We start from the raw sequence: 72,089 nt of genomic DNA, 5'->3' as shown, positions 1-72,089 counted from the left end.
ATGTAAAATACAAATTATAATTATTTTGTTAAGTCAAAATAGTATAATAGTTGAAGTCACACAACAACCTAAATATTATTTTATTAAAAAATAACAAGATATTATTTCATTAAAAAATTAAAAATATTTTTTATTAAAAATACAAGTTAAGCTTAAAGACTCAAAGGTCAGGTTTTTTAAAATAAGCTCATGGTTTGATTTTTAAAGAGACCATATAATGAGTTCAAGTCTATACTTTTTTTAAAACCGGCCAAGCTAAGCTAGGTTAAAAACATGTTAGGTTATAGGCTGCTGATAAGTCGGCTGACTCATTTACATTACTAATCATTTGATTAGGGGTGTAAATAAGCTGAGCCGAGTCAAATCTATGGAAAATATTTTGAGTTTGGCTTGGCTCATCAGCTTGGTATGAGCTAAATTTTAGGCTTAGCTTGACTTATTTATAAAAAGTTAAGGGATTAGCTTGAGCTTGGCATGACTCGTTTATTATTATAAAATGTATTTTTCCAAATTCACATACGTCCAAATGTTAAGACTATAAATACATCAAATCTTGTATTCCTTCGTCAGAGAAAAAAACAATCATAGAACCCACTAAGTTCACATATATTTTAAGACCAACTAACAAGTTATGCAATTTCTTCTTAAACATTGAAAGCAATCAATGCTTAATGAAGAGTATAAATTTGATGACTTAATAAACCAAGAGAATGTGCGATCAATGCCGCTTGCAATGCATAAAATAACACACACAAAAGAAACAGGTGACGACTTCACTACTAATAGAAATTGTCCAAACTCCAAAGCTTATTATATTATAATCTTCAAAGAATAATAAAGAAAGAATATTTGAGTTCGGTCAGTTGCTTCTGGAGTTAAAAATAATAGTAAAAAATTAAGGTTAATGATTTAGTGACATAAAAATATATTATTTATTATAATAATATATCGGTCAGCTCACGAGCTTTCAAGTCAAGTCTCATTAAATAAGTCATGGGCTTATTTGCTACGTTTTTTTTTAAATTTGAGCCAACTTTATTTATTAAACAAATTATGTCATGTCAAGCCTTGAGACATTGACAAGTCGCTTGAATTATTTACATTCCAAACATTAATAAAAAAAATAGAAAGATTATTTGGGTCATGATTATGTTTTACAATTCAAGTTGCACCATGACTTTTGAATTTGAATTCTTTGTACAAAATTTGAGGGAAAGAATAACTTGGGTCTGAATTTTACCATTAATTATAGGGTACACAATTTTATAGTACATGGACTTTTATGGGTCGAGAATAGATTACTACGGGTAGAATATGATGAAAAGGTAAAGACGTAAAGTTACTTATTTTTATTATAGCAATATATATATATATATATATATATGGTTCGTTTCTTCTACAGTCAATGTAGATAACTTATCTACATTAAGCCCAAAACGACGTCGTTTTGAGGCGAAAATCAAGGTATTTTTGAAATTATAATTTATTTCAGGATTACAATAATCTTTTTAATTATAATTTTTTAATTTTTCAACCCAAAACTACGTCGTTTCGGGAGTGAATGTAGATAACTTATCTACATTCATTTTAAAACATTAAGGGCATGTTTGGTGCATAGTATAGGATAAGGCCTAATAGTATAAGACCTGATTAAATTTTAATACTATCCAGCGTTTGGTATGATATTGTATAAGATAATATCCTTCAATATTTTAAAAATTAATATATTAAAAAAATTATTTTAATATATAAATATTGAAATGATATATTAGTTCTTGGAAATTGCACTTGTAAACAATATTAATACATCAACCCCTTATCAGGCCTAATCCACCACTCTTGGGTCGGATTAAGTTATACATCATTTTGATTTATAAAGGGGTCCTGCTGTATAAGTTTATATTATACAATGGTCACACCAAACAACTAAAAATGTAATAACGTATAGTATAAGCTTATACTATCAGGTCTTATACATCACACCAAACAAGCCCTAAAGCCATATATATATATATATATATATATATATATATATATATATATATATATATATATATGAGGTAGGATCCTTTGACACCGGTGTCAAATTTGAAGATTGACACCTCATCTGAGAGTTGTTAGATCAAAAAAGATCAATGGTGTCACATGTTTGCAAATCAGAGTTGTTGATCTTTTTTGATCTAACGGTTCTCAGATGAGGTGTCAAAATTGAAATTTGACACCGGTGTCAAAGGATCCTACCTCTATATATATATATATAGATGATTTGACTCCAGAGTAAGACTTATAATTCTTACTCCCCATCTTAGTCATTGATTTCCGTCTATCCAACGGTTGTAATTTATGAAGTTATATTAATTAATTAATTAATTATTAATTACATTATAAATGACAACCATTGATTTCCGTCCATCAACGGCTGAGATGAGGAGTAAGACTTAAAAACATTACTCTGGAGTCAAAATCCTCCCATATATATATATATATATATATATATATATATATATATATATATATATATATATACATTAAAATCAATTCTGCAGCCGCTTTACGTTTCAGCAACGACAGGTGTATGGTTATGATTCTCCACATTTAATGCTTTCATCATTTGTATGGTTATGATTCTCAATATTTAATGATTTCAAGTATATACATGGCAAGTATTTGATTGATGCACGTACATCAGCTGCAGAAATATATACACATATATATATAGGATCATTTGACACCAGTGTCAAATTTGAAGTTTGATAGCTCATCTGAAAGTCATTAGATAAAAAAAGATCAATGGTGTCGCATGCTTACAAACCAGAGTCGTTGATATTTTTTTATCTAACGGCTCTATGATGAGGATCCTACCTCATATATATATATATATATATATATATATATATATATATGAAAAAGTATTTCTACAGCCACTTTAGATAAGGTTATCTACCGCTACTATTTTTTAACTAAGTATGACCGGACATATTTAGTTATAATAATAAAGCTGTTCTTTTTTTCTCTTTCCCCAGACACTGTCGGCTGACATGGCGGAGAGAGAAAATACAATTTTAATGTATGACCGGTCATACTTAGTTAAAAAGGGGTAGCTGTAAACCTTATCTAAAGTGGCTGTAGAAATGTTTTTTCCATATATATATATATAAGAAAGTCAAAGCAGCTAAAAGCTTAAGGTAGTGTTTGGTTGAAGGTTTAATTTAGGATTAATGGGAAAGTGTAGGTGGATATTGAAAAATACCACGTTTGGTTCTTGGTGCTTAGGGAGCGTTTGGTATAGGAATAATTTTTTAGTACCTGGGTATCATGATTATTGGGAATATAGTTGAAAAAAATGGTGACTGAATAATACGAAAAAAGTGTTTGGTAAGCCAAAATATTACCGAGAATATTTATTAATTTTACTGAATGGATGTTTGGTTGATGATAAAATATTACCGAAAAAATAAGTAACTTTTACGAAATTACCCTCCCGATAACTTTAAACACCATTTAGAAACAGAAATCATAAAACAGTCGTGCGAAAAGAACAACCCATGAAACAGGGTTTGGCCAAAGCATCATCTTTGTTATTTTTGGATTTTTATAGTTTGGAGAAAAAGGGTTTGGCCAAAGTAGTTCATAAAACAGTGCTTATTTGTGTGTTTGTAGTTCATAAAACATCAGACTAATGTTATTCTGAGGAAAACAGGTTGTGGGAAGAAAACTTATCCTAGGTCACAAGGGTATTTTTGTCTGCGGTATATGTAATTGGAAACCCATTAGGTAGGTATCAAAAATTACCATGTCTAATGAGGTAATATTTTTGGCGTGTGTGTAGTGTTAAATGGATACCCAGTCACAAATTATTCCAAAGAAAAATTAATGTTTTCCTTGTACCAAATATGGGTATTCTCCATTCCTATTATCAAATTCCTGAATATCTCTTTAGATTCCAGGTACCAAACAACCCCTTACTGTCAACTTCCAAGATTTAGCTTACCAAATAAATTACTATCATTCACTAAAATGACGGGGTTTATCAATAAGCAATGAGATTGGATCGAAACATTGATTTTAAATAGCTTGTAGATGAATGGTGGTGGAGAATTGAATTGATTTTTATAACTTACATTGAAGTTATGATTGATTATATCAAAAACTTTTATATTCTACTAACTAATCATCTTATTTACTTAATAATAACACAATGAATAGTTTTTTTATATTTTTTAAACAATAAATGTATTACTTTTTATATTTAAGATATATTTTTATTAAATATTAAAAAACAGTACTTTTCGGAGAATATAACCTTGGGAAAAAAAGTTCCTCCGGAAAGTTTTAGGGGCATGGCTATTAGGGGCTGTTCCTAAAGTAATAAAGTACACTCAATCATATAGCACACTCTACGCCACAGATTAAGGAGGAAAATTAAGTACATAAGAAATTTGTTATGTCTGCTTGAAGGATCAAAGCACGACAGAGAGATAATTTATTATGTATAAAATAAGAAAAATAATTTTATTATGTTGTAGGAAAATAGTTATTTCATGATGTAGAAATAAAATCATAAGTGAGACCCACAAATAAGAGGAGAGAAAAAAAAAATAGTTGGATCAATCCCTCTTTTGTGTATGTAGGAAAATTGTTTCTTTCATGTAAAATGAGATAAATATAATCTATAAAATAAAAGATTATATTTATTTCATTTTATATGATAGAAACAAATTTTCTACACATATAAAAGATGAGTGAGTTCTACCACTCTTTTTGTCTCTCTCCTTTTATTTATGAGTCTCATTTATAACTTTATTTCTATAACATAAGGTAACTATTTTCCTAGGATATAAGAAAAATATTTTTCTAAAATAAATATGGGATAGTAACTTTTTCAGTTGCACTAGAAATTATTATCATTCCTGCTGCTACAATCATCCGGTAGAGAAAAAAAAGGGAAGTGATAGGGAAAAATAAGGAATGAGACCCATCATTACTTGTTTACGAAGGAAGATATTAACTTTTCTAGTAACACGAGAAGTTTTAAACCCAATAAATATACACTCTAAAGCACATGCAAGTTTTTTAAAATTTTGTGTGAAGGACTTGTGTCCGGATATGTGGTCAATATTTGGGGATATACGGTCAACTCTCTGACATTTTTTGACATATTTTTTCAACACGCAATTAACTTTTTTTGACACGCGGTCAATGCTAGGACATGTTTTTTTTTTTAAATCTTAATTTTATTTTGTTAACTAAATATAAAAGAAATAATTTATAAATTAATTTTTTTATGTTATGAAATTTGACATGAAAAATTAACAAAGTAAGAAAAATTATTTATATTTATATTTATGTTATGAAATTTAAATATTTGTTTGGTTATATGACTTATTATGGACTCTTATATGTATTAAATATAAATTATATTATATATATTAAAATTTTTATTTAATATCAAAACGTGTCAGCATTTTGTGTCCCGTATCCGTGTCCGTGCATCATAGAATATACATATAAATTAGAGAGAGGTTATATTTGCAATAATTTTTCTTTACAATCAAATTTTAATCATTAATTTTTGTCAATATGATAATTATAATTTATTAGGTCACACTTATTAATTAATTATTAATTTTTAATAAATTATAATTATCATATTCACAAAAATCAACGGTTAAGATTTAATTATAAAATATTATAAGCAGAAAGAAGTTTTGTAAATATAATCTTTCTATATACATTATACTCAAAAGATTGGTTTACGGGTGTCATCTAAAGAATTGTTTTGCAAAAGATTGTTTTAAAGAACTTGTTAAAGAAATAAAATTAGAAAAAATAAAATGTTTTTTATATTGAATAATAATAATAATAATAATAATAATAATAATAATAATAATAATAATAATAATAATAATACTATTTTAAGTAATTAAGCTTGTTACAAAGTACAATTGACGATTTGTACCCTAAAGTGGGTGAAGTATGTAAATATGACGATGATCGAAGAAGCAATAATACAGACAAAGACTCTATGGAGTCACTGTGCTAGTCTTAAGGCACAATTACGTATATTAGGGGTGAATTTGACAAAATTTCTACAAGGTGAACAGTGAAGAAGATGATCCTCGATCTACAGGGAAAGACCTATATTTATAGGTTGAGGAGATTCCTTTTAGGCGAGGAAAATGTTATCTCACAACCGTTTTCAGTTATGTAGGCCCCACGATGGTGTGAGACCGCATGATCTAGATGTGATAATTCGAGTCAACACGACACAATACGAATTCGACATAAATACGAATATGAAACAAATTTAAAATTAGGTTAAAATATTCAACATAAACATGACTCGCTTATTTTGCGGTTGACAAGACACGACATGAATAATCCACAAACTTGTATCTCTTATTATGTGAGTTGACACAACACGACATAACACGAATAACCCGTTAACCACAAATTGTGTTACTTATTATGTGGGTCGATACAATATGATAAGATACAAATAACCTGTAAGAAAATTAATACGATCAATTTTGAATTCATAGATTGACACGCGACACGACACAAATTTTTGAGTCAATTTTTGCCACTCGCACACGACACGAATTTGAAAACAAGTCAACCTGCACATGAATTTTTCGTGTTTTGTTAACGGGGTGTGTTAAAAATTTTCACCGCTAATATGGTCACTCACATGGAAATGTCAAGTATACGTGGAATATGTGAGGGAAACATGTGTACTAAGGGACCAAATGTCCTCAAATATTAAGTGTTCTTAGCCTTGCCGAGCAACCATTTAAGATAATTAAACAAGGTATGGTTCATAACAATAATTATAAATATTTAATATTTCTTATCCTGCGCCCTTAATGTAATAGTCAGCCAAACCTTTTTATTTTTGTTATATTCTCTTAAAACATCATCCAGTACTTAGTAAATAAATAAATACAATAAATATATGAGGAACGTTTATTAAATACTTTATTTAGTAATTATGAGAATTTAAGAATATTTAAAATATTTTGAACCTTTTAAACAATAAAAATAGATATTATTAACAAAGAAATAAACATTTAATATTACGAAATTCTAAAATTGTTTGAATTTTTAACTTTTTTAAAGTAAGTAGGATAATTTGATCAGAGATTAATTATATCATTTTTTTGGTGAGAGAGAAAAATGACAAAATGAATGGTAAAAAAAATTAATATTATAATTTTGTTTATATCATTTTAACTTGTACTCTTAATAATTAATAAATAAAATACTAAATGAAGAAGTAAATAAATTTAGTAAAGAGTGTTTATTATTTTAAATAATATAATTTTGTGTTACTTTAAGTAAAATAATTGTGTTATTTGTTGATTTTTTATATTCTCTTTTTTCCCTCCTCACAATTTTGTGGTGAAGAGAGAATGCAAAAAACTAACAAATATATACCAAAATCGTTTAACTTAAAATGACATAAAATTTTGTCCTTAAAAATTACAAATGTGTTTTTTCCATAAATTAAGAAAGTAAAAATCATTCAACACTTTTTTTAAGTAAATTTACACTTTCTTTAAAGTATTCACTCGGTTTTAAAATAGTTGATAATTTAGAAGATTTAGCTTGATTCAAATTTTGCTTTAGAAAATTCAAAACATTTAATACGTTTTCTAATGATATTAAAACCTGACCGGATCGGATGAATCGGCTCGGAAACCGGAACAATCGATTTCTTAATTAAACCAAATCTATAGTTCGAGTAATATATTTGGGAGTGGATCAACCGGTAATGAATTATTTTAATTTTTTTATTGGATATTATGGATTATTTTAATTTAATTAGTGGTATTTCCGTATTGAGGTCGAGTTTTTGAGAATGTAAATGTGTTAAAATTTGATAAAAAAATTTTGTCGCCTATGTGGTTATAAGACTAATTAAATACTGGAAAAATTGTTTGTCATTTTAAATGACATGAAGTTATGTCATTTTAAGAGAGAGATAGACACAAAAAACTATTTTTTATTTAAAATTTAAATTAAAAAAAATCACTCTCTTTCTCTCTCATGATTTTCATTTTTTGTATATATCTCTTTTTTAAAATAACATAATTTATATTATTTAAAATGACAAACACTAAATCCTTGAATAATTCATAAACCCATAGATAATAAAAAAAATCAGATCTATAAGGTTTTGTATAAAATACTCAATAAATGCTAATGATAGGACTTAGCCATAAAAATGAGTGGTGTAACCTATAACATTTACCACGTAACCAACTTTAACGGTTATGATGCTTATAATTTTATATCTATTATACATATTTAATTCAAATAGTTTGATCAATAACTTATTGAAAGAATGTTTTCTTATGTTACTGAAACAACTACTCTAGTATCACAATCATATGAAAATTTGTGCAATACTTTTTTTAAAATAAATTTCATGGGCCCACAATTTCTCTATGTGTAATAAAATTGATGTGTCTCATGTAACCTGAGACCCCTAACATTTGTTAAACGGATGACCCACTAACCTAATTGTACGACTAGTTATTTCTATTAAGCAAAATAAGTGAGAGTATTAATGAAGTGAAAGAGTAATTTATTTTAATTAAATATAATTGTATTTTCTTAAAATTAAAAATATTTAATGAGTTTCTTAATTCTTATACAAAACCTTAAGTGATAATGATATTTTTTAAATAATCAAGAGAATTATTGGAATGATTAGTTAAAAACAGTGTCAACCGATCGATGCTAAATCCATTAACAACAAAGAAAACAGTTTTAATTGAACAATGTTAAAGAATTGAAATAAAAATTATTTTATAAAACATATAAAAATTTAATATTTAAAAAATTTGTTCGAACTCAACAAGTGCATCGATTATAAAAGTAATATAAAGTGTATGAGTAAGATCGTTTTCACGAGAAGTAGATTTCAACCACTAATTCATTATTTACGCTTAAATTGGACAATTGATCAAGATAATTTAATGAAAACTAAATTAAATAACAAAACAAGAACGCAACATATGAGTAACTTTATAATCAATAAAGCACAGTTAGGGGTTCGATTTCCCTCAATTTTCCCTTTATGTTATGAATTAAAATTACTAATTATTCGCCCTTTTTCATATTGTCAATTATTCCCCTATGTTAATTATAACTCAATCCCTAGACATCCTAATTCTTTATTATCTTAAAAAATCGTAGTTCCCTGGCTATTCCTCAAGAAAATAAGCATTAAACACAAAAATCGCAAGATTGCATAAAACCCTATGTCTATCTAGATGTGGCAATATGAGTTGAACCGACAGGTCAACCCGCCAAAACAGGACGGGTTAGGTTATACCTTTCAACCCACCAACCGCCTCAACCCGCCCAGTTTAGTTGTGGGTCAAAATGGGTTGGTGGCGGGTCGGGGCAGGTTGACCCCCAGATCAATTTTTTTTTTACTATTAGGTAATATTTTATTTGTCACTAAGCTTTTGTGATATACATTTTTTTTATTTTAGTACTCTCCTAGAAAAATAAAGAAAAAAAACTTTATTTATGACAAAGGTTATCTATATATAGAGGCAAAAATAAGTTTCTAAAAAATATATGACTTAATATTAGCTTGTATTTAGGCTTGACATTGAAAAAAAAAATTAGGGGAGTGTGAAATAAAAACAAGTAATATTATAAAATTATTAAAATATAATTTATTATTATTTTTTAATAAATTTTTGTTTTTTAGGTAGGTTGACCTGTCAACCCCCTCACCATCAAACGGCGGGTCAACCTGCCCGGCCCCGCTTTTGGCGGATTGAAGGCGGGTTGACCCGTTTTGTCACCTATATGTCTATCCTAAGAATCATAAGGATTATGATGAATTTATCATGCATAGTCCATATACCAATATCCCTATTGTCATACAATTACCCTGAACCATCCTACAAGATCAAACTCATAGAAAATATTAAAAGAAGATAAATCCATTAATATAAAAGGGAAAATTACATTAAGGATTAATTCATTAACACAAAGGTTCTTGAGTTCCATTCAACCCTAACTATAAGAAAAATCTAGCCTAACATGGTGGAATCAAGAAAACAAGAAAGTTTCCCAAACTCTATTGGTGTTATAGTGCGGTGAATCTTCAAGAATTCAGCATAATTTTGACTCTGACTCGTCTCCGGCTCTTAAAAGCATGAAAGACTCGTTTCTCCGATTAAAACTATGCCCCGAGTGTTGTGTGATGTCAAAGACTCATGAAGAATAAATTAAATAGGTATATGACGTAATGTGCCTTAATTGAGTCGCATATGAACGTTAAAATGCCTTTCAACGCGTTAAAACACACTATTTTAATTTTAGAAGTGAACTCGACATTGTCATAGAAACGAGCTATTCATGCTTTGGAATATAAATACATGGTTCATTTTTTTTGCAATAAATGTAAATAAGTTATTTGCATTGAGCTCAAACTATGTCATTTTAGGGCGAAAATCAATGTATTTTTGTAATTATAGTTTATTTCAAAGTTATAATAATTTTTATTATTATAATTTTTTAATCTTTCAACTCAAAACGATGTCGTTTTGAGAGTAAATATAACTAACTTATCTGTATTATACGTAGAAACATTTAAGCCATAGATATAATGACTTAATAAAAAATAATGAATATTTCTTAACATATGCTGTAAGACATTCGCTAGCAAACTAAAATAAAAATTAATTAATTTTTTTTTTGGAAATAAAGAGAAAAATTCCTGTATGAACCTAGGATCATGCTTAGAAACGATCAGGAGTGCGTGAGCACAAAGGCAGAATCGACTGGATCAGTCAAAAAGTCTAAAGATTTGTGTCTTTATATTTTACAAATAATAATAAACAATTAAAGTCAACCGTGCATAAGAGTTCAAGCAATTATATGCTTGAGTGCACCATAGCATGTTCCCTGGTACACCAAAATTGAATATATTTATTTAATCAAATATATTTCATTCGTTTTAAATAATTAATATTTTAAATATTATAATTTTTTTTAAAACATATCATTTTAAAAAATTAAGAAGATATTATTATTATTTTTCAAATTTATTTTATTCTTTTAATTTTTTACTGAGTGAAATAAGATAGAATTAATGAAGTGAGAAAATAATAGACTTAGATAAACTTATATTTCTTTAAAACCAAGAGTATATAATGACATTCTTAATTTTTAAGTGAAATTTTAACGTCATAATTATATAAATGAAGAGAGTGATTTACTATTAACTAAAATAACTAATTAATTATGACTGCACGCTATTAATTAATTGCATTCAAATTTATGTAAGTATTTATTGAGGAGAGAGAGAGATTAACGTTTGCTTGAGGAATCGGAATATTGATTAAAGTTACCTAACATTGAAGACAATCGAAGACCAAGAGAGAGAGAGAAATGAAATAATAATTCCGAGTAAGAAAATGAAACATGAGAAATATCACGAATTTGTGTTTGAATACAAAAACCAGATGATACTGCTATTCCGATAGTGGCGATACTTCAAGCCCACCACCACACGTCACGTTGAACTTAAAAACATGTCCTAATGCAAGCAATGGTTAATTATAGTTCTAAGAGTGTGGCGCTTTCTTTTATGTGTAAGACAAAAATCTAAATTTTTTAAATAATAATTATTAAAATAGTTAACAAAAACTGTTTGAATTGAAGTGCAAAAGAGGGGATAGCAATGAAGTTGGTAACATTGGGTGACATCATGGTATGGTTTGCCACAATGAGTGCAAACGACTTTGGGCTTGGAAGATTCAGTGCCATCCATAGAGGAGTGTTGACGTTGCACAGCAAAGCCTAAGGCCTCAGCAGGTTCTGCAGTGGAAGAGACTATAGACTAATGAGTTTCTTCTTGTGAGAGCATTGCAAAACCCAGTTCATGGTAGGAAGTGGGTTGGTATTCAAAATTTGGGTGCGCACATGACCGTAAGTAGCATGATCAAGACCCATTAGGAATTGATACACATGGTTCTGTTCTGTTTCATCAGCAACAGACTTTGTAAATTCGCAAGCAGCACCTGTTGTGCAACGGCGTAGGGACCGACTAGTCTCCAGTTCATCCCAAATGGCTCGTAGTTTGGTGTAGTAGTCTGCCATAGAGGAGCCATTTTGTCGTAGGGAGGACATAGTGCTTTTTAGTTGGAAAATACGAGGACCATTGGAGATGGAGAAACGTTCCTTCAAGTCATCCCATAATTATTTGGCAGTATCAAAACATTTAATAAATGGTTGTAATTGAGGATCAATGGTATTGTGGATCCAGCTATTCAACATAGAATTGCATAGAGTCCAGGCAAAAAACTCGTCGGATTTGTCATCCTTTGGGGCCATGATATCTCCGTCATGAAACCAAGCTTATTTTTGGCTTTGAGGGCAGTTTTGAGCAATTTAGCCCAATTGTCGTAGTTTGATTGACCACGGAGCAAGACAGTGGTAAGGAGAATACCAGGGCTATCAGATGAATGAGTGTAGAAAGGAGACCGATGGTCAGTTATTTTGAACGTTCTATCAGCCATGGTTCTTGGCTGAAAAAAATTGAAGAAAGAAGAAAAAATAAGGAAGCTAGATCGATAGGCTCATGATACCATAACAAAAACTGTTTGAATTGAAGTGCACACTTTTCATTTACAGATTGCAGCCTTACATAAAGACTTGATTACAAAAATCAGAATCTCCTAATAAAGGCGCCTTAAATAAAAAGGCTTGATTACAGATGATCAGAATCAAATAAAAAGGCTTAATTACAGATGATCAGAATCTCCTAATAAAGAGCCATTACAAACTGATCAGAATCTCCTAATAATCCTAACATATTAACATAATCTCCTAATAAAGGTGCCTTAAATAAAGGCTTGATTACAGATGATCAGAATCTCCTAATAAAGGCTTGATTACATATTGTTACAGCTTTCTTGATAATAGTTTAATGCTTATTCCGTAGATAAAGATTATCACCGGTTATTTCAAAATTAATATAATTTTAAAATAAATTAAAAATTATAAAAATGTCTTTCTTTCGATTTTAACATTACATAATTTTAGAATTATAGAAAATAAATTATTTTCGGTGACTAAATCATGATAATAAGGTGGAATTATCAAGTATTTGAAGTTTAAATTTAACTTATTTAAAAATACAAAATCTAAGATTGAACTTAACTCATTATAGTAATTAAGTTTAAATTTGAACTTGAAATTGAACTTGAACTTGTCAATTTAGTAAAACAAACAAACAAACTTAATCAAGTACTTAACAAATTAAGTTTGAAAAGAATAAGGTATAACTCAATTCTTTCTCATCCATAATTAGACAAATCCAAGAGAATTAATATCGTAACAATCCCGGTTCAGAGAGTAAAATGACGAAAACCCCCATTTTCTTCAAGAATATTCTCTTGAGAAATCCAAATTCAGCACCCACCAGTCGACCAGTACCAAATGTACCCTAACAAATAAGAAAGAGAAAGAGAGAGTGTTGTTTTGTTGTGTCGTGACTTATGATTGTGAATGTGAGCCACCATTTAAGACCATACATAACATACATAGTTTACATACGCATGCCACATGCCACATGCCACATGCGTGCTCAATAAGCCATTCCCAAATTCTTCATTAACCCTAGATCTTCATTCTTCAACCTCCTCCTCCCTTTGCGTCATTCCAACTCAACAAATCTCAACTCCATTCAAACCCCCATTGCTAGATCTAATCCAATTCAACAAATTTTGCCTGATCGCTTTGCAAATTCTTTATTTTTTTTTTATCTTTACTCTTTTTTGGCCTGAATCACTGTTGGTTTAGTCTTGTTTCTAAACAAGTTTGCTTCTTTTTACTTTAATTGTTCTAAATTCTGCATTTTCATTTTGTGGGGTCCCTTTGAATTGAGCTGTTTATTCGTGTTATTTCTTTTTTTAGATCTAGTTGTGTTGGGTTGTGCTTTATATGCTGTTGTAGTGGATTCTTGGTAGCGAGTTCTCATGGCAATGCCATCGGGAAATGTGGTAATACAGGACAAAATGCAGTTTCCAAGTGGTGGTGGTGGTGGTAGTGGTGCTGTCGGTGGTGGTGAGATCCACCAGCAACACTACCGCCAGCAATGGTATGTTGATGAGAGGGATAGTCTTATTGGTTGGCTGCGAAGCGAATTCGCAGCTGCCAATGCGATCATAGATTCACTTTGTCATCATTTACGTGTAGTTGGTGACCCTGGCGAGTATGATATGGTCGTTGGGACCATTCAACAAAGGAGATGTAATTGGACTCAGGTGCTGCTTATGCAGCAATACTTTTCGGTGGCTGAAGTGGTGTATGCACTGCAGCAAGTGGCTTGGAAGAGGCAGCAGAGGTATCTGGATCCAGTGAAAGTAGGTACAAAGGATGTTAGGAAATCTGGTTCAGGATATAGGCAAGGGCATAGGTTTGAGGCTGCAAAGGAAGGTTATAATTCTAGTGTAGAGTCTTATAGTCATGAGGCGAACACCGTGGTTGCTGGAGGTGCAGAGAAAGGCATTCCACTTGCTGAGAAGAGTGAAGAACTTAAATCTGATGGCAAGGTTGGGAAGATGGATGATAAGGGTTTAGCATCTGCTGAGGAGAAGAAAGGTAAACAATGAGTCAGTCGGTCTGTATGTTAAAATACTACAGCACGGTGAATCTTTGACCACTGGGTGAATGTTGTTACTTCAGATTGTCGCATTCATTATAATCCAAGTGATAGTGACATTACTGGATTGAACCTTTCTTTCTTGAAGCTAAACATGTTAAAAGCTTAGTTAGTAGATTGAGTTTCTGGTGCGTTTGTTATAATTAATTGACTCATCCTTGTATTATACTGAATATAGGCATTATAATTTGAGTGCACCATTGTGATTTAAATTAAAAGATAGCAGTTTTATTCAATTTGGCTTCTTTTGGTGCCCACTTTTGGTCTTCCAGATAGAGCCATATATTATTTTGTAGGGCCTGATAGCAACAATTTGTAGAAAATTCGGTGGAGATAATGAGATCATTTTATGCATGTGTTAATATCTAAGTAATTAGCAATGCCAACTTGGATAGGGGGAAAGTAAAGAACCTCTTCTTTCATAGACATTATGGAAAGGCTAGGTACTAGTGGGATATAGTATCATACTGGATTTTGTGGTGAAAGGCAACGATGGAAGTACCAATTGTTTCTGACAAAATATTTAAATTGTTGATCTTGAATCTTATAATTAAGGCTTCTTTTTTTGTTTGTTTCTTATGATCTTGTGTCTCCTGCTGTTCGATTAATGACAAGGGAATGGATAAGTTCACAGATCATTAGTACACTACCATTGCCTGCAGTCTATTAAATTTTTTGCTCTCTTGCTTTCTTGAGCAGATATTATAACAAAGCATCAAACTGATGGCAACTTGAAGAACTCAGGGAGTTCTCAAGGGTCTCTGTCCAACTCAGAATCCGAAGCTGTGGTTGTAAATGATGGATGCATATCAAATTCTAAAGGTTTTGTTCTTGCTGATTATGATTTGAGTGAAGATATATCTTATTGAACTTAAAGAGTAGAGGGCAGCAGACTATGCTAGTTGCATGCATGAAGTTTAGGAACTAAGTGAATAATGCTCAGACTCTGTACAGTTTACACTTTTTCCCCTGTCTTTGTCACATGCATGCAATATGCGTATAAATTTGTGTGCCGAATAGAAGAATCTAAGTACTTACTCCCTTGCTTGATTTAGACCATACCCAGATAGAGTCACATCTCATGTACTTATGGGATCAGAGTCAGCTTATAAACATAGTTTTCTATGCAGATTTCTTGTTCTATGTTTGTTTACCATTTAAACTTAACTCCTGTACAATGTTTTCCCAGCGAATGACTCACATTCTATGGAAACTCAACACCAGAGCCAAAATCTTTCTACCATAGCAAAAACTTTTATTGGCAATGAAATGTTTGATGGGAAGACGGTAGGGCCCTTTAAATAATTCTTCACTTCTCTTCATGTCATTGTTTCGGGTTGTGTATATACCTTCTCATAATTTTCTTCTTTTTAAGGTGTACCTTCATTTTATTTTAATTTTTTTTCATTTTCAGGTGAATGTGGTTGATGGATTGAAGTTGTATGAAGATTTATTTGATGGCACTGAAGTTTCTAAACTTCTTTCATTGGTCAATGATCTAAGGGCTTCTGGGAAAAGAGGACAATTTCAAGGTAAGTGTTCTATATGTTTGTTCTATCTTCATAATGGACGATTCTATCATGGTTTCTGTTAGGTATTTATTAGCATCCATTACTAGAAAGGTTAGATTAGTATGAATTAATCTTGGTTGGTATCAATTAGGAACAGCATTTATTGTCTTTACTGTTTTAGCATTTCAAATCTTTGTTATAAATGCTAAATGGTTGAAGGGAATAAGGAAGAAGAAATTACTTCTTTTCCTATAATTCTCTTATTCTCTTCTCTCTCTCTCGCAATCAATCAGTTGTTCTCATCTTTCTCTCTCCCTTGGACTTCAATAAAAATCCATTTAACATATTGGTGCTTTCATAGACTCTGACTTTCATCATGCCTGTGACACGGTCTCAAGAGAATGAGGAGGCCATAGCAGAATTATGCCAGATTTTCAGAGTTGTAGGCCTCTTTCACCATGTTCTGGAACAAACGACTGACAGTGGAAACCCTCATTGTTTTACTAGACAAGAGGGATGAGTCTCTCAAGGCCGACCTCCGACCCACAGCCCCAGCACCTGGTCTTCTGATACATGGTTCCCAGCGGCCGCCACCTTCCAATGAACTTGGCCCATTTATATTTGGAGGGTCTTTGTGCTGTGTAGGGCTACTCCCTACTGCCTCAGCCTGTCAAACAGGATCCACCTGACCCATTTCACATGCCACATGCTGCGTCTCGCTTGAGGACAAATCACGTTTGACGAGGGAAGGAGTGTTGGACATTTATTAGCATTCATTAATAAAAAGATTAGAATAGTACCAATTAATCCTGATTGGTATCAATTCGGGATAGCATTAATTGTCTTTACCATTTTAGCATTTAAATCTTTGTTGTAAAGGCCAAATGGCTGAAGGGAATAAAGAAGAAGAAGCTTCCTTTCCTATAGCTCTGTTTGATTACTGTTTTTAAAAACAGTTTTTTAGTTTTCAGAACAAAAAAAACAAAAAAACCCGTTTGGTAAGGCCTGTTTTGTAAAAAATGTTTTAAAACTGTAACTCTTTTTAGAATCAAATTTAGAGAATATGTCTGGGTTATTTTTGTTTTTTGTTTTGGTTTTTAATTTTCAAAACAAAAAAATCTCAAAAAACAACTGTTTCTATAACTATTCTACAAAATAGTTTTAAGAACAAAAAATCCAAAACACAATCAAACAAGCCCTATAATTCTCTGATTCTCTTCTCGCTCTCGCAATCAATCAATTGTTCTGACCTCTCTCTCTCTCTCCCTTCCTCTCTGACTTCAATAAAAATCCACTTGATAGCTTCCCTTTCCAATTTTACTTGATTGATAGTAAATAGGTGTGGCCATATACATGACAGCCTGATAGTACGGCCCAACTAAATAAGGACTGGCCAATCAAGTTATACACTAGAACAAGCACATGAGAGTATGGACCCCTGCTGAGTCAGCACTCAAAATGCTGCAGCAGAATATGGCTAAATCGAATGGGAATGTGGGGTGGTTAAATAAGGAGAGGAAGGTGGTTGTAGGCATTTTTGGTCATTTTTGGGTGTATTTGGACTGGCCTTGGGAGATACTCAGAGAATCTCTAAGGGCTCTGCTTTCATTCTTGTTAATCTTCCATTTTGCTATCTTGTTTCTGCTCATCTTCAGCTTTAATTTGCTGTCTCTGTCAAACTTGGTATACTGGACTCCATATTTTCCAGTTTAATGCTATGTTGTGCTGGTATTCTTTCCTTATTCTCTCTTATCTCTTGTTGAATCTATCACAGCCTCCCTGCCCATGTTCTCGAAGTTAGAGATTTTTGGGTAAAAAGGTGGTTGACTTGTATTTATTTTTCTGTCTTTGTTTTGTATTAGTAGTTGAATTGTCTTGGACAGAGAACCAGCTGGCACTATTTCTCAGTGACTAACAACTGTAGAGTAGTACATGAGTCATAAGTTATGACTTAAGTTTGCTCAATGTAAATCATACTTATTTTAATATACATTTTGTGACCCTTGTGATATTCATCTATATGCCTAAGAATATTGGTCTAGGTCTTATTATTTATTTATTTACTATGACAGTCACCACCATTAATTTTATGTTTGTAATGATAAAAATTTGTTGAGGAGCTGTGAGAACACATTAGCATACAACACAGGAATTGGGCAATAAGGTTTGCTAGGGACAAATGAGAAGAAGAGAGAGAAGGAGCACAAAGAATAGATATCACCCTATCACTGTATTTTATCTGACATTGGCGTGTTGGTTGATGCTCAATTTGATAACTGTGCACTTGCAATACATAAATGTTGATGTATCATTGTTAGAACTTATATCATCTTGCTGGTAAATAATTTCTGCTTTGTTGTCACCATTTCACAGATTATGTAAAACTATTTTTTTTAAAATATTTGTTAGTTTCTAAATATTTTTTGAAAGCAGGAAGTCAGACATATGTTGTTTCGAGAAGGCCCATGAAAGGGCATGGAAGGGAGATGATTCAATTGGGTGTTCCCATCGCTGATGCACCACCAGATGGTATGACGGGCCTCCAAAGGCATTTTATATCATGTGATCTTCTTTTGATACCAATCTACTATAGTTCACTCGTTTCTTATTTGCAGCCACGTTATCTGTCTATTACCACAGTGATAATGATTGTTTAAATTCCACAAATTGAATCTGGCAGATATAAATGCAGAACCCATCCCTTCCTCATTTCAAGATATTATTGAGCGCATGGTTTCCTCGCAAGTTATGACTGTGAAGCCTGATGCTTGCATCGTGGATTTCTATAATGAGGTTGATTCTTGATTTGTTGTATTTTGTATTTGGTTGGGTTTTATATATTGGCATCAAATTTGCTAAGGCAACCTGGTATCACAATTGTATATAGGGTGATCACTCACAGCCCCACAATTGGCCACCTTGGTATGGAAGGCCTGTTCATATCCTTTTCCTGACAGAATGTGAAATGACTTTTGGAAGAGTAATTGCCTCAGACCATCCTGGGGATTATAGGGGCACTCACACGCTTTCACTCATCCCGGGGTAATGCCGGTTGACCTTGTCTTTTTCTATGATAATGCATCTGATGTTTGTATTTTAATATTATTTTTGTGTATAGTATAATCTTTGCCTTGTGGATACCAATAAATTTGTGGCATTTTAATAAAGAAATGTCTTACTCTATAGAAATTATTAGTAGTCTAGGTTGTGGTTAGATCAGTCCTTAGTAGGTATTTGGTTGAGTAAATTCTTCCTGAGTGAATTGCCTTGATTGGCTTTATAGCATCTCCAAATGCACATGGACGAAGACATTTTTTTTTTTCATGAGTTTTTGTTTATGAATATATGGTTTTAGAAGTAAAAGATATTAGTTTCGAATTTTGTAATTGATAATATATTCCTTTATTTTACCTGCGTATGTCTGGAGACCTTATGCCTCAACTTCTATGAATTTTGGGTTTTTTTCCAATCAAAATAAAAATTCTATTTTAATGTGTATATTAACATCTGCAGTTCTTTGCATACAAATTCATTTCTCTCTTTCTTAGAGATGGCATCTATTTTTCTACTACATTATTAATTATTAATAATTGTAATTTGGCTCTGGTAACTTCATATGTAATTCACAATTGTTGTCTTTCTCATTGTTGTGTCTTCACAATTAGAAACCTTTCAAGTTTCAACTGTTACCTATTACAAGGAGCCCACTTGTCTATGAATGAGCTCCTGTGGAACTTAAGAAGTTTTTGATCATTCTGTTCATGGAGGTGATTGTTAAGTTGGAAAACCCTTGTAGGGCATGCTGACTTTGATTATTATAATATTAGTATTATTATTATTATTTTGGTGTGAGAGTAGGTTCTTGCAGTATTATTTATTGTGTATGATGCATTCTGGGTGTGCAGAATTCAGTATGTGAGGGAAGAGCTACATGTTTTGATGTCATACTTCAATCTGAAATTCGTCTACCCTTATTGAGATAGATTCTATGCTTAAAATCTGATTTGATTTTATGCTTTGGCTTCTGTAGGTCCCTTCTGTCTATGCAAGGGAAATCCACTGATTTTGCCAAACATGCTATTCCTTCAATCCGTAAACAACGCATACTTGTTACTTTCACAAAGTCCCAACCAAGAAAGTCACTGCCAAGTGATGCTCAACGTCTTGCTTCTCATTGGGGTCCACCATCAAGCCGATCTCCCAATCACATGCGTCATCATTTAGGCCCCAAGCATTATGCCACGGTTCCAACAACTGGAGTACTGCCAGCTCCGCCAATTCGACCACAAATTCCACCTCCAAATGGGATGCAGCCATTGTTTGTTACCGCTCCAGTTGTTCCTCCCATGCCATTTCCTGCACCTGTGCCTATCCCACCACCTGGTTCTGCAGGATGGACAGCGGCTCCGCCGCGGCATCCCCCTCCTCGAATCCCTGCTCCTGGCACAGGGGTCTTCTTACCTCCACCTGGCTCAGGTAATTCATCTCAACACTTACCAGGTCCAGGAGGTACTAATTTGACTGTGGAAACTCCAACCATAGTGGAAAAGGAAAATGGGAAATCAAATCATAATAGTACAAGTGCTTCCCCAAAAGGGAAAATGCAAAAGCAAGAATGCAATGGACATGTGGATAAAAGTCAAGTTGAGGCAGAGCAGGATAGCGATGACAAAGCTGCGGAAAACCATTGAGCTTTGCCTGGTTTTATATATATAAACAGAGAGAGAGAGAGAGAGAGAGAGAGAGAGAGAGAGAGAGAGAGAGAGAGAGAGAGAGAGAAAGCTTATCAAAGGAAAGGGGTAGGATGCGAACTTGACATGAGTTTGAAGCAAATGTAAAGCGCGGCAACATTCGAGATATCACCATACTGCTAAGGAGAGAACAAGGGAAGGTTGCAGAACTTTTTGGTTCTCTTCAAAATCCTTTGTTTGCTCCGATTCCTTTTTGTTGTCTTACTATATTAACTCTTTACGTTAAGGTAAACCCATTCTTAATTCTAATTTTTGCTTTTCCTATCTTTATTGTTATTATTACTATTATTTCGAAATTCATCTTGCTGCTGATATGCCTTGAAATCAATTTGAAGTTGGTGACGTATTCTATCGAAAATGAAATCATCAGCTTATTAAATGCGTGTTTGTATTAGTGGTAATATTTTTTTTGGACGGAATTTTTGAAAAATAATAATATTCTTCTCTAAAAAATAACTCTTACATTACCATACATAAATAACAGGTTCAGTGTTTCCCTCTGAAATCCATCGATTGGATAATTAGCAATACGGCGCAATTTTGGAAACCTAGAGTTAGAGGAGTTAAACACGATGTGTATGTCAATGTTCGAAAAATGTTTTTGTAGTCGAGGAATATAAATTGATAAAAATTTAAAAGATATTTTTGTTTACTTTCTTTTTTTTCTGATATACTATTTATTAAATGTAGTGAAATGAATTAAGTTATAAAATATATTTTTTCTAGAAATATTTCTTTAAGTATAGAAATACAAAAATATATTTTTTCTTTAAAAACAGGGCTATAGTTATCATGCACATTATGTTGTGTGGAAATTGAAGTCAATGGGATTCGGAGTAATAACAAACCGCTAGACATTATCAAAGCCAAAGCTAGAAGGAAATTAGCTATTACATCACTCCATCCAATACTAAACTCTTTGTCGACCAAGAGTCTAGTGTCAAATCTTACAAGATAAACTTTAGAATAAATATTTAGCTTTTGATATACATTTGAATCATAAATACTTATTTTAATATAAATTAAATAAAAATAAAGTAATTTGATCTCAATTATAAAATAAAATTGATGCAAACGATCATTTTAGAGTGTGTCCTATAGTATATTGGAATACGAGAGTGACGGAGTATAGTTATATAATCTTAACGGATTTAGCATGTTCAATCGAACAACTCACAATGACCTCCAGACTAATCTGATTATTTCTATTAGAATGCAGATAAATCGCGTAACGTGGACAACTCATTCAGTCCCGTTGTTGTTTAAATTTTTTATTTATTTATTTTTACGGATATGACGCTATATCATTTCTTTGTTTAAGTTTATCTTATCTGAGAATTTTTTTTAGTAGGTTCTTACTTGAGAAATTTACTTTATATTACTTTGTTATATTTAGTTGCAATGATAAATTACATTCTAATTTACTGATATACTGGGCCTTTCGCCTATATTCATATCATATTTTCTAGAAAATATTTTATTATCGCACAAATAATAAATTGTTCTTCTTTAATCCTGCTATAAGCCACCCTAAACCACCATGAGACAAAAGCGGATTCATATCTTTCTGATATTTTTATTGAATAAATATACAATTAAGTTGTGTTCTATTAAAAATATAAAATATATTTTTACTCTACTATATTTAGTTTGGGGAAGGATATTGTAATAGGGAAAAACATTTCTCAAGTTGCTTGAGACAATGTTATCTCCGGCCATTTCAAAACTACGTCGTTTTATTTATTTATTTTCTTATATTAATTGATTCACCTTTGAATGGTTATGATTCTATCTTTCTCTCTCTTCCTTTATTACCATTGATCCATCTTTGTACGTGTTATGGACCTGACAAAAGCCTACATTCTAGAAGGCCCAAATAGGGCTAACAACTAAGAGGGAATTAAGGAAACATTATTTAATTATGCTAATCCTACTACGACAGCAACGAATCAACAATTGGACCCCCAATGCTCCTGAGAGGCCCAAAAGTCCACTCCTGCTAGATAACCCATCTATAAATAAGGGGTTAAACCAATAAGGTACACACATTCTAAACCCTCTCTCTTAGCTTGTCACTGTGCATACACCCCACGCCTTGACTATGTCGTTATATTATTGTGCACAATGATCTGCTTATCTTTAGGGTACCTTTCCTATAGGTACCTGAGGGAGGGCAGACAGATTCTATATTAACATACCAATCTTTGATTGGACATATCGATCTATCAGATCGTAACATTGGCGCCGTCTGTGGAGAACGAGAAAATTCGATTCCCACCCAAATGGGGTAAAAGCGTTAAAGACGCCGACTAACCAAATCCTAATACAATGGACGCAAAAGGAAAAAATGAAGCTCATCAATAGCTCAAGGCGAACCGACTTCATAATCCGAGATACGAAAGCCAATCTCAACGAGCATGATGAAACCGAGATCAAGGTCGTAACCACCGTTGTCATCGGAATCGTGGTTGAGATCCAGACGAGATTGTGGCCGAGATCGAGGTTAAAAAGAAAGGGGCAAATCAAGCAAAGAGCTAAGTCTCCTTCCTTTTAAATTCTAAATTTACATGAAAAAGGAAAAAAAGGATCCATCTTTTCAAAATTTCATATCGATATCTGATAAAAAGATCCATCTTTTTAATATTTCATATCGATATCTGATAAAAGGATCCACCTTTTTAATCTTTCATATCGATATCTGATAAAAGGATTCACCTTTTTAATATTTTATATCGATATATGATAAAATTAATCAAAGATTTGTCTTGATTGGCATAATGTATTTAATACAGCCTTTGATTAAAACCTGATTAAATTGAATGCTTTGGGAGTAATCTGAGGACAAATCGAAGATTTGTCTTGATTGGCATAATGTATTTAATACAACATTTAATATATATAAATATGTATATGCATATTTATATACACATGGCATTTTCTAACATTGGTTTACAATATATATTATTATTGTTGCATCTCAAATTGAGAGACATTATTTAAACATTATATATTGTTGAACCATTGCTTGCGGGACCCGATGTCCTTGTGGTTGCAATTGAATTTGCCTTCTTGTAGCAAATACAATAAATCAAAGTGCTTCATGGTAGCACTAAGAGTGGCAATACCGTTGTCAACAAAACGCTTGGAATACTGGATTTGGAAATATAAGTCAGATAAGGAGATATTTTCTCTCATTTATCTTCAATTGTCGAGATATTATACCGGCACGATCTACTCAAGTAGATAATTTTATTGATGGGAAACCACTAACAAGTTTCCCAAATAAAAGATGGGTAATTGATATGCAGAATACAAAGGAGTTGGATTGAATAACATCCAATAATAAGCATCTCGGCCAAGTCATTACTGAAGTCGGGATTAGGCTTCAATAAATATGGCAGCTCAGCATCATAACCAGAGCCGAGATCAAGAATAACACGCTGGAACCATGCTAATGGGCCCAAATTAAAAAAACCCGAGCTGGTTTATGTTACTCCCACTGCAGGAACCGTCCTCTATTGCAAGCAAGATGGTTACAGAATAATAAGGAAGCATTCTTTTCCTTACTTTTATATCACAAAAATTATTATCGTGATTATATATGACTTCATGCTTGACCAAATTCTTATATGCTATGAAATTTCCATAAGCATTGATATACGAGATGTATTCTGGTCAAAATTGTTATGCATGTATGTTGGCAAAAGCAGGACGACAAATATTTTGAATATTACGACAAAAAGAGCATCGGGATTAACAATGAGGCCACGTTCCCTAAGTTTCATGGATCAACAAATTGGGGAGCATGGAGCCTTCATGATGGATGCTCAATCAAAATTAATAGCATGAAATATGGTCAACTAATATTAATTGTTGATTGATGCCGGTCAATTATTATTAATTGCTGATTGCAATTATTATCTGATTACACTTGGATAATTATTGATTGCTGATTGAATCAGTTTTATTGCTAATTTCCTACTTCGTACTTTATTATGTTGCTAAGAATAATCAAACAGGTGATGTGGAGATCCCTTCTAAAAAAGAGAAGGAGATCCAGATCCATTCAAATAAGGAAGGAAATCCACCTAGATGAATGCAAGACTTGGGCGAAAGAAGCCAAGCTGAAAAAAGAGCCGAGGCATGAGAAGCCGGGCTCGAGAAAATGAAAAGACCACGGCAAATGAAACCAGGTTCAGATGAAATGGCACTGCAAAAGAAGTGGGGCCCAAATTAAAAAGCCATGCAAGAATAAGAAGCAATGCAATTCAAAGAGGCAAAATGTGTCTCCTTAAATATAAGGCTTCGACAAAAGAAGCCAAGTCAGAATGAAGACCGGCCCTCCGGGATATAAATGGTTTACCGGCCCTCCGGGATAGAAATGGTTAATTAAATGAAGATCCGAAATACAAATCGGAAATAAAATGAAGACGGATATGGCGAGATCCAATCCGGGATAGAAATGAAGATCCGAGATACAAATCGGAGATTAAATGGGGATGAATATGGCGAGATCCAATTCGAGATAAAGATCCGAGATACAAATCGGAGATTAAATGGAGGTGGATATGGCGAGATCCAATCCAAGTTGAAGGCGGATATGGTGAGATCCAATCCGAGATAAAGATCCGAGATACAAATCGGAGATTAAATGAGGATGGATATGGCGTGATCCAATCCAATCCAAGTTGAAGGCGGATATGGCGAGATCCAATCCGAGATAAAGATCTGAGATACAAATCGGAGATTAAATGGAGGCGGATATGGCGAGATCCAATCCAATCCAAGTTGAAGTGCGGATATGGTGAGATCCAATCCGAGATACAAATCGGAGATTAAATGGAGATGGATATGGCGAGATCCAATCCAATCCAAGTTGAAGGCGGATATGGCGAGATCCAATCCGAGATAAAGATCCGAGATACAAATCGGAGATTAAATGGAGGCGGATATGGCGGGATCCAATCCAATCCAAGTTGAAGGCGGATATGGTGAGATCAAATCCGAGATAAAGATCCGAGATACAAATCGGAGATTAAATGGAGATAGATATGGCGAGATCCAATCCAATCCAAGTTGAAGGCGGATATGGCGAGATCCAATCCGAAATAAAGATCCGAGATACAAATCGGAGATTAAATGAAGACGGATATGGCGAGATCCAATCCGGGATAGAAATAAAGATCTGAGATACAAATCGGAAATAAAACGAAGACGGATATGGCGAGATCTAATCCGGGATAGAAATAAATCCAGGATATAAATTGGAAGATGGACCAATCCGGGTTCAAACATAAGAATAATGCATACATGCGACATCAAGCCTGGTTCAAGGAAAGCGGGAGAACGCTTCCGTAATCCAAACTGAACTAAAATTCAAGAGGGCAGATTGAAGCGACACTAATCAAGTCATCATGATGCCTTGAAACCCAGGCAAAAAGCCGAGTTGGATATTATAAAACAACGGTATACGAATTCAGGTTAAAGTAAAACGAGGGAACAATTAGATACCTTCGTAAATATGGATCCTTGTGTTTCTGATGCATCGACACAAATCTGAGATACAAGCGCAATTTTTCACGCCGACTCTGATCAAGTCGAAATGCTCCATACTAAGGTCGAAAGACCCAAGTGGGACATGTGACAATACGGCCTTTATCTTGGATAGTACCTGGTTATGAAACCCAGGTCATGATTGAAGGCGATAATGACCACCTTCATCAATGCTGACTTGACAAAACGTTAAGTAAAAACAAACATGCGTCACAAAGAGTGACAAAAAGTGGAATCCGTATAATGCTTTGACCTCGGCCAGGTCAATATACCAGAACTTGTAAAATGCACGAGTTGCGAAAATAAGAATTTATTCGAGTTGTAAAAACAACCCGTCTCGAATGAGGGACAACTCGAGTAAGGTTTGATATTCTTAGAAAATATCCTAGGTTACAAACCTAGATAACAAGTATACACGTTTGTTTATCAAAATCAAGAGAATGCTAAGTCCTTAGAAGTATTTAACGAATACTTCAGGCAACTCTGGAATCTGATGAACCTCGAATACTTAGAAAAATATATCTAAGTTATCAGGGAGGCATAAAACTCAAGATGCGAGTATAAAGGAAAAATCATTCAGCGGGAGTCTCACCCCGTTCTATCTGAACGTCACGGCAATGCAAGCCAGACTCAAAAAGGTGAATGATTTTGATCAAATCAAAATCTGTGAAACACACGGTATGCAAAGCCGGGTTGAAACAGAAGACGATATCCCAACGAGATTCTGGCAAAGCCGAGCTCAAGTGAATAAAGCTAAAGTATATAAACTGGGCTAAATTCAACTCGGCAAACGAAACATGCGGAGAATAGGGAACAAAACCCCGCAACATGAGTGAAAAAGGATCTCAAAGATCCTCAGATCAGCAAAAAAGGCAAATTGCTAAGGCAAGTCAGTATTCCGACATAAAAATGCTTGAATTAAAGTACTACAACCCGACAACCCGGATTTCCGACTGTCGAACTGGGGGGAAAGTGCAGGAATGCAACCAAAATTAAAAGCAGCAATCCTTATACTTCAAGATATCGGTAAGACAGTCAAAAAGACTGGTCAACTAGTCCGAGCTACGTACCTCGACCAAAAAGGTGGAGGGAGGAATGTTTAAATAGTATACACCGTACCCGACTCATGAGGCCCGACACCGAAGAAAGAACGAAATAAGGAAAAATAAATCCAAAACACGGATCGACAAGAATCCATGAATTCAGAACATGGATCAGTGAACCGCCACGATCCCGACGACAGTAATAAAACTTCGGCAAAGAAGTCAAAGGGAAAAACTTTCCTACTTCCAATAGAGACCTCGGTCATGAAAGTTTGACCAACAAGATTATGGTTCAATAGACTTCGCTTTGGACACCCTAACTACCGGGTAGGAAAGCAAAGAAGGATGTCTGAAGAAAGAATTCGACATAAAGTTGAAGCCATACATCACAAAACAAAGGCTCGGACCATGAACATGGATGTCTTCCAGACACGGAGAATAAAATATTCGCAAATGCGATAAAAGAGTAATGCGTAGAAACCCTATATCTCGAACACCTAGACTTTCAGACTGAGGGGCAACGACCCAGGATAAAAATTTGAATAAAGAATGAAAACAGGTTTGGAGAGATGTGATCCTAGAAAAAGGATCATGCCCCAACCCGCAACAAAATGAAGATGGGTTTGGAGATGTGATCCTAGAAAAAGGATCACACTCCAACCCGCGATAAAATAAAGACGGGTTTGGAGAGATGTGATCCTAGAGAAAGGATCATGCCCCAATCTGCGATAAAATGAAGACGGGTTTGGAGATATGTGATCCTAGAGAAAGGATCACACCCCAACCCGCGATAGAATGAAGATGGGTTTGGAGAGAAGGGGTCCTAGGAAAAAGGATCACGCCCCAATCCGCGATAAAATGAAGACGGGTTTGGGGAGATGTGATCCTAGAAAAAGGATCACACCCCAATCCGGGATAAAGACCCATGATAAAAATATGGGGTAAAGAAATGAAGACAGGTTTGGAGAGATGGGATCCTCGAAATAGGATCACACCCCAATCCGCGATGGAATGAAGACGAATTTGGAGAGATGAGATCCTGAGAAAAAGGATCACGCCCCAATCTGCGATAAAATGAAGACGGGTTTGGAGAGATGTGATCCTAGAAAAAGGATCACGCCCCAATTTGAAATGGCTCACAAGTCAAAACGACGAAACAAGACGAAGTTAATAAATGACATATACGTCAAATATTATAAAGTCAAGGTATTGGAAACCTACGTCTAGCAACATGCAAGAACCTGGATAGAAAACGGGTTAAAAATAAAAAACACACTGTAGAACTATGGCTTCTAGCCGAGGCATAGGAAAACGGAAGGACGCTTTCGAATCCTAAATGTTGTCAAAATAAACAACATGTGTACAAGCTGTGATAAATCAAATCAGGCTTGAAAAATAAGGGGCATATTGGTACGACCTTGATCAAGTCACCATGACGCCTCAAATTTGAAAACCTAATTAAGGAAATTGGGTTAAAAGCAAAAAGTGAAATCCGCATGAAAGACATTGGCTAGGTCATTTTGTTCAGTTAATGCTGAAAAGCTAAATCTGAATCAATAAAGCCACAGTGCAAGAAGTTGGGCTCAAAGCGAAAGCCTCAGAAGGAACAGCTACGAGCTCGATGTTAAAAGGAGGCAAACATTGCCTCACCAAAGCACCACCTCAGCCAAAAAAGGTTGAGGGAGAAATATGAAAACAACATATTCAATACTCGGTTCGCTAAAACCAGATGAACGAATGACAGAGATAATATCTGCAATCGCTGACCAAATTAAGTCGGCCAAGAAAAGTTCCAACCCAAAGAAAATTGCTTCAATAAAGATGCCAAGTCAAAGCAAGAATTCAACTACTAACTTGAATAAAATTTGCAAGGGAAATTCAAATGTAGAGATTACTGCTATTTCATCCCGGCAACCTGGACAACCAAACTACTGGGCTGGGGGGCAACTTTTATCCGGGTCACATGGATGATGCTTGGGGGCAACTTGCCAGTTGGATCCCAACTACTCAAGCACATTCGCAGAACATCTTGTCGGGTTCATGCATAACCCGTCCACATAGTTGACAAGGGAAAATCATTCCCGGTTCCAGAAGAAAGCTACAAGCTCAGGACATGTGCGTATGGAATGATGCTTGGGGGCAACTCGGCTGTTGGATACCAACCACTCAAGCTCATCCCAAACTCGGTATACAAATACGTGAAATGTTTTACATGGTTTATGATCAACCCGCCGAGATAAGGGGCAATGACTACCCCGGTTTAAAAAGCCTGAGATGTAAGGAACATATATGCAAAAAGTTTACTAAAACTCAAACGCTCTCAGCTCAGCAGAAAACTATGTCATTATATTATTGTGCACTGTGCACACACCCCACGCTTTGACTATGTCATTATATTATTGTGCACAGTGATCCGCTTATCTTTAGGGTACCTCTCCTATAGGTACCTGAGGGAGGGCAAACAGATCCTATATTAACATACCAATCTTTGATTGGACATATCCATCTATCAGATCGTAACAGTACGGTTATGATTTAGTAGCCGGAGATAACATTGTCTCAAGCAGCTTGAGAAATGATAAGCCCATTGTAATAACCAATTAGTGTTACTACCAATGTTACTATTAATCAATTTCACCGTTAGATCAATTATGTTGATCCAACGGTTATATTTATTTCTGTCTTTATATGGTTATGATTCTTGATATTTAATACTTTATATTTATTTCCACTTTTGTATGGTTATGATTCTCCATATTTAATACTTTCACATCAAATATGAGGAATCATAACCATACAAAGACATAAATAAATATAGTCGTTGGATCAATATAATCGATCTAACGGTGAAATTGATTGACAATAACATTGATAGTAATACTAATTGGTTGTTACAATATCTTATCCTGTTTAGTTTACCTTTAATGTTATTATTATGGATCAGGATCATTTTACACCAGTGTAAGTTACACTCTCAATCTTGTCCATTGATCCCATTTATATCTAAGGGCTCTAATTTTTTAATAATACAAGTCATTCGATACAAGTGGATCAATGGTCAAGATTGAGTGTAAGACTTCTAACTCTTATACCGGTGTAAGAATATCCTACCCCTGTTATTATTATTATTCCAGAATTTCAATTAAATTGCTTAAACCACGACGAAGTGGGAGCGTGGGGTTGAAGTTGAAGCAAACAGAAAAATAAAATAAAATACATGTGTATGTGAATGTGTATGTTTGATTGATGAAACACAAGACAAAGTAAGTTGTCATGTCAGAGGTTGAATTTGAAGCCCAACTCCAACACCCACGCTTCATCATCCCCAACTTGCTCTCCCTTGATGAATGCAAGGTTGGTTAGTTAGTTATTTAGGTTAAAACTTTGGTGTTTCAATTCTTTGCTCTCTATGTATTATGCACCATTTTTTCTATTCTGATTTGGATGATGTCCTTCTGAAGGAGCTTGAATTCATCCACAAGAGTAGCAGCACCGTTGGTTACAGACCCAATGTCTTCTCAACTACTCTCTCCCATCTTATTGCTACTAACTCTTCCCACTTCATCCTTCCTTTTGTACCCATCAGAGGTACCCATTATTCAAAATTACTTTTTTTTTCACAACCCATTTTCGGATTCTAGATAAAAATTCCATCTTTTTTCTTTTTCTTTTCAGAATTTAATTATCTCTTGAATTTCAATGAAATTCAATGCTATACTCTGATTCGTTTGATTTTTGAATTTTTGTATTTTTTTTTTCAAATTTGATGGCAGAAAGGTTGAAAGACAAGCTAGAGGAGTTTTTCAAGTGTGAGTATGAGCTCTTTATTGAATTCACCGGTTTAATCAGGTTGGTTACCTCACTCCAATGATCAATGTCTTGCTTTCTGTAAGCATTTTTATCATATTGTTTAATGATATTGTATTATGAATCAGCTGGAGCAGAGGAGCAAGCATTGGATGGCATAGTGATGATAACAGGCCCTACCTCAAACAACGACACTTTTCAGTGAGTAGTATTCAACCCTTCTTTGGATACTAAATTCCTGTTATAGCTTACATTCTTGCTGACAGCTTTTGTTTTTCTTTTGGTAATGCTATGAAAGGCAGTATGCTACTTAAATAGTTATGGGAAGGATTTCAATGGTGGACTCTTTCACTTCCAAGATGGTGAACCAGCATCAATTATGCCCATGGCCGGAGTGAGTTTTCACTCTAGTATTATTATTATTATTATTATCAATGTAATTTAATCTCCAGCTAATATTCCCATGGTAAGATAATATGTTCTGTAAATTTCATTAGTGAATTATAATATGTTCATTTACTATCATCCAAAGTACGAAATGAGTAATATTTCACTGTGTTTATCTTTTGTTAACTTTAGGATGATTGGTTTTCTAATTTATTTTCTTTTTCTCAGGATGTTGTGATGTACACAGCTGACCAACGCAACATTCATTCTGTTGATGAGGTATTATCCACTCTTTTCTTTCATGCTCCTATTTACTTGGTGGTACATGTAATTAACTTTATTATTTCTCACATTGTAAATTGAACTCATTTCATTGCCTCTTCCCTGAGCCAAAGGGAGAGAGAAGAGATAGCAACATTCTTTTTGAACTTCACACATGATTCGGCTCCTTATATGTTCATCATTTCTCTCATCGGCCAATTTCAATCAAAAGTTGATCTTGGTTACTTTCACGCCAACAACTATTCCCTAATGTAATGAATTATCCAAATTCAGTGATCACAAACCTTAACCATAAACGGTATAACCATAATGATCAATTAATTATTTTTTTGGTCATGTTCCTTGATATGATTAGAATATGATGTGGAACGCACAAAAAAATGGCTAAATAGATGAATCAAGATTGATAGAGAAATCCTTATTCTCATATTGATTATAAAAATAATAGAAAATTCAGCAATCACAATTGGATTCTTAAACACCCTTGTATAAGGTGTCAATTACCCTAAAACACAATTGAAATGAAAAACACAAAATTAGGAAAATGTCACTACACTAAAAAGCCTAAAAACCAAAAAACAACGCAAAATGATGCATGCACACACGATTCTAAACCACCTCTAGGTGCATCAGAATATGCAGAACAACATCATTTAAGCCTTTCTTTCCAATCTCTCTATGTGTTATATTCAAGGCATATAATTGTATAAGCATAGGTCAAACTTCAATATACTTTTTACTTTTTTGTAAGGAGAAATCAATGTGTTCATGGCCACAGAATATCAGAATATTATTGTTCTTTTTAAGTCACCTTTGATAATTACCATAGACAAAATCATCAAAATTTAATAAAGTGTTGTTAGTTTGTTTCTTTAAAGTTACCATTTTCAAGAGTATAATATTAGGCATAACCATCTTGTCTTATATCCTCTCCCAGTGTGGTTGTTTTATTAGAGAGCAATTTTTCATTTGGATTCCTGAAGGATGAGTTATGTAAATTTAGTCCTTGAAAGATAATTTACATGTATTAACTACATCAATATGTAAATTTGACTCAATGAAGTATTAAATTGATGTCAATCCAATCTTTGAAGGACTAAATTTTTTCCTCTTGAAGTTGGTGATAAAAATAAAGAAAAAGAAAGTGAGAGGAGTGGGTTAAAAATAAAGGAGCACAGAAAGTAAGTAGGCTGCAGTTATCTATAATTACTTACTTTTATTTTAAAATATTTATTGCTTTTATAACCTAATGCCTTTTATTATTATTTTTTGACAAATATGATAATAAATTAAATGCCTTTTTGTTTCTTTTGGAACAAAATATGCAGATGGAAAACAGCCATATGTTCTCTTAATTATTAATAGAGATGAAATAAATTTCAAGATTGATGTAGACAGCAGTTGTAAATATATATGTTTTTTTGGGACGACTAAAATGATGTGAAATCATTCTTTCAGAGACCAAATGATAGTTTAATCATCGATAAATATATGGCCATAATTTTTTTTTCTGATATGTTGTCTTTGACAGATAACTGACGGAGAAAGACTAACGCTTGCTTTATGGTTCACTCGTGATGGTTCCCATGATGAGGATAGGAAGCTTGTTTCTCTTCTTTCACAACACCTTTTACATAAGAACATGGCTGGTTCATACCTACCTTTACCTGCATCCAGCAATATGTATTGGCTTTCTCAAAACCAAGCTTCCAATCATCAGCTCGGTTTTAATATCTGTTGGGCTAGACTGCATGTTCTTGGATATGACATATATATTTCTCAAGACTGTTGCTGTGAGTCTGATGTCTCTGAATTACTGGCAAAGCCACTTTGCTTAGTGAGGGGAAATGAGTTGCTGGATCAGGAATTTGTCAATATTTTGCATGCACTTCAGGTATTTTCAAAGAATCCTATCAAAGTTATATTTTCTGCTGATAGTAAAAGATCAAGTGTATAAAAAATCCACATAATTATACATCGAAAGTCTGTCATAAGTGACCATGATTTTTTGTCTTTTTTGTCTCCCTTTGCGAAAATAGGTTTATGAATGCCACTAGCTCTCATAGTCTTGCAATGCTGGGCAAAACAAACTAGCTAGAAATGTAGTTTTACCAATGGGGAGAATCCTCTGTCTCATGGTGGATTTAATTATTATTATTTTGGGTTGATAAAAGAAGGGTTAAGACAAAGAGAAGTAGTTTAATTGATGAAAGCCATCAATGTGTAGAACAGTCTGGCTATCCATCAATGTAATGTGGAAAATTCTTGCAATTTAATATATGGAGAATGCTTTCTCTGAATTACAGGGATAACTGTCAACCTGAGTGGATTACATCAACTAGGATTTTCTACATCTTAATGTTAAAAGAACAGAACTTGAATGTATTACATGTTTCTGGACTTGTAGTAACTCTAATTCAGCTTTAGACATAAAAAGGATCTGAAAAAGTTGAACAGGGTCCTCCTCCAAGTTTCTTAAAGAGACTTAAAAATAGAGCTACTTTTTTTTCTTCTGAATTTGAATTTTATGTTGTAATATAGTCCCTTCGTTTTTCTTTTACTGCATTTACTACAGTTGTTTATGCATCACCCATTTCTAGCTATTTATAATCTTTGATTGGTTGTGCAAAAGTTTCTGCAACTACTCTGATTATTCTATTTTGGCTGAACAGGTTGTCCATTTCTATTGTTGGAAAGGATCTGCCTTACAGACCAACGAGTTGAATATAGACACTAAGGTAGTAAGACTGTCAGATGTGCAAACAGAGAAAATCAGTGCTGTAAATTCTGTACTTTCAAATGCTGATGATGCTTTTGCATCGAGTGTTTTCCGTGGTATGCCTTCTGAAGAAAATGAAAGCATTTGCTTTAACTGGACAGGAATTGTGGCTGCAGTTGCTTCTTGGGAAGATTACGTATCAAAGCTAAGGAAACAAATTCATTTACTGTTGCCTTACTGGAGAATGCATGAATCTATATATAGTGTGCAATTGGGTAAGTAGTATCCATGTTCAACAATTCCAAGAAAAGGTAACCACAAAAAATTGCACTTGGTTTTAAGAATTGGAAAAAGGCACTGGTAAAACAACTAGAAAATAGTTTGTGAAGGTGTGCTTTGATAGCACTATTCGAGTCAATGTCCTTTTGGGGAGTTTTAAGACGAAGCTGATTAGAAAGAGATGAGGAACGCAACTCAAAGATATCTCAAGGTTTATCATAAATTCAAGTATTATACATACTAGATGGCAAATACTACATACTAGATGTCTGAGTGTGGGTACAATATTACAGGCACTGCAGGCTCATTAAGACTTTTACAAATGGCCTTCAATTTTGCTTTTTGTTACAAATAGTACATTTTTTAAGTGCACTAAGTTTTCAGCCAGAGTGATCCCTAGGTTCATAATATGGAGCTGAATGTTTGCATGCATCTAGCTTATTATATATCGGCTACTGAGTTAAGCTCTTTGGTTATGCTCCATGTATGCAAAGCCTTGCCAAAAACATCATAGAATACGATGTCTACATTGGTTTTGGTGATCTGCACAGACATGAATCCTTGCCCATCATAATACAACTTCAATTCTTCAGGGTTCCACGGCTTGACATCGCCCCTCCAAGCCTTTGATCCACCTCCACTTGTTAGATAGTGAATTCCACTGCATTGTTAATGCAAACAACGGAAACTTGGATTTCAGAACACTAATGATGTTAATACTTTTAGTTAACATGATATGCTTACCTCTCTGTGTCAATTATGTGCTCCACGCAATGGTCATGTCCATTTATGTATGCAGTAACTTTGTTTGCCTGGTCCATAATGAAGAAACTGATTAGAAGTTGTAGATTTTCATGCAATGACTTCAGCAATTATGGATTTGACTCGTCTAAAGAATAAAGTGTGGAATTATAGTCATTGATTGGAAAAAAATGAAGAGAGTGTAATTTAATAACTTCATAGTTTGTTGTATACGTGCATATATTTTATTACAAATCAACGTTACAACTTATATTTTTACCTTGAAAAGTGTGTTTCTTACTTTAGAGGAGTCAAAGTCAACAATTATATGGTAAGATATCTTGTTATCTTAGATGTACATGTTTGGATGCCAAAGTCGTGGCAATGCAATTGTCATTGCCATGAATATGGGACTATGCCATGTGTGTTTTGAATCAATTTCAATTGTCATACAAAAAACATGAGGATCTTAAACACCTATCAACGGGGAGAATGACAATGGACTCAATGCTCTTAATTGTCAAGTGTGATTCATTTACCTTTAAGATGGGAACAAGCTGCTCCTCAAGCTCTTGGGTATTACCATGATGCCCAGGACTTTTGATGGTATGATGACCCACCACTATCTTCCATTTTGCCTTGGACTGTGCCAAAGCTGAATCAACATCCTACAGAAAGATTCCAAAAGCAGAGTTGACAATTACCCACCTTCAAGTGCTCATGTGTCATGAAATGAAAGATGCATTAATGCTAAACTAGTGTCTTTAATGACGTTTTGGGATTTTTTTTTTTTTTTTAAATGATATTTTGAAAAAAATTCATGTGACAAGAGAGAAACAAAATTCTTAAAATATTTTTTATATTTTTTTCCTAAATCCCAAAACCTCATTATAGGAGATAAATTTATCTTGTGTGACAGAAAAAAAAAACAATTTTTTAAGTTTTAGATTTATTTAAAATAATGTCACAAGTTTCTAAACAACTTCATGAAATTCTTGAATACGAAAATGACCGCATATCCTAATTGTTTTTGAATAATTTGTGGAACTCTACACATTTTTTCTTCTTTGTATGACAACAAATTTGAATTTGTAACAAACCTTCAAGAGTTCTGAAAGGTAAGCTTGGCGAGGAAGCACGCCTTCCCAATCATAGGTATGATCTTCACTCTCCGGTTCCGTAAAATACTTATCTACAAATGGAGTTGTATCCACAAAGAAAAACTCCACAATTTCTGAAAGAAAAAAAACTATGAGGGTTTAATTCAAGAAATGAATACTTTTATCACCTAATCATCACAAGACTCTACAGGATCAATTATATCAATTCATTTACATTATGATTTCTAAATATAGATGTGCATTTGAATTTACTTATTTGATGCGTAAAACAATTTGTACTCAAAATCTTGCTAAGAAAACTTATTGTTTTAAATAAGGGAGATATTATACTCACTGCTAAATTTTTTTACAACTCTTACTACTAAATTAATTACCGTTGATTTCTACTAATCTAACAATTATAATTTATTAATTTCCAATAAATTATAATCGTTAGATTGACGGAAATCAATGTTAATTAATTTAGTAGTAAGAATTGTAGAACTTTTCAGAAGTAAGTATAACTGCCCCTTTAAATAAATGGGATAGGATATTGTAACAACCAAGTTAGTTGGGTTACTACCAATGTTATTACCAATAATTTCACCGTTAGATTGATTTTTTATCCGACGGTCCTGATTTGATCCTTATATACTCTTTCTATTTCCCCCCCTCTCTCTCTGACTATACAATCTGCTGCCGCCGCCACCACTCATCACCGACGCCGCTTCCCACCGCCGACGCCGTGCAGCTGCCCATCACCACCGTCGTGCCGCCACACTCTACCGCCGCTGCCCCCCTCAATCTACCGTGGTTCATCCCTCTCAGATTTGTGCGCCCCTCTCTCCCCTTTTGCTCTCTCTCCCCCCTTCTCTCTCTGCATGGATTCCACACATTGCAAGGTACGTACTTTACTTTTGATCTTTGAATTATGCTGATTTTTTGTTTATCCTTTTCGAGAAAACAAAGTTGAAATTTTAATGTGTGAGATTTTTCTTGTTTGTCGTTTGGTTACAAGCAGAGGTAATTTTTTAATTTATTGTTTGAATACTAGTATGTGAATTTCAACGATACCTAGTAACGAAGGACATCAAAAAGGATCATCACTGTCACTGCCAAGTGGTTTTTGTTTGTCCCAGAATAGAGGGTATGGCGCGAGGGCCCGATTGAGAGGGGCAGTGGCGGGGGTAGAGTGCGGCGGCGCGGCAGTGGTGATGAGTGGCGACGGCAACAGATTGTATAGTGAGAGAGAAGGGAGGAGAGAGAAGGGGGAAGAGAGAGGATATATAAAGATCAAATCAGGACCGTCGGATCAAACAATCAATCTAACAGTGAAATTATTGATAGTTACATGTAACTCAATTTGGTTGTTACAATATCCTACCATAAATAGAAACAATTTTATCTTTAAAAATCATCAAAAGAAAAACATTTCTGCTTTTATTGCATAATTTCTTTTTCTACCACGTTCATATAAAAATGAGTGAATCCCAAGAGAGAAAAAAAATTAGTAAGATTCACTCATAAAAAATTTCTGCAGCAAAACACATAAATATTAAACTCATCATCAAAACCAAACATAAATTAAAAGGGTTTATGTACCTGCATCGAGAATAAAAGATCTTAGGCAAACCCATCTGCTATCCTTTTGTCTTAGAATGGGGCTTAGTTGTGCCTCAACATCCCCTCTGTAGTCATGGTTACCCAAAACTGCCATGGTAAAAATGAAGAATAATTTTTTATTAACAAAATAAATTTATAAAATTTTATACTATTCGTTTTGTAGTATTAATCGCTTTCAAAGAATATTGAAACTTTAATAACTTACCATTGTACCATATCTTTTGCAGGCTTGGAGCTGTGTAGATGTTGACAAATGACTCGTAGAATGCTGGATCATCAACTCCTTCTAGGCCATCATCGTAAAAATTGTCACCGGTGGAGATCACAAACTCTATGTTTAGTTTCTCCCCCACAATTCCCATCTTCAAAAATAAGCAATAAAAAGACTTACTACATGGTTCACCAAAAGTAAAAAAAATAAAAATCATACAAGCTGTTTAAAAATTTTAATATTGTCAAGAAATGTATAAAAAAAAATAATATTGTCAAGAACAAATCTTAATATATTATTTATACTCTTAAGATAGTTATATATATTTTTATTTAAGTTAGTATTTAATTTTAAAATAATAAGAAAAACAAAATGAGTTGTCATTATTGATTATTAATAATGGTTTTAATTTAATTAATTGTTGCTGCTGTTTTTTTAAATAATTTTTTATGTAATTTAATCGCAAACCGTTTTAGTATTGACTATAGGATTATTGAGATAATTTTATAAAATGCTTAGAAAAAATATATAAAACAAGTCCTTTGTGTAAAATGTCTAGAGCATGTTTGGTACGTCTTTTTTTAAGCTAAAAGTTACTTTTAAGTTGAAGTTAAAAAAAAAACTTTAAGAAAAAACTAAAAGCTATTTGATAATTATATAAAATTTAAGCATAAAAGTTACTTAAAAGCTGTTCATTTAAAAAAAATACACATTTCAAAAAAAGTTGATATAACTTAAAAAAAGCTTTTGATTTTTTTTTCATTATAATTTTTCTTATTATAAGAGCTTTTGTAAAAACTTATTTGACCTAACTTCTACTTACAAGGAGAAGAGAAATTTAAAAAAAAATCCAAACAAGCACAAAGTATATGCTTACATATAAAAAAACAAAAAACTATAAAACAAATATATAGTTTAAGACATCCAAAGAACTATAATCGCTTCAGCTATCACTTCATTTTGAAAATGGGATTTGCAATTTGCAAAATCTAATTCTAATCTAGCTTTGCTGGAAAAAAATAAATCAATTCTTTAATAATAACTAGTTTGGTTTATATGACTGTGAGTGAAATTAATTTTTTTTATATTTTTATCTGATTATATTTTGTTATACTATTATAAATATTTGACATATTATATAATTATCATCATAGTCAAACTCTTAATAATGTGACAAGAAATGGCAGTCAATAACCATTTGCTGACAAGAGGCGTGATTCCATTGAGCAAGACCTATATGGAATATGCTCATGTCTACACTACTGAATTGTTCCCAGTGATGTATATGCGTGTCTCAGTAACTACCTTCTTAATGTTTAATAGGAATATGCGTGGGAATATATCCACCACAAGATTAAAGTAGGATGTAATAATAAGGTGCTTGGTCATGTCATACTGATGTGCATGTGGGTTTAGAAACCAGTTGTCTCACGTTTCTCTTGCCCCAAGTACTTTAAAATCTCTAAGTGGGTATACCTAATGAAGGAGTCATGTTTTCAATGGAAATTAAAAGATAAAAGTTACTTCTGGGGACATAGTTTGGGTAGAGGGATTAGACACAGAAATTAAGTGGGATATAGTTTTGGTAAGATGATTCACACTTACCATGACCACAGCCAAAAACAAAAAAACCACACTTATTATGTATCCTAAATTTTGAAAGACGCTAAAAAAAGATAGATGACGTGATGACCATGTATGTTGCTTCTTTATTGGAAATGCACCATGTTTTCTTAACTAGTGATTTAGACATTACGATTCAGCCATTGAGATGCTTGGTTTTTGACATTATTAAGTAATTAGTGGAAAATAGAAACATATAGGATAGGAGGCTATAAAATAGTGACTGATAAAGCTACGACGTTAATGTTGTACAATTATATGTGCCGAGCATCTACTTGGAATATGCTACCGAGAGTTTAAAGTAGATAATATCCTCTTATTACATCAGCAAGGAGCCATATTTCAGAGACAAACAAATGCACAACCGGAAAATATTGATTTGATTTGCATTTTGATCTATTTCGAAACTTTACCAATTTCAAAAGCCACAATGTTTATGCAATTCACCGAAACAGCACGATTATAATTGATAATTTTTTTTAAAATTTATAAATTATATTATATCTTATTGATAAGATTTTATTTAAGAATATCTTATCGGTAAGATATAATGTAATTTGTAAGAATTTGTAAACAAAAAATTTGTAACTATAACTTTTTAGTAGAATAATATTGAATTATAATTTATTTATTTTTTGGTTTCCCACTCCCAAAATTATTATTTTTTTCAATTATTCGGCTCTAACGCAAGAGTTCTTATTAAGACTTGAACAAATGGTTCTCAAGTTAAAATCTTTTCAATATTTTTCTTAGGGGTCGTAATTTGTCTTTTAACATGACACAACAAATTTTTTTACACACACAATATTTTGTGAGGTCCGCACATTTTAAAGTAAAAATAAAATAAAAAACTAAGACACGCAAAATAAATCTCTATAACATTATAGAATCACTCTTTCTACAACATAACTCTTATAAAAACCTTTTTCTCAATGTGACCAAAAGAGTTTATCTTTTATTATATGTGAATGGTAGATGCGGGTTTTCTAAAATATATTCGTACGCAGGACCAATTCAGAACTACCAGTTGGGTCTATTGGTTGTTCAACCTATCCTGGGTTTGGCTAATCGAAAACCCAAACTGCATTCCGTTTGAACAGTTTCAATATATCTAAAACCCAAACAGCACTCCATATGGTTACCATGTAAAAGCATCATTGCCTTTTAATAGAAGTCTTTAATTTCATGAACTAACCACATAGTTATCTAAAATTATGTTATGTGCAGAACAATATATATATCATATAGAATTATGAATTAACATTAATCAAATTTAGTTGGATAATAAACAGAATGAAAATATATAAGAGGAGCGAGTTGGGGCTAAACCTGATTGGCGACCAAAGATTGATTGTGGGTTCCTTTTCTTCCCCAATCACCAACTACCAAAAAGTTAAGAGGTTGGTCTGCTTTCACAGGGTGTTTGAACCTTGGAAGCTCAGCTATGGAAGGACTTGCCAATAACCAGAAGACACTACCCACCAAAATTACCCGAAATAAAATGGATTGGTTTAAAGACGGAGCCATGGCTTTCAAAAGCTGAAAGTTCCTAAACAGAGAAAGAGAGACACAGTTTCCTTTTAAAAGCGGAGCCATGACATTCATATAGAAATGAGAGATAGAGAGAGTTTTTTTTTTTTTAATTTTTTAATTTAATTCATATATATATATATATTTATTTATTTATTTATTTAAAAATAATTATGCATATGTAGACTAAATTTAAAAATAATATACTAAAATTCAATTGAGTGTGCCAAAATTATATTTTAACTTAAATAATAAAAGAGTGAACATCTTCGTTACGAAAAGATCTACGGACACGAAACCGCGGAAGCTTTTCATGATATTCTTCTGTGCCAACTCATATTCCTATGGTTACTTTCCCTCGAAGTTACTTTCTTTCAAAGCTATTATTTAATTGAGAATCTTGAATGAAATTTGGTATTCACAAAGCGTTTTGTAATGGACAATAGGGAGGATATCCACGCAATTTTTTTTTAGTAAAAGATTGTACCATACTTCGTTTTTTTTATTTTTTTTCTCATGAACAGGTATTCACAAAGTACGATAGCTTTCATGTTTCATAAGATTTTCATCTGACCATCTCGACCATTTGCTTTTTTTTTTACTCATATAATGGACTCCACGTGATATTAAGCTTTACTCATTAAAGTTAAATTCTAGCATCATTTGTCGTTATTGTGCACACCTCACCCACCATGTCTGCAATACACTTTGTCTTCTCCATATCAATAATAGCAGAATCAACTATATATGTATTGTGGGGTGGGGGTGGGGATTGTATGATACAAAAATTAGTTTAAACACCAAACCAAATCGAAGAAAACACAAGGAGTGGTATTATACAGGGATGACAATTTGGATTCACATGACATGATATTATAATATCAACATGAATATAGGCTTTTTGACCTTTTTGCTCCTCATTAATTAATTAATAATCAATTTGTCCCTCTCCAGAACTATCTACCAACTTGTCCCTCTTTAATCGATTAAGATGATTTTTTTTGGAATGAAATGTCATTCCCTTCCTGCCCATGACATATTTTAGAGTTTTTTTTTTTCCTTAGGACAGTGCTGTTTTAACAATTCATGTTTAAGGTAGGGCAGTGTCGATTTTTGTTTTCGGGCAGTGTTGAGTTAGGGTTTTAACAAAAAAAATTAGAGTTTATTATTTTGTTTACCATTGAGTTAGGGCAGTGTTTGTTTTTGTTTTAATATGTATGTTTTTTGCTATTGAATTATCTGAGTTTTGATTAATTATTTTGTCATTATAGGTATTCTGTTACAATGGTTGGCTGCCAAAGACCAAGCAATGCCAACAGTGAGAGACGCACGAAGCAACGACAAGACCGGCCTTCTTCCTCAAGGCCACAAGACGAAGTGCCTGATAACGTCGACCTCTCATTTTAACATACCTATAAAGAAAAAAAAACTCGAAGTCAACACTGTCAATAAAAATATTTCAGTAAATAACATAAACATAACTTATGTAACCAAACATCGCATAATACATACTCATAATGGCTGCACAAATAACATCAGAATCCAGTTGTCTATGATCCCGGGTAAGACCTTGGTTTAGGCAGGTGTGTTCTTTACCCCACTTACTGACCACCCAAGTATTTTCATTCTTCGACAACAATGCCCTCACGTACCAGGGACAACCATCATTATGGTGTCGAAACTTCATCACAAATCTATGCTCATCACTTTTTGCCACTACAGCAGTACGATGAGCCTTCATACAATATAATTTGACTGCATGTTGCATTTCAGATTTACTACGAAACTCCTGATACAAATATAATGGATCCCCTAATTGCCAGTCACCATGCAAGTCATCGTCACCATACAATATCTCTGTCTCATCATTAGGGTGGGCCCAATTAATGAAGGAATAATATGGGCTTTCGTTCCAAAATGGCTTGATCTCAGAACCTACGTCAAAATTTAAACTTTTCCGTTAGTACCAATGATAACACAAAGATGAAATGTTCATTTAAAACTTTAATTTACTATCTTACCACTGCTAACAGGGTCAACACGAAGTGGTTGCATAACCTGGGAACTAAGGTTTTCTGAGTTTGTGTCAGCGTCAAAATCACCCTCTACGTCAGTATCTGAGGTGTCACCTAGCGGAATAACACTCTTAGGTTCACCGTCCTCATCACTGTCCATATCCTCCTCGTGCTCATCCTTATCTATTTCCCTCAGTGTTATCTGACGTATGACAGGTGCAGATAAACCGATGACTTTGTCTTCTTGACCAAAATATTGTTCACTTCTTTCATGCATGGGTGCAGATGAAGATTGACCACAATCTATTTCAACATATATCTCAATAAAACTTTGAAATTTTTGATCAACAATTGCATCTATGACACATTCCACATCTTCATCGTCACATATATCGCTACCAATGTAGTATATAACATCCTTACCAACTGTAGACTCTACCCTGGCGATCATCCGCTGAACGCATTGGCTGCCTTGTAGCCCCAATTTTTGGTGAGTTCTCCCCTTCAGCTCATTGTATGTAGTGCCTCGTCGGATTTTCAACATTTTTGTTTTTCCTTCAAATTGAACACCATTGGGGTCTTCAAAATATTTTCCATCATAGTAGATCATTGTAACATACATGTTTAGACTTGAGCTCATCTTTCACACGAATTTGGGAGTAGGGTTCAGATTTTGGGGGCAATAAATGAGAATATAAGTGGAATGACAATGATTTCACAATATTAAGACTTTAGAGATGGTGGGATGAAATGGAATCGTGATTGCAAGGATTACAGATGACAAACAAGAGAGATATTGGTTTACAAAACGAAAATATTTGAAATGAGACCGAGAAAGGGCAAAATGTAGGATTTTTGCCGACATTTATTCGATTAAATATTTTTTTTAATTGATTAAATGTCCTGAAATTTAATCGATTAAGAGGAATTTTTAATCGATTAAATTTCGCGTCAACACATTTTCTGCATTTTGACCGTGTAGTCGATTAAAAATTCATCTTAATCAATTAAAGAGGGGCAGATTGGTAGATAGTTCTGGGAGAGAGGCAAATTGATTATTAATTAATTAATGAGGAGCAAAAGGGTCAAAAAAATCCATGAATATAACACAACTTTTATTGGTGTTCAAATACTCAACATGAATACCATTCGCAAATTTTATGTATTGACATCATATAAATAATTTATAAATCAAAATTTAAGAGTTCTCACTTCTCAACACTAATATAATCCTTTTTTTATATGGATTGATACGATATAAGACACGACTCGCTCGTCAAAATAATAATTAACTAACAAATATGGATTAAATTTGAGTTTGCATGTGTCATGATATACCAACATGAATTGAAATATGAGCTAATCCGAATGCGAATAATTCTTTTGGTATTCGTATCGTGTCAGAACGTCTTAAATTTAAATAAAATTTATAAATTTTATTTATGAGAAGTGTATGCATTATTAATTTAGATAAAATCTGAAAGTTATTTATAAGATGTTTTGTTTTTCCACAAGCTTAATATGTCGGAAACCAACAGCAGGATCGAATATTCTATATGCTGTGCTGACAATTTGTAGAACCACATGAGCCAGATTCGTCTCTTCCACATGTTCCTATATCCTATTTTTATGTTCCAATTAAACTTTATGCTTGGACTTAGGAGTGTGTAAAAAAACTGGTTCAATTGTTTTACCCTTGATCCGATCTTGACCCGACCCATAAATATCCATATTTTTTGAACTGGTTTAAATACTTACCCACTTTTATTTGGGTCAGTTTTAGACCTGACTCGTTTTAATATCGACTCATTGACCCAAAACTTGACCCATACCCATTATGTGAAAAAAAAACCACAATTACATTAAAAGAAAAGTTTTAACGTAAAACAATTACGTCAAAATTTTTTATGAAAAAATATTTTCATAAAAATTTTCGCAAAAATTTTTGACGAAAAATATTTTCATCAAAATTTGTGACTAAAAACATATCGGTAAAAAAATTTGACGGAATATTTTTTTTGTCAATTTCTTTTACAGAATCTAAATTTCGTCAAAATATTTCACAAAAAAATATATTCATAAAATCTTTCGACGAAATACATTTTCATCGAAATTCTTTGACGGAAAAAAATTTCAACAAAATTCTTTACATATTTCAAATTTCGGCAAAAGTTTTGGACGGAAACATTTTCGTTAAACTTTTTGACAAAAAAAAATTTCGTCAAAATTTTTAGCGAAACACATTTCTATAAAAAATTTTCGACTAAATATTTTCGTCAAGTTTTTTGATAAAGAATATATCCATCAAAATTTTCAACGGAACACATTTCTGTAAAAAAAATTCGTAAAATTTTTTGACAAAAATATTTCTATAAGAAATTTTGACAGAAAAAATATTTTGTCTAAATTCTTTAGAGAATCTAAATTTCGTCGAAAGTTTCAAATGAAACATTTTCCTCAAAACAATTTCCATTGAAAATTTTGACGAAACACATTTCCATCAAAAAATTTCGACGGCAAAAAATTTCATTAAAATTCTTTACAGATTTCAAATTTCGGCAAAAGTTTTCGACGGAAAATTTTCGTCATCAAAAAATTTCGACGGCAAAAATTTCATCAAAATTCTTTACAGATTTCAAATTTTGGCGAAAGTTTTCGACCGAAACATTTTCGTCAACAAAAAATTTTGACGGCAAAAAATATTGACGGCAAAAAATTTCATCAAAATTCTTTACAGATTTCAAATTTTCTGCGAAAGTTTTCGACGGAAATATTTTTGTCATCAAAAAATTTTTCGGCAAAAAATTTCATCAAAATTCTTTATAGATTTCAAATTTTGGCGAAAGTTTTCGACGAAAATATTTTCGTCATAAAAAAATTTTGACGGCAAAAAAATTCATCAAAATTCTTTACAGATTTCAAATTTCGGCGAAAGTTTTCGATGAAAATATTTTCGTTAAATTTTTTGACAAAAAAAAAATTTCGTCAAAATTTTTAGCGAAACACATTTCCTTCGAAAATTTTCAACTAAATATTTTCGTCAAGTTTTTTGATAAAAATTTCCATCAATATTTTCAACGAAACACATTTCTATAAAAAAATTCCGTAAATTTTTTTGACAAAAAAAACATTTTGAAGAAAAAAATATTCTGTCAAAATTCTTTAGATAATCTAAATTTCGTCGAAAGTTTCAAATGAAACATTTCTCTCGAAATAATTTTCGTCAGAACACATTCCCATCGAAATTTTGAACGAAAAACATTCCGTCAAATTTTTTGACAAAATCCTTTTTTCGTTTAAAACATTTGATGGAAGAAATCATTTTCGTCAAAACTGTTGACGGAAACTAAATTTCAACAGAAAATTTTTTTTTGTAAAAATTTTGACGAAAAAATAATTTTGTGACGAAATTTTCGTCCTTTGCAACGTAAAAATTTCGACAAAATTTTGTGAGAAAACCAAGTCAAAAACGGGTCAGGTCAGATTTGACCCAGTTCAGAAACCAAGTCAGACCCATTTCAGAAACCAAGTCAGGTCAGATCCAAATTGGGTCTGAACTAGTTAAACAAAATTCAATCCAAGTCAGACTTGACTTGGATCAAATTAAAGCGGGTCAGATCAAAATACCTAACCTATAAAAACCAAGTTGGATCGAGTCGGACAAAAATCTGACCCGACTTGGCCCATGCATAGGCCTACTTGGACTGATATGGATTATGGACTCAAGTCACACTAATTTGTCTGTAGTAAATTTCGGTTTCAAGTCCCTCAATCACTGTGTTTGTTTGTTTCAAATATAAATAGCTTATAACTGCTACTGCTGGTTGCATATTCGCTTCCCATACATGTAATAAAATTGGAATTGTGCAACTTGGAGAAAAGTAACGAAGATTAAGAAAAAAAGTGACCACCGAATATATGAAAAACAGCAAAAAGTGACAGGTGAACTTCGTCTGGTGTGTTGCTTTTAACAATCTTAAAAGTTTTCAGCAATTTTATAATAAGAAGATGACAACTTTGGCTCAGACGAATAATGACAGTGTGTCAGCTGCATTTAAGGTTTTTTTAGCAGCAATGATAAAAAAAATAGATGCATATGGAAATAATTAAGATTGAGTTAATTCTAAAAAAAATAAAAAATTAGATGCATGCACCTTTCGGTCCTTTCTTATCATAGGTGAGGAATTAGCGTTACAGTCGCATATTAATAATAAATTAACTAGTTATTCAAAAAAAATAAAAAATAAATTAACTAAAGATTATATAAGATGAAAGATTCATATATTTGATGTACAATGAATGTCTTAAAATTTTGAATTAAAAAAATGATGCACGATATATTTTGGTTTGAGTTTTCTACTTAACTTATTGATTGCGATCTTTAATATTTAGAGCTTTATTAAAAGTCTTATCAAAATCAATGATTTGCCTCATTAGAATATTTAGAACTGGTGATTGGTATTCAAGTTTATGTCTGTTTAAGACTTTAATTGACATTATGGTCATGAGTTACATATACAAATAAGTCAATTATCACCAAAAATGAATATAAAAAAAATTATATTTTTACATATATAAGAATAATCTATTCTTAAAAAATGATATATATAGAGATATGATCAATGCATATCAGTATAAGAATAAAATTTTTTACACGAAATCTTAAATATTGATTTCTGTTAATTTATCGGTTATAATTTTCTGGACATAATAATTAATTAATATGATCTAATAAATTTTAAATGTTAAATGCATAGAAATTAATGATTAAAAATTGATGTAAGACTTTTTATTTTTAACACACATATATATATATATACACGGTTACTCATATTAAAATTAATAATTAATAGACATTAAGAAATTTTTTAGATTAACCGCGCGTGTCTGCCAAAAAGAATGCTATACTTTTTTTTACATGTTTTAGCTGTGAGTTAACATGCAATGATCGATCAGATTTGAGACAATAACATAGAAGAATAAGTAATGGAAATTGTGCATTATGACTTATGAAAGGAAAAACTGATGTGAGAGATTTACCAACTAGAGATTGGTTATAGGTTCCTCTTCTTACCCCGTCTCCAACCAACAAAAAACTCCTAAACCCATAGGCCATCGGTTTTGGGTGCACGTGGTCCATGTGGAGACTCTTCCGGCGTTTGTTAAAAGATAAAATTTTTTATTCTTTTGAATCATAATTTTCAGAAATATGATGAAAAATTAAATTTTTAATAATATTATCAAAAAATTATTTGATTGGTGAAAATATTACTAAAAATATTAACTCAAATTTAATGATTTTATATTTGATTAATTGTGAAATATTATTAAGAATGAGTCATTTTACAAAAATTAACCTCTACAAGAGACAACATTCAAGTTCAGGCTCAGGCATTAACAAATCCACGGTGCAACTCCAGCATCTTCTTTACTTTTTTTTTTTTTTTCTATCAGTTTGTTGCTGTTGAAGATCCTGCACGCAAGCTTGTGTGGAGAGCAGAGGAGATGAGGGAACTACCCTGTTGAAGCTGGTTATAGATTCCCTCAAGTTTTTCAATCCAGGGGTTAGAAGAGAGAGTCTATTCATAACAGTGTCTTCCTTCTCTTCTTTGATTGCTGCCAGTGCCACTATTGTCACGGGTAAGTGGAGAAAGGCATAAAAGCCCTTCCTCCATTTCTATTGCTACAACATTGGAAAGGGTCCTACCACATACTGCCCTTCTTCTTCATTTATCTGTCATCGTCAAATAAAAAAAAATAATAATACTCTTTAAGATTCCTGAAATGAACTTGGTATTTGTATTCTCCTTTTTTAGATTAAGTGGGAGTTATAGCACCCCATAAATGAATATACTCTTCCTCTTTAATTAATTTATCTTGGTTTCTAATTTTGAATTTTTTTTTATCGGAGACATTATTTGCAGTAGTGTTGTTCCAGAGCTAAGCTGAACTCATTGATGGTTTTGGGGGATAGTAGAAGAAATCAGTGATGGTTTTGGGAACAAAAGTGGGTCTTAAATCCAAGCTCAGTTCTGCAGGAACTGGTTATTGCCCTCAAAATTCAAATCGTTGATGAAGATTTTGTTTTGTAAGTTGCGAAGGAAGAAGAAGATTGAGGAATCGAAACAAAAAATGGAGAGAGATGAGAGAGAAACAAGGGTATTTTAGACATAAAAAATTGTTGAAATTTTTTCATCGCATGTAGGAATTCAAAAATACTACCTCAGCATTCTCCCTCACAAATTCAAATCCCAAGAATCTATTTTTCCGCAAAATTTTTTCACAATTGAACGTGGATAAATAGGATTCGTAATATTTTATTTCCGAGAACTTAAAATTTACCCGTGTATCAAATGTCCTCTTAAATTTTGCTTGGAAGAAAGAAAACACAAACTCAATTTAGCAACAAAAAAAAAGTTCTTTTTTTCTAAACTTACTTTAAAAAAATTTGTCTAATATTTATGGAGACCTTGTTTTGGAACATAAATTATGATGTATTTGTAATTTTAATTTATTTCAGAATTATAATAGTCTTTATTATTTTAATTTTTTAATCTTTCAACTTAAAAACTATGTCATTTTGGTTAACATTAGATAAATTTATTTAAAATAACTTTAAAAACTTTTTTTCCAAACAAAAAAGAAAGAAAGAAAAGATAGCGTGGCTGAGAGTCTGTTTAAGTGTATTCTGATTTTTTTATTCCGGAGAGTTAAAACTATTTTATAGAATAATTAATGAAAAAGGTATTTTTTGTTTTTTTATTTTATTTTTGTTTTGAAAGTTAAAAGTTAAAACACAAAACAACTCAAGCATATTTTTTAAATTTGATTCTAAAAATTAAAAAATAATAATTTTTATAACTATTTTTACAAAACAGGCATTATTAAACAGGTTTTTTTTTTCTTCTGAAAATTAAAAAATTATTTTTCAAAACATATTTCAAACATGCCCCTGAATTTGCCTGTACGGATGGCCATCGTTTTGGCCTGACTAAAAAGTAAAAAATATGAACAAAACGAAAGTAAAGGAAGCTAGTTGGACGGATCCGTTTAATTAAAAACAAATTAGTGACTACTCGTGGCCTTGTTCTTGAGTTTCAAGTTGCACTCATGGTTTAACTAAGTTGGAGACTCACACCAGGAATTTAATTGAGGATGAAGACACTACGAACTGGAACAAATACTAAGAATAAACTTGAAGCATATCAATTAGTGTCAATTATACGAAATAAATCATAACATTAGTGCTTTATGGTCATGGAATTTTACCTTTGGTATCACAGATGCCAACTGTATGATACATTTCTAATATTAACATGGGATTTTTTTTTTTTTTTTTTTTTTTCTTTTCCATGCTTCAGAACTTCCTCATCCGTATAGATGGTCAAGATAGCCAACCCAAAATGAATAGAAAACCAAGCTTTAAATGCTCACTGTTGGTTATATAGACCTAAAGTTCCCTGTTCTAAACCGTGTAAGTTATCTATGCAATGCAATCATCGATTCTCAAGTATTCAAATCAATCAAAGAGGTATACATAGATAAATTTCAAGTACCCATCACCCACTGGCGTCATCAACACTGAAACTTCTATCGATAGCATAATCCACAAAACTGTAGAGAGGAAAGACTCGCTCCCCATACTTCTCAAATCCATCCAATTCTTCTTTAGCCTTTGCTCTAAGCTCTTCAGCCATCTCTTCTGCTTTCTCAACCCCATAAACCTCCACATAACTCTTCCCCTTGTTTTTTCTGTCATTACCTCCCTCAGCTTTCGATCTCTGTTCCAAAATATCATCCACAACCGCATACAATACCCCAACAGCTCTCCCATACCTCCTCAATCTCTCTAGCTCATCATCTTCGGCACCAGCCAACAGTCCTCCACATACTGCAGAACACTCCCCCATTTCGCCAAACTTTTTTTCTTGTATAAATCCAACAGCATTGGGTCCTCCTTCAAGATCCAGGAACTGCCCTGCAGCCATTCCAGTGGAGCCTACAGAGCGGGCTATCTCAGCAATCACACGAAGGAGGTGTGGTTCAGGCACAAGGTCAGAGGGAGTATGTGAAACAATGTGACGAAATCCAAGGGGAAAGAGTGCATCCCCCGCAAGAATTGCCATGTCAACCCCATAGATGGTGTGGTTTGAGGGCTGGCCACGGCGTGAGGGGGAGTCATCCATGCAGGGAAGATCATCATGTACCAATGATGCCCCATGAACCTGTTTGAGATTAACAATTCATTTTTATAACCATGTATGCTTAAAATACTCAGGAACTCATTCAGTTTATTATCATTATTTTCCTTAATAAGTACATATCAATACTTCATTAATCCCATTTTATGTCCCACAAGGAGTTCCAAAAATACAGATTCAGATAAACTATTTTGTTTAAGAACAATGCAAATAAAGGTATTGTTATAACCAAAGATTCTTAGTATATCTTCTAAAGGTCTATTTAGGTACTATTTATGCAGATACAGCTTGCTAGAGATGGAATCCGAAACAGTTATTCATATGACCAACATAACATTTCTACGACTGAACATGCAACAAATGGTAGGGAATTCGGAACAGATTTATTTGATTGATAAAACTTTAGTAGTTCTTAAGTGTTAACATAAAAAAATCAAAATTTTATAAAATAAAATAAAATAAATCAGAATGAAATGACTGTGTATAGAAAGAAGATTACCATTTCGAGGGCGCAGGCAGTAGGGAAGGCTGCATGGCGGCTTCCCCCAAAGAGCTCACAAGCGGAGATGCACATAACAGGTGGGGCGCGCTTGGCTCCTTTGGCGAGCACTGAATACCTCATAGCTTCATATATCTGAGGAGGGAACTGAACTGGAATAGCTTCGTCAAGCTTCTGATTGATCTCCATCATTAGGGAAGTCCAATATGTCTTCAAATCAAAGTGAGCAGCTTTTGATCTAGTGGTAACCGAGGAAGGAGAAGAAGCAGCCATAGAGCATCGAATTGGATGGATAAGGTTTGGGGGCTTTCGGAGGTGGCAGATATGTGAAGAAGGCAATGTTGTAACTGCAAAAGGAGCCATCTACAACTTCTATATGAAAAAGAAGACAGATAATATGTTATCAAATGAATTCAGATTGCATAGTAAAACACTTAAACAACATCTAATGTTATCCCTACCATTCTTATACTTGAATCACATACAAAGGTTAGCTCAGCAAGTGCCACCCAAAGGAAAAGAAAAGTATGGCAGGGCAATTCAAATTTAGAAAATCACAGGTTGCTATTAGTAACTTTAATACGCAATTCAAACCAAAGATTTGCATTTCATCAAAGATTTCGTGGGCATGAAAATTTCACATCCAACATTAGGCACTGGGTCATTCTAATTTCAGACACAGACAAACACAGTCTAGTACACCAATTTACTAGAAGCTGCAACCTGCAAAACAGCAACTCAAACTCATAGAACACAGTCCGTATGATCAACAATTTCCAATTTCAACCTCAAAGAATCATCTTCAGGGGAAACCATTTCCATCTTAAGTCAAATAATTAAATTCCCATCACCCAAAAACATCAAATAGAACAAAATCAGTATTAAGGTGGCAAAAATAAAAATAAAAATAAAAATACCAATTACAGAATCAGACCCCAGCAGAAGAAAACACAAAGTGTTAAGATCCAAATTCCTAAACCCATAACTATGAATGACACAGTGATAACTAGGGGCAAAGAGAGACGCAGAATTCAGAATCAGCAGCATAAAAACGAAAACAGATTCAAACAAGATCAAGTTAGAGTAAATTGGAATGGAAGTCGTAACTCAGATTCGGAAATTTTGTTTTGTTAGAGAGAGAAAATTGGGTTGTGACGCACTACCTATTGGAAATTGGACGCAAGTGATGAGGTTTTGAGGTCAATGTCGTTGCGATAAGGTAGAGTTAACAAATAACAATGGTGCTTTTCGGAGCGATAAGTTGGTACTGTTTGGTTTATCCTCGATGCACTTATTTTCTTCTTCTTCTTTTTTAATAATAAAAGCAAATTTTGGAAGTGCGCACTTTTTTTTAATAAATATTTTTTCAATGCTCTAAAAAATAGATATTGTTTTTTTAGTTAAATAATTTTGTTATAATTTATTTTCTTAATTATAAAATAATACCATTTTAATTAATGAACTACATTAATTATTAAAAAATTAATTTACTCCTATATATATATATATATATATCAATTTTTATTATTTACATATTAATGTAACGACATTTGCAATTTTATCAGAATAAAATACGACGCCTTTTTATTTTTTATTTTTGCAATGTAAAATCCTTCACAAATCACTGAACTGGGCTTATGAGCAAACAGTGTAGTCTTCGAAAAGCGCAGCAAGAGTATCATGGGGATAAACCATTAAATTGTCGTGCCTTCCATGTCTTTTACTGTATAAGATTATGATAATATAATCGATTTATATTCTATATATATTATTAAGTAATTAATAAATTTCCTTGAGGCAGTTGATGATCTTATTAACTATTAATTATTGATATTATTATTAAAGGCAAAAATTCCTTTGAAATGTATCATGGACAATATACTAACTTAGTATTCGAGGCGTTTGGTTGAGTAGAAATTTTTTGAATACTAGGAAAATGTAATTACTACGAAAAGGGTTGGAAAGTGAGTTTGGTAGAAAAATGTAAAAAAAGTTGTTTGGTTAACCGAAATATTATCAGGAAAATTTATTTAAATTTGCAAAATCTATGTTCGGGAGAAACTTCGCACCTGTTTTTTCACTTCCCCAGTTATCTCAAAATACCACATCTCAAGTGGTATTCTGTAACAGTGAATTTCATCTAAAAATCAACACAAAAATTATTTTCCCATCTATCCTATTTGCCTAGTATTTTTTTCAAAAACCTGAACCAAATGTGGTATTTTTCAATATTCACTTACACTTTTTCATCAATGCCAAAATAAATCTTCTACCAAACACTACCTAAGATATTAAAAAGTCTGGACAAATTTACCAATAAAAGTTGTTTGTGGTTAAAAAAAAAAAAGGTTGGACAAAATTTTAGAGGGACCAGCAGGCCACTAATTGGCTGCAATCATTGCGAACAGTGACTATTTTGTCACTTTTAGCAAAAAAAAAATTACCAGACTGCTATGTCAACAGTAAATTTTGTCAAAATATCACGTGGCATATTTTGCTACACAGTGTAGTGAAATATGTGTGCAAATAATTCGCTATACTGTAGCGAAATATGCCACGTGATATTTTGACAAAATTTACTATTAGCATAACAGTCTAATACTTTTTTTTGCCAACAGTAGCACTTTGGTCACTGTTCCCAATCATTGTAGCATGCAAGGGTTTGTTGTGCCCGTAACGTGAACAAATAATATACATATAAAGTCAAGAGTAAATACCTTTTTTGGTCCTTAGCAAATTTCATGATGCCCGCTTTAGTCCCTAGCAAATAAAAAGGCCCATCGTGGTCCCTAAAAAAATTTAAAATGGATCCATTTTAGTCTTTTTAGGGACTAATATGAGTCTTTTTTGAATTTGTGAGGGACCACGATTTCAATTAAATGGATCCATTTTGAATTTCTTAGGAATCACGATGGACCTTTTTATTTGCTAGGGACTAAAACGGGCATCGTGAAATTTGTTAAGACTAAAAAGAATATTTACTCTAAAGTCAAAGTTGTGATCTTGGAAATCCTTGTTTGGATAAAACGTGATAAATATGATCAATTCGCTTGAGAAAGGAAACAGATTCACAGTTGATAGCAGTGATTTGAGAATCACTTTCAGCCTTTCATTTTCTTATCCCAACCCATCCCTTTCCATTCAGATACAGCAATTGTGAGATATATACTCTCACATTGGTTGTACGAGCAATTAATGTGGAGTTTATAAGGCTTTGGGCACTTCCACCCTTTGAGCTAGTTTTTGTGGTGGTATATCCCAAAGTTCTTTACATGGTATCAGAGTCTTCGTGTTCCGGGTTCGATCCTAACCGCCTCTCATTTTCTCTTGTGGAATTTATTAGCACAGGTAGGCTGAGCCTGTTGCATCATCCACTCTTCAAGCTCAATGGGCTCTCGTGTGAGGGGGCGTGTTGAGATATATAGTCCCATATTAGTTGTATAAGCAACTAATGTGGAGTTTATAAGTCTTTGGACACTCTCACCCTTTGACCTAGTTTTTGGAGTTGTGTATTACAAGATTCTTTACACGACTTCTAAATTTTTAGAAGCTGGAATTTTTATTTTTATTTTTAATATTTCTTGCTATAAATGAATGTTTAGATGTTAACTTTCTAAAAAATAGGAAATATGAAGAAAAAAAATTCTCTTCTTTTTAAGAAATATTTTATTTACTACTATTTTAGTCTTACAATTTCTACTATCTGTTTAATTATCGTTGGATTAATTTTAAATAAACAATAATAAATTTTTTTCTTTTTCAACCATTGATTTCAACTTAATCCAACAATAACTAAGCAAGTGGTAAAACTAAAATGATGATAAATATAATCGTCTTTTTTTTTTTACCAAACATTTTTAACTTCAAAAATTCAAAAGTCAAATAGTTTTTTAAAATTCAAATTTACTCTGGTTTCAATCCTCATTGGTGTCACCGCTACCCTCATCATCCTGTCACACCCTTAATCCCCACCATGCAATCATCTTCATCATCGTCACTAACATCGCCACCACCAAAAACTTCTTCCAAAGTTTATTGTTATGTGTTTTTTTTAATGATTTTATACATAAAATTATTTTAAATTTTAATACTCAAATAATATTTTTAACTAAAAGTGGATTTTACATATTATATTTAAGGGTTTAATATTTCTCTAATTATGGAAGATAAAATTATCTCTAGTGAACCCAAAATAATGTTATTTTTGGACTAGAAAATTTAAAAATTATAATGATAAAGATTAATATAATCTAAAATAAATTAGAATTACAAAAAAATATTTTTCTCAATCTCAAAATGACATCGTTTTAGGCTCACTGAAAATAAGTTATCTCTATTGACTAGAGATACATTAAACCCTACATTTAAATATAAAATAATTTTATATTTTAAAAAATCCTTATAAAAAATAGGGCATAAAAATTCTATTTTTTAAAACCTCATCCAAATAAGTTCTAAATTTCATGGGCAAGAAGTTGCTTGAGAAAAAAAAAAAAAACAATGCTACTACTTTTCCTTAAGTTAATAATGGATTCTTCATCTCAAAAAAGAAATGAAAAAGAATAAAAAATGTTTTGAATTTTTTTTTAAAAAAAAGTTAATGATTTCTATTGTTCAATTTATATGCTACCATGATTTGTAGTTTTCTAAGATTTGTATATGAAAAGAGAAAATAGACCTCTCATGTGTCATTTAACAAAATTGTGTTATGTGAAAGAAACTTAATCATTAATAATCAAATTAATGGTGAAGATTTTATAACTTTCAATATTTATATATTTTTTCTCTTTTCTTATCACTATTGATTCATTCTTGTATGGTTAAAATTATCTCACACGACATGATTATGTTAATTAATATATGAGAAGATCCACTTACATGAAAAGATGATTTTATATATATGCTATGGGGTTTTATACTTCTTAGCAAGATAATAAGAGAATTTTTACAACACACACATACTTAGGTAGGCCCTACTGGAAAAAAGTAAATAAAAAAAATTAAAAATAGTGGCACACAAATGATGTAAGTGTAGTATAAGGAGTCTCTTCTTATGTTACATAAGAAATATAAATCCTATATAATTATAATGCATGAGGTTCAAGTATCTAATTATTTATGTGGATTAAAATTTGTTATGTTATAGAAAATAATTTTATTTCTTACACAAATATAAAAAAGGTCAGGATCATTTTATACTAGTGTAAGTTACACTTTCAATCTTGTTCGTTGATCCCACTTATATCTAAGGGCTCAATTTTTTTAGTAATGTGAACCTTTGGATATAAGTGGATCAATGTTCAAGATTGAGTGTAAGATTTCTAACTCTTACACTAGTGTAAAAATATCCTACCCTATATAAAATTATATGAGTCTCGTATGTTCTTGTTTTTTCTTCACACAGCTCCCATAAGACTTACATACTTTTATATGTATATAATAAATAAAATTATTTTTTATAATATGAAAAACGTTATGCTATCATAATTTGATGATTTATTATCTGTTATTGATTTATAAGACCTGATTTATTTATTTTATAAGATGTGAACTTTAAAAAAAATAAAAATTAAAGCAAAAGCCACACCAATGATATGATTTCTCATTAACAAATGGACCCCACGCACGTGGCGTGGCTTCTCCAGTTGTACATATGGATAATTGATTGGGCATATACCATTACCCTTACCCTTCTTGTCCTTTCTTATCTTTCTCTTTCTCTGGCAAAGCAATAATAAATAAAAAGAGCTCAACCCAAAGTTTTTCTTTCTCCATCTGTCAAAGCTCAGTCACCATGCGCCTGCTTGTTTTCATTGCTACCATAACCCTGACTTTGGCTGTTTCCTCAGCAGTGCTTCAGCGGTTTGAGCAAGCACCTAAACCAGATGGGTCTCTGAGCTTCTTGGTGGTTGGAGATTGGGGAAGAAAAGGAGCTTACAACCAATCTAAAGTTGCTGTCCAGGTAAAATATACGTCAACCAATACATGTTTCTGTGGTACACTTCTACAACTTCTCCATCGATCGTTTATAGTGAATTTATTAAAAGCCTCTAGTCTTGCTATAGTTAACAAACAAGTGGCCACCACCTTCAATATTGGGAAAGACACTCCTAACTTTTAGCAAAAGCCAATGATTTTCCCTTTCACATGCTTTTTTCCTTTTTATGCAAAGTGGGTTCTTATTATTGCTTTTAGATTCCCCGCATTCTTTTTATCCTTGAAATTATAATAATCAAGCTCCAAAAAGAAAATTTATTATTAATCGGCTAATAATGCAGCCTATTCACGCGCGTATGTAGTTCAGTTCTTATTTGGACCGAACCATCTAGGTCTGTATTAACTGATTATTATTATTATTGTATGTTATAAAGCTTTATTTGTTCGTTTGGTTCGTTTATAGGACCGAACCAAAAAGAAAATTTACTTAATTATAATCATTGCCATTAGCTTCTAACCTGATGTTCATCCACTTGATAATAAGAAGGTATCTTCCATTTGAAACTTGAAGTATACAGGGGAAAAAAAAAAAACAATATTTAGTAAAATCTATTTTAAAAACATAAATAAATATGGTTTTTAAAAAATTTCAATAAACGTTCTCTGTGTTCTATTTGATAATGTTTATTTTTTTTTACCGTTATGTTATCTACAAAAAAACAATTTAGATTGTTCAAACTATTATTTAATAGATCTAATGATGATATTGAAAGTTTGATCATTTATTCCCTCTTCCTTGTATAGTGTTTTACACTTCCAATGTAACAAAATAAATATTACTCTGTAATAATATAATAAAGCTATGGGATTACATATCAACTAAATTCTTATTAAGTAGAAAGTATAGTAGAAATATGTAATGATTTAAAAAAAGTTATTATAAAGTTTAACTTGTAAGTTAACTTAGAAAATGATATGGATTATTTTAGAAAAATATTATTCTTAATCATATATTTTTAAAAATATTATTCTTAAAAATATAATACTCACCATGATTATTAGAGAAGAAACTATGATTAAACAATATAGTTAACACATGCAAGGCTTCCTGTTGGATTGAATATAAATACAAAACAAACGCATAATAAGAATTCAAAATCCGTTTGTCGTCTAAGTAGAGGGTTATTGACCAAGTTGCACCACTTTCCCAAATTTTTTTATGGAAAGTCACACGCAGTTTAAAATTTTTGCCAAAATGTCACAGCGGCAAACTCGCTGTCAGTGGCAGCGGGTTTGATAAGGTCACCAAATGTGCTGTCAATGGCAGAGAGTTTGATGGTCAAATGAGTTAGACTGCTTTCTGAAGCAGGGACACGTGGCAGGCAGCCTTGTTGTCAGTGGCAGCGAGTTTCAGTCTGACGTGTCAAACAAGAACTCACCTCCACTAACTGCTTAAACTTGCCAATACTCCTAGCAGGTTTCAGCCTATAAAAACCCCTCACCCCGCTCCCTCATTCACAACATCCCTCTGTTGAAATTGCAGAGGCTCTCATTTTTCCCCATTCGAAACATCCCCATGTTTTTGTCATTGTTATTTATTCCTCCTTTTTTTTTAAATGAGTGACAATAGTGATTCGATAATTGCCATTGTGTACTATAATAGGAGGAGATATTTTGGTCTTAATGGTCAAATTTTTAAAGGAGATACGAAAATATTTTGCATGAGCCCCCAATGTAGTTATAATGATAAGTAGTAGACAATATGCAAGAAGTTGAGATTACAACAGGTCAATCTCTTTCTTGGTTGACTGCTAGATGTGCCTCAGGTAACGAGAAATGGGTTCTCGTGGAGATTGTTGAGGATGAAGGTGTTGCGTTAGTAGTTGATGTATTTCGAAATCAGTGAGGTACCACATTTATTGAACTGCATGCGGAAGTAGACTCTGGTGAACAATCTAGCAGTCATCATTCCCTCCCTTCAATTCACTCCATTGACATTAATAGGGAGCAACATTTTGATCCTGAATAATGGTATGTCTCGCCCCTACTACCGTCACCCCAACCAATGTCAATTGAAATGGTTCCCGCCCAAGATGAATATGATACGACGTGGCTGACGAATAGGTGGATGAAGGTGTTATTTCGGATAGTGACTCATTGGACACTGACGCCGAGGGTGATTTTGATTCATGTCCGTCTATCGTTGTGAGTCATTCGATTCCTTAACCGGGCATTGTTGGAATGCATGACCCGCCAGTGGAAGGTTAATAACTGTAATTAATTATATTTTTTTGAAGATAATTGTTGACTACACAATTGATTTATTCCTGCGCATGTGATGATATACATGACATCATAGTTCTCCATTTTGGTCTCAAACAAGTCATTATACGCATATTAATTGGACATACCCAGATCAAGAGTTGCCTGTAATGGAGGGAGCGCGAGTACCTAATGTAACACCTTACATAATTAATTTATAGAGTATATCACATTTCTTATTTTCTTCCTTAAAAATATTTTACGTAATTTTAAAATATAAAGATTAAAAGTAGTATAAGGATTAATTTCTTCACATAATAATTCATAGTCATATAACAATTGTGCCCACACAGATTACATATATAGGATGCAAAAAACTACAGTTAAAATTAGTGGCTCATAGGCCTAAAGTAATCAACACTACATAAAGTTAGGGATTTTCATACTTCTACATCAATATTTACACTCAAAAGGATGATAGGAGTAGAAATCCTCTAAAAGTCGTCTACATCTGCATATCTAAGCAAACATATAGGGGTGTAGATGTGCCTCAGTGTGATCCTCGTGGATCAGAATCAGCATTTGCAACCTGCTCCACACAAATAAACCCAATCCATGAGAACTAATATGAAAATGTTAGACAACGAATAAAATCCATAGGTGAGAAATATTCTCAGAAACTTTAAGAGTTTTCAAACTATAACATTTCCAGCCACATTAATGAGAAGGTATTTTCCACGTAAATGTTATAGTTCGATAACTCTTAAAGTTACTGAGAATATTTCTTATTTGTGGATTTTATTTGATGTCTAACATTTTCATATTAGTACACATGGATTGGGTCTATCTGTGTGGAGCAGGTTGGCAAATGCTAATTATGATCTACGAGGATCTAACTGAGGCACATCTACACCTCTATATGTTTGCTTAGATATGTAGATGTAAACGACTTTTGGAGGATTTATGCTCCTATTATCCTTTTGAGTTGTAAATATTGATGTAGGAGTACAAAAATCCCTCACTTTATGTATTGTTGATTACTTTAGGCCTCCAAGCCACTGATTTTTAACTATAGTTTTTTGCATCCTATATGTGTGAGCGCATTTGTTATAGGACTATGAATTATTATTTGGAAAAATTAATCCTTAGGCTACTTCTAATCTTTTTATTTTAATATTAAGTAAAATAATTTTAAGGAAGAAATGTGACATACTCTATAAATTAATTATGCAAGGTTTTACACCTAATTGGCAGATGGATCAAGAGTTGTATAAGGACAAGGTGTTTGATTGCAAGCACGATGTGTAGATGGCAATAAAACAATTTTGTATGACGGACTATCGCAGATATTTAGCAAAAATTGATACCACAAGATTGATCATGGTATGTGAAAATCACAAGGACGACTATCTGTGGAGGGTGAGGGCACATGTAAAAAAAGGAGACACTAACTGGGTTATCGGCAAATGGGTTAACAAACATACTGTGTTAACCAAACTCTTTTTGTTAAAATAATTTTAAGGAAGAAAATAAGAAATGTGACATACTCTATAAATTAATTATGCAAGGTTTTACACCTAATTGGCAGATGGATCAAGAGTTGTATAAGGACAAGGTGTTTGATTGCAAGCACGATGTGTAGATGGCAATAAAACAATTTTGTATGACGGACTATCGCAGATATTTAGCAAAAATTGATACCACAAGATTGATCATGGTATGTGAAAATCACAAGGACGACTATCTGTGAAGGGTGAGGGCACATGTAAAAAAAGGAGACACTAACTGGGTTATCGGCAAATGGGTTAACAAACATACTGTGTTAACCAAACTCTTTTTGTTAAAATAATTTTAAGGAAGAAAATAAGAAATGTGACATACTCTATAAATTAATTATGCAAGGTTTTACACCTAATTGGCAGATGGATCAAGAGTTGTATAAGGACAAGGTGTTTGATTGCAAGCACGATGTGTAGATGGCAATAAAACAATTTTGTATGACGGACTATCGCAGATATTTAGCAAAAATTGATACCACAAGATTGATCATGGTATGTGAAAATCACAAGGATGACTATCTGTGGAGGGTGAGGGCACATGTAAAAATGAATGACAAATATCTAATTTTAATAATATGTACGTCTTACTTATTAATACATAATTTTTTGTTGGCATGCAAAAATGATAAGGGAGGAGCCCAATGTTAAAATTGCTCTAATCCACGAAATTATAACAAGTCGTGGGTTTCATATATCATACTGGAAAGCGTTAAAGGCAAAACTAAAGGCAATTGTTAAAATTTATGGAGATTGAGATGAGTCTTATGTGTTTCTGTCAAAATGGTAGGTTACATGTTGCTCTTTTCCCTAGCAGTTGTTTATAAGCTGGATCTGAATGATCATTTTGTTGATAACCAGTTGGAACGAACTCGAAAAGTGTTCCACAGGGTATTTTGGACATTCAAACAGTGTTGTGATGCCTTATAATTATGGCAAGCCGTTTATACAGGTAGATGGTACCCACTTATATGGGAAATATTGAGGGATGCTATTAATTGCTACAACTGTGGATGACAATAATTACGTGTTGTCGATTGTGTTCGCCATTGTTTTCGAGGAGAATCTTGATGGTTGGTCCGAGTATTTGGCATTGACTCAGATTCATGAGACACTAAAAGAAGACATCTATCTTATTTTTGATCGACGTGCGGCGATATTGTCTGCAATCAGCAATGCGGCACAAGGTTAGCAACCACCTCAAGCATACCAGGGGTTCTATATTGGACATCTTGACAATAATTTCAATCACAAGTTCAAAATATAATGTTGAAGAAGCAACTGAAGAAGTTAGGTATGTATTTAGAGTTATGCATAACTTCACGTTTGGACTTCGCGTTTCAACCAAGATAGAGATTGACCCCATTGTAATTTCAACTTATATATTGTCTTCTTCATATAATTATAAGTACATCGAAGGCTCCTGCAAAACATTTTCATATCTCCTTAAAATATTTGACCGTTAAGACCAAAATATCTCCTCCTATTGTAGTACATAGTGGAAATTATCGAATCACTATTATCATTGACAAAAACAGGGGGATGTTTCGAATGGGGACTATAAAATAACAAGAGACGAGAAGAACATTGAAATAAATCTGTATATTAAATACAAGCCAAATTAGACTTGAATAACATCACAAACATATCTGGGAATAAAATAAAATTGGCCAAATACAAGCCATAAAAGAAATTCAAAATAAAAACAATAAATCACCGAAAAAGAAGAAAACACAGCCGGAAGAAACAAGATTCGGTAGGAGAAGAAAAGATGATGCGGCTTGAGGAAAGAGACGCGACTTGAACGACGGTGAGCGCACGGGGAAGACAATCTGATCAAGGGTGGTTGGCGGCCGAAAAGTCGTTGGACAAAATTCCGGCGGTGCACTGTGGCGGTGACCAGATGAACATGGACGACGAGAACTGCTGCTGTGCAGAGGCAGGGATGGTTCTGGCCGGTGCTAGTTGTTTATGGTGGTTGGGTCTTTGATGGAAGACAGGAACATGAAGAAGAAACTAAAAGAAGCAGAGAGAGAAAGAGAAGGGGAACAGACGGGAAAGCCAATCCCTCACGGAGGGTGATATCTCTCTACTACAATATTAAAATTATGAAAAAGAGTAAGGAAAGACGGACAATGATTCCTCTCGTTAGGCTCTAGATACCATGTAAAATAACAAGAGACGAGAGGAACATTGAAATAAATCTGTATATTGAATTGATTCAGGAAAGTACAATATATAAAGAAACACTAATGGGCTTAGCCCACACCTAACCTGAATCCTATTGAAATAAGGAAATAAATCATTACAAATAATAAAGATACTCTTTCCAACAGGGACAAATGAAAGCTTCTATAGTTTCAACGGAGGGATGTTGTGAATGAGGGAGTGGGGTGGGGGTTTTTTATAGGTTGAAACCTGATATAGGAGTACTGGCGGATTTATGACGTGTTTTAGGCAGCACAAAACTTGCTATCAGTGGCAGCGAGTTTCAGTTTGACACGCCACTGACAGCGAGTTTCAGGCTGCCTTCCACATGTCTCTACTTTAGAAAGCAACCTGACTCATTTGACCATTAAACTCGCTGCCACTGACAACGAGTTTGCTGGCATTAGAAAATGTGCCACGTGGCACACTCAAACTCGCTATCAGTTTGGTGCTGTAGCATTTTGGCAAAATTTTTAAACAACATGACATTGTGGGTGGCAACTTGATCAATTTCCCTCTCAATAGATATAATTAAAGAATTTGTAGTGCCGTATCTCTACAAATAATGGTTAATTTCTCTTGTCTTTTTGCCTCAGTTCCAATAATTTATTCTTGAAACTAATGAATTTAGTTTTACTAGATGGCTGTTATTGGAAAGCAATTGGACATCGATTTTGTGATTTCCACCGGCGATAATTTTTACGAGGATGGCTTGACAGGCATAAATGATCCAGCCTTTGACGAGTCATTCACCAAAATCTATACTGCTCCCAGCTTGCAGAAGCAATGGTACAATGGTAAAAGTTCTAATTCATTAAACTTAAATTCATATGCATCTAAGAACAGGGGAGTAGACTCATGAAAGGAATGTTTTTTTATTTTTTGTAACTAAAAACAAAAGGGCTGTGACTGTGACCTATATTTTAAAGTCTCATTTTATTTTATTTTTGGAAATTCTTTAATATTGTGGTTCTGCAGTTTTGGGCAACCATGACTATAGGGGTGATGCTGAGGCACAGCTGAGTCCTGTCCTCACAAAACTTGACAAGAGATGGTTTTGCATGAGATCTTATATTGTCAATGCAGGTGAAAAGAAGCTTGATTTTTTTTCCTTCTTAATTTCGACCTAGAGAGCATAAAATATTATATGTGAATACTAACGAATTGATGTAATTGTCACTTGTTTTGTTTCAGAAGTTGTAGAGTTTTTCTTCGTAGATACTACTCCGTTTGTGGACAAATACTTTACAGAACCCAAGGATCATGTTTATGATTGGAGAGGCGTATTGCCTAGAAGACAATACATTTCCAACCTCCTCAAGGTTTGAACCACTAATCATTTCTCGGAATGGTAATGTAAAACCTTACTAAAAATTAAAAAAAAATTAAAAATAAAAAAATTCCACAAACCATGAACAGTACTGTATAACTTCCAAAAATAAAAAACAAAACGTAAAACCCTCGGATATGAAGCATTTGTAAGTTGTATATAGTGCTAACCTTCATGTTTTATATGTTGATTGGCTAATTATTGTGCATTTAATTTCAACAGGATGTGGATTTGGCTTTAAAACAATCACATGCAAAGTGGAAGATTGTGGTTGGTCACCATACAATTCGAAGTGCTGGGCATCACGGTAATACGGTAGAGCTTGTAAAGCAGCTTCTCCCAATTCTTGAGGTAACTTTACTGTTTTCATATTTTATATATATATATATATATTTTTTGGTAAACACTATTTTCATATTTTAAATAAGAGGCATTTTTGCAAATCAAGAAGGGGTTGAATAAATTATATCATTCACAAGATTATGTTTAGAGAATAAATGACTCGAGTCAAATCACATTATAATTAATTGAGTAATAAAAGTAATATATTATTATAACCTATATATATATATATATATATATATATATATATATATATTACAGGATTTTAAATTTAAATTTAAATTTATTTATGAATTAATATTTTTCATGTTGTAAGAGATAATTTTATTTTCAACATACACATAAAAGTGTGAGACCATGTGAAGAGAAGAGAGAAAAAGAAAAACTCCATATACTTTTATGTGTGTGTAGGAGATAAAATTATCTCCTACAACATGAGAAATATGTATTTATATAGTAAAATAAACAGACTTCATTGAATATTTAATAAATTATATTCGAATAATTTAGAGATATCTCAATTCATTTGCAAAATATCGAATTTTTTTGGCCTTGTTCTCCAAGTTTGAAGCTCCTTCAGTTGTCACAAATCTCTGCACACTCCCAAATTTCAATTACTGCAAAAGAAATGAATTTTTTTTAATGGTTTATATATTTAAAAATGGGTTACAGTCTTGCAGATTATGCCTTAAAAAAATGACCTTGAATGGGTTTATTTATTTATGGGTTTCGTTGAATATTATAAGGCTATACTAACTTCCAACTTGATTTTCAGGCAAACAACATTGATCTTTACATAAATGGACACGATCACTGCCTAGAGCACATAAGCAGTCTTGACAGGTTTGTTAATATTCAAGTATCACATATACATGCTTTTCACGGATCATTTCAAATGAAAGTGAAGGATAAAAAAGAAGAAGAAGGATAGATATGATAACTAAATAACTAAAGAAATTAATCACACAAGAGATGAAGTAACACATTGAAATCAAGCAAAATTATATAGTGAAAATTGAATTTAATCCTCAAATATATACATGAATTTCAGTGGAATTCAATTTTTGACTAGCGGTGGTGGGTCAAAGGCGTGGAAGGGTGATATACACTCGTGGAAGATAGAAGAGATGAAGTTATATTATGATGGCCAAGGATTCATGTCTGTGCAGGTTACTGAAACTGAACTTGATGTAGCATTCTACGATGTCTTTGGCAATGTTCTACACAAATGGAAAACATCCAAACAACTTCTCTCAACCCTGTGAACAAAGTTCAAATGCAGTTATGTACGAAATAAATCACGGGTGTAGAAACAAGAAGAAGAAAAAAAAAAAACCAATTGTGGTGAATCGTTAATTGGCTCATTTGTTTGGGCTTCAGATTTGAAACTAAGCAATTGGTTATGAACTGTTGCGAAATATTTACTTACTAGCAATTTTCACAGCTCAATACAATACGGAATGGCCTCACTACAAGAAATGGTAAGGCTCCTTTTCTCTTACCACATTAGGGTTTATGATTCACTCATATAGAAACCCCTCTTCTTCCATCGAGGAGGCATAAGATAAACTTGATATTTCAACTGTGTGTTTATCTCATTCATTGGTAGCCTTCAAATAGGCGAACATACAATAAATGGTAACAACATAACAGACTAAAACAAATAAATACTCTATCTAAACAGTCCTACGGTTACAAAGAATTCAAACAATATACGTTACAAAGAATTCAGACTTACGGTTACAAAGAATTGAATTCAAACAATATACGTTACAAAGAATTCAAACCTACGGTTACAAAGAATTCAAACAATATATGTTACAAAGAATTCAAACAATATACTGTTACATATAATCTCCAACACTCCCCCTCAAGTTGGAGTATGTAAGGATGAAATGCCCAACTTGGGAAGAAAACTAAGAAGCTCGCGTTGTCCCAAGGCTTTAGTAAACAAATCAGCAAGTTGGGAACGAGAAGGCACATGAGCTGTTGTAATATGCTTGGCTAGAATATGTTCACGTACAAAGTGGCAATCTAACTCAATATGCTTGGTACGCTCGTGAAACACCGGATTCGCTGCAATGTGTAAAGCAGCTTGGTTATCACAAAACAATTCCATAGGACTTGAGTGAGTGACCCCAAGAGAGGTGAGAAATGACTTGAGCCACACAATCTCTGTTGTAGCTGCAACCATTGGTCTATACTCTGCTTCTGCAGAAGAGCGAGACACCGTTACTTGTTTCTTGGTCTTCCAGGATACGGGTGAAGAACCCAACATAATAAAGAAACCAGTGAGAGATTGTCTGGTAAGAGGACATGAAGCCCAATCCGAATCACAATAGGCATGAATTTTTAGGTCACAATCCGATTTGAGGAGAAGTCCTTGACCAGGATCTCTCTTTACATATCGAATAACCCGGAGAACAGCCTCATAATGAGCTAGGCGCAGTGAATGCATGAATTGAGAAAGGATATGAACAACATAGCTCAGGTTGGGTCTTGTGATAGTGAGTTAAATCAACTTACCAATGAGTCTTCTATACCGTTCAGGGTTCTCATATACTGGTCTGTCATCCAAGGCAAGACGATGATTTTATTCTATGGGGGAAATCGCCGGTTTACATCCACTGAGCCCGGAATCAGAAAGAATATCCAGGGCATACTTACGCTGACATAAAAATATTCCTTTCTTGCTGCGGGCAATTTAAATACCCAAAAAATATTTCAGACTACCCAGGTCTTTTATTTTAAAACACTGATTCAGATACTCCTTGACTGCAAGACAAGCATGTGAATTATTACCTGCTAAGATGATGTCGTCGACATAAACTAAAAGTGCAAGAGACACCTCCCCTTTTTGCATAGTAAAGAGCGTGTAATCAGCTTTTGACTGAACAAATCCATATGCCGTCAACGAACTGCTGAGTTTGGAAAACCAGTTTCGGGGTGATTGGCGCAAACCATACAATGACTTTGTAAGACGACATACTTTATGCTTAGACCCAGTACTGAATCCAGGGGGAATCTCATGTAAACTTCCTCACTTATTTCTCCATTCAAGAATGCGTTATGAACATCAAGCTGGTGCAACTCCCAGTTTCTTGTTGCAGCCACTGCAAGCAATGTACGTACACTCACCATCTTTGCCACTGGTGCATAAGTCTCACTGTAATCTTCTCCGGCAATCTGATAATTACCTGCAATCACCAATCTTGCCTTATACCGTTCCACCGTTCCATCAGAACGATATTTTATTTTAAACACCCACTTGCTTGGAAGAGCACGCTTCCCTGGAGGTAAATCCGTGAGGCACCATGTATGGTTGTCTTCTAAGGCTGTGATTTCAGCCCTCATGGCTTCCACCCATCGGGAGTCTCTCATAGCATCTTGAAATGTACGTGGTTCATGACCTGTGTCAATAGCTGCAACAAAATCTTGATGTTGCTTAGAAAAGTTAGTGAGGCTAAGATAATTGCACATAGGATACCGAGTACCTGAGGTGACATTGGTTTGAGTAGGGAGAGATGAAGGAGTGTGTGTTTCAGCTACTTGACATGCATAGTCCTGCAAATAAGATGGTTGCTTCCTGGTACGGTGCTGACGTGTGACTGTTTGACGCAGATTTGCTTCCAGCAACTGCTGTTGGGTTGATGCATCACTAGAACTCGAACTTCTTTCTAGTAAGGAGGACTCCCTAGCGGCAACTTCGTTAGTTGGTGTTGCTTCCAGCGAAACACTCCCCCTATCGTCCAGAGGAACACATGATCCACTAGGCATTGGGCTGTCATTTGATGCATCAGAACCGTCATGGACAATTTGGCCTTCGTCAAAGTAATTTGGCTCTGTAGGCACACGAGAATTTGGTGCAGAAACAGATTGTACTGGAGCTTCGCGAAAAGGAAAAATATTTTCAAAAAATTTTACATCCCTGGACACAAAGCTTTGTTGCGCTTCTATATCAAACAATCTTCAACCTTTCTGCCCTATTGCATATCCGATGAAAACACATCGTCGCGAACGTGGAGCAAACTTGTCAGTTGGTTTCGGTCTTGTATTAGCAAATGACAGAGCAAAGAACGTGCGCAAGTATGTATAATCTGGTTTAACTCCATGCAATTCTTCATGTGGTGACCTGCCTTGGAGAACTCTTGTAGGTGTTTTATTAATTATATGAACAGCAACAAGAATACTCTCCTCCCAAAAATCAACAGGGAGATTTGCATGAAACAGTAAGGCACGTGATACATTAAGGATGTGTCTATGCCTCCTTTCGACTCTCTCATTCTGTTCAGGCGTATAAACACAAGTTGTTTGTTGCAAAATACCTTTTTCATTCAAGAGTTTCACCATGTTATTAGATTTGAACTCAGTACCATTATCAGACCTTATTATTTTTACGGTTTTACCAAATTGGTTCAGAACCATAGCAAGAAATTTGCACATCCGATCATAAGTTTCACTTTTATCGGCCAACATAAAAACCCATACATGCCTACTATAGTCATCCACCACAGTTAAGAAATAACGTGCACCAGAAGAAGAATTTTGATAAGGACCCCAAGTGTCACAATGGATTAAATCAAAACATTCTTTGCTGCGAGAAAAAATTATAGGAAACATTGATCTAGTTTGCTTGGCACGATGACAAACTTCACATGCCTTACATACTACTTTATTTTGCAAAGCTTTAAATTCTGGAACCAGAGATAAGATATCATAGGATGCATGGCCTAGCCTGTTGTGCCACAAGTCAATTGACTCTCCTGCTTGAACTGCCGAAGCTGAAGCACATGAAGGCTAACACATAGACTCCTTCATGAAGTTCACCCAAACCAATCTCCCTCTTCAGCACTTGGTCCTGCAAAATGCACTTTTTATCAGTAAATGTAACGCTACAACTCTTGGAGTGAAGCAATTGGGAAACAGAGATGAGATTGCAGCGTAAGTTAGGCACATATAAAACATTTGACAAGCTGAAGTTTGTATTAAACACCATCGAGCCTTGTTTTGCAGCATAAGTAATAGAACCATTTGGTAGAGTCACAGATAGAGGGGGAATAGGTGTAATGTCAGCTAATAAAGCCAAAGTGCCTGTCATATGACGTGAGGCCCCACTATCAATGAGCCATTGAGAATGAATACGCGTACCAGATAATTTTTCATGTGACTGAGGCTGGTCTACCAATGATAACAGTTTGTTCACAATTTCTGGGGTCAAAACGGAGTGTGCAGCAACTTGAGAAGAGGCAGAATGGGAGACGTCTGGTGGAAGAGAGTTAGCAGCAACTGGGTGTGAGGCATCCATTGCAAACGTCATGAGCATGTGTATAACGTCCTGCCGAACGTCCTCCCCTTCCTCGTCCGCGATCAGAACTCCTGTTGGTGGAAAACCATGAACGTTCCAGCATTTGGAAGGGTCGTGATTGGTCCTGCCACAATGAGGGCAAGGTATTTTGTCTTGTGGTTTGTTAGGAACCATCCGCTGCTGCATGGACGTGTCTGACTGCTTCATGGAATCGGTTTGGGCTGAGTATCCCACTACCTGACTCCTCTCATCTTGAACGCGAGAAATACTACGATGGGTCTGCTCTTGAGTGACAATTGCGTACACTTTGTTGACACTAGGAAGAGGAGAAGTGTTGAGGATATGGGATCTCAGATTGCCAAATGTAGATTCATCCAGCCCCATCAAAAATTGATAAACGCGATCATGCTTTTGCTCCTCCTCGATTGCTTTGGCAATGGCACACTTATCACCACAATCGCAAGACTTGGTTTTGCTGCCTTCCAGATCGTCCCATACAACCCTGAGTTTGGTGTAATAATCACCAACACTATCTCCATGTTGCTTGATATTGGCTAAACTGGATTTCAGTTGATA

General features: G+C 33.5%; 6 protein-coding genes across 13 annotated transcripts; 3 read left to right on the top strand and 3 right to left on the bottom strand.

The window, feature by feature from the left end:
- The first annotated feature begins 13,536 nt into the window (after positions 1-13,536).
- On the top strand, positions 13,537-21,192 carry LOC133316109 (RNA demethylase ALKBH10B). The gene is made up of 8 exons (XM_061517817.1): positions 13,537-14,637; positions 15,398-15,520; positions 15,888-15,985; positions 16,113-16,230; positions 18,643-18,738; positions 18,890-19,002; positions 19,097-19,251; positions 20,240-21,192. The coding sequence occupies exons 1-8, from the start codon at positions 14,013-14,015 to the stop codon at positions 20,898-20,900; spliced, it is 1,989 nt and encodes a 662-aa protein (XP_061373801.1). The 5' UTR covers positions 13,537-14,012; the 3' UTR covers positions 20,901-21,192.
- Positions 21,193-30,803: 9,611 nt separating this feature from the next.
- Positions 30,804-37,645, top strand: LOC133316142 (uncharacterized). Of its 3 annotated transcripts, XR_009752169.1 has the most exons (10): positions 30,804-30,910; positions 31,018-31,144; positions 31,330-31,405; positions 31,492-31,564; positions 31,662-31,757; positions 31,979-32,029; positions 33,564-33,926; positions 34,705-34,770; positions 34,913-35,026; positions 37,623-37,645. XR_009752169.1 is itself a non-coding variant. In XM_061517856.1 (9 exons), exons 1-9 carry the CDS (start codon positions 30,830-30,832, stop codon positions 34,958-34,960), a joined length of 981 nt encoding a protein of 326 aa, XP_061373840.1. In that variant the 5' UTR covers positions 30,804-30,829; the 3' UTR covers positions 34,961-35,068. The 3 variants fall into 3 exon arrangements, 2 of the variants coding, with proteins under 2 accessions (XP_061373840.1, XP_061373838.1); XM_061517856.1 differs by lacking the exon at positions 37,623-37,645 and having other exon boundaries at positions 34,913-35,068; XM_061517854.1 differs by lacking the exon at positions 37,623-37,645 and having other exon boundaries at positions 34,705-35,068.
- LOC133316143 (purple acid phosphatase 8-like) lies at positions 35,268-41,899 on the bottom strand. Of its 2 annotated transcripts, none has more exons than XM_061517858.1 (7): positions 41,658-41,899; positions 38,700-38,856; positions 38,560-38,581; positions 36,872-37,007; positions 36,311-36,439; positions 35,775-35,842; positions 35,268-35,691 (listed from the first exon to the last, which is right to left on the bottom strand). In XM_061517858.1, exons 1-7 carry the CDS (start codon positions 41,853-41,855, stop codon positions 35,472-35,474), a joined length of 930 nt encoding a protein of 309 aa, XP_061373842.1. In that variant the 5' UTR covers positions 41,856-41,899; the 3' UTR covers positions 35,268-35,471. The 2 variants fall into 2 exon arrangements, with proteins under 2 accessions (XP_061373842.1, XP_061373841.1); XM_061517857.1 differs by having other exon boundaries at positions 35,283-35,691; positions 36,872-37,005; positions 38,474-38,581; positions 41,658-41,895.
- A 7,402-nt stretch (positions 41,900-49,301) lies between these two features.
- On the bottom strand, positions 49,302-50,851 carry LOC133316126 (uncharacterized). The gene is made up of 3 exons (XM_061517841.1): positions 50,836-50,851; positions 49,825-49,914; positions 49,302-49,501 (listed from the first exon to the last, which is right to left on the bottom strand). Exons 1-3 carry the CDS (start codon positions 50,849-50,851, stop codon positions 49,302-49,304), a joined length of 306 nt encoding a protein of 101 aa, XP_061373825.1.
- A 249-nt stretch (positions 50,852-51,100) lies between these two features.
- LOC133316110 (heterodimeric geranylgeranyl pyrophosphate synthase small subunit, chloroplastic) lies at positions 51,101-53,869 on the bottom strand. Of its 4 annotated transcripts, none has more exons than XM_061517820.1 (3): positions 53,737-53,869; positions 52,574-52,945; positions 51,101-52,098 (listed from the first exon to the last, which is right to left on the bottom strand). In XM_061517820.1, the coding sequence occupies exons 2-3, from the start codon at positions 52,934-52,936 to the stop codon at positions 51,433-51,435; spliced, it is 1,029 nt and encodes a 342-aa protein (XP_061373804.1). In that variant the 5' UTR covers positions 52,937-52,945; positions 53,737-53,869; the 3' UTR covers positions 51,101-51,432. The 4 variants fall into 4 exon arrangements, with proteins under 4 accessions (XP_061373804.1, XP_061373803.1, XP_061373805.1 ...); XM_061517819.1 differs by lacking the exon at positions 53,737-53,869 and adding an exon at positions 53,035-53,728; XM_061517821.1 differs by lacking the exon at positions 53,737-53,869 and adding an exon at positions 53,681-53,727.
- A 4,436-nt stretch (positions 53,870-58,305) lies between these two features.
- Positions 58,306-67,672, top strand: LOC133316106 (purple acid phosphatase 8-like). Of its 2 annotated transcripts, none has more exons than XM_061517810.1 (7): positions 58,306-58,535; positions 65,177-65,333; positions 65,515-65,538; positions 65,731-65,858; positions 66,089-66,217; positions 66,984-67,051; positions 67,260-67,672. In XM_061517810.1, exons 1-7 carry the CDS (start codon positions 58,368-58,370, stop codon positions 67,471-67,473), a joined length of 888 nt encoding a protein of 295 aa, XP_061373794.1. In that variant the 5' UTR covers positions 58,306-58,367; the 3' UTR covers positions 67,474-67,672. The 2 variants fall into 2 exon arrangements, with proteins under 2 accessions (XP_061373794.1, XP_061373793.1); XM_061517809.1 differs by having other exon boundaries at positions 65,515-65,622.
- The last annotated feature ends 4,417 nt before the right edge of the window (positions 67,673-72,089 follow it).

This window comes from Gastrolobium bilobum, unplaced genomic scaffold, assembly GCF_033153095.1.
Source record: "Gastrolobium bilobum isolate Gb01-03AN ecotype WA unplaced genomic scaffold, APGP_CSIRO_Gbil_v1 utg26468, whole genome shotgun sequence".
NCBI lineage: Eukaryota > Viridiplantae > Streptophyta > Magnoliopsida > Fabales > Fabaceae > Gastrolobium > Gastrolobium bilobum.
This window is presented reverse-complemented; position numbering and strand designations above follow the sequence as displayed.

Bases quoted from the DNA above. Each gene is read 5' to 3' on its own strand.
- LOC133316126 (XM_061517841.1), bottom strand. The intron at 49,502-49,824 runs GTTCAGCTTAGC...CCGTGACAATAG, and splicing joins TCCCCCAAAACCATCAATGA to TGGCACTGGCAGCAATCAAA.
- LOC133316142 (XM_061517854.1), top strand. From the start codon at position 30,830: ATGTCAGAGGTTGAATTTGAAGCCCAACTCCAACACCCACGCTTCATC. The intron at 31,565-31,661 runs GTGAGTAGTATT...ATGCTATGAAAG, and splicing joins TCAAACAACGACACTTTTCA to GCAGTATGCTACTTAAATAG. The intron at 31,758-31,978 runs GTGAGTTTTCAC...TCTTTTTCTCAG, and splicing joins CAATTATGCCCATGGCCGGA to GATGTTGTGATGTACACAGC.
- LOC133316106 (XM_061517809.1), top strand. From the start codon at position 58,368: ATGCGCCTGCTTGTTTTCATTGCTACCATAACCCTGACTTTGGCTGTT. The intron at 65,623-65,730 runs GTGAAAAGAAGC...GTTTTGTTTCAG, and splicing joins ATCTTATATTGTCAATGCAG to AAGTTGTAGAGTTTTTCTTC. The intron at 67,052-67,259 runs GTTTGTTAATAT...CATGAATTTCAG, and splicing joins CACATAAGCAGTCTTGACAG to TGGAATTCAATTTTTGACTA.
- LOC133316143 (XM_061517857.1), bottom strand. From the start codon at position 41,855: ATGGCTCCGTCTTTAAACCAATCCATTTTATTTCGGGTAATTTTGGTG. The intron at 38,857-41,657 runs GTTTAGCCCCAA...TTATTTTTGAAG, and splicing joins AATCTTTGGTCGCCAATCAG to ATGGGAATTGTGGGGGAGAA. The intron at 35,843-36,310 runs GTAAATGAATCA...ATTATGGACCAG, and splicing joins AGCTTGTTCCCATCTTAAAG to GCAAACAAAGTTACTGCATA.
- LOC133316110 (XM_061517820.1), bottom strand. From the start codon at position 52,936: ATGGCTCCTTTTGCAGTTACAACATTGCCTTCTTCACATATCTGCCAC. The intron at 52,099-52,573 runs GTAATCTTCTTT...AATCTCAAACAG, and splicing joins CTGCCTGCGCCCTCGAAATG to GTTCATGGGGCATCATTGGT.
- LOC133316109 (XM_061517817.1), top strand. From the start codon at position 14,013: ATGGCAATGCCATCGGGAAATGTGGTAATACAGGACAAAATGCAGTTT. The intron at 14,638-15,397 runs GTAAACAATGAG...TTTCTTGAGCAG, and splicing joins ATCTGCTGAGGAGAAGAAAG to ATATTATAACAAAGCATCAA. The intron at 15,986-16,112 runs GTAGGGCCCTTT...TTTCATTTTCAG, and splicing joins AAATGTTTGATGGGAAGACG to GTGAATGTGGTTGATGGATT.